Here is a 50,951-nt window from a genome sequence, read left to right as displayed (position 1 = left end):
TATTGCTACTCCACACAAAACCAAGCATAAATCTCTAGAACAAATTATGCAAATAGTTTCTTTCAGAATACAAAAAAAAAAAAATTAAATTTGTGAACTGGACAAGCATAGGAGACCAATGTATCTTTAATATCCTCATTGCATCTTCAAAATTAGTATAATTTTTTCTCATGGCGTTGATTAGTTATGCCATAGCAACTAAAGAATAAAGCCATTAAACCCTTTCTTATACTACCAGTAACACAGTTTAAGTGAAGAAGCTCAAATTGTTACCTGAAGAACATGAATGCCACTAAGATTCACGCATTCATTAGGTACATTCTCATATGAATTTCGTGGCAAAAATTGCATGTACCAAAAATGCATAACAAAAAATGGAAGATTGCAGAACCAAGATTTGGGATGATTTGTCTATTTTCAAGATCTTCTGTGCATTTATTCCTTTACTCCAGCTCAGAAATTCTTCGTGTTTGTATTGTTGCAAACATACAATTCACGTTAAGATTTTAGCCCTATTTTTACTTTGCTTAAAGTGACCGCAAAACTATTTTTCATACAGTAGAAGGAGGATTAGGACACTGTAGAAGATACGCAAAAACAAAGATACTTGTTACACCCCATGGAATAAAGTACTAAAATTACAACCCTTGAGTTCCCCAGGCCTACAGGTTCAGTCAGACAAGTATAAATGTCTCAGATATGCACGCAATCTTGGCCAATGTTTGAATTTTTACTATTGTGCTTAGTTGCTGTATTCCATATTATGGGGTGTGGTGGAATATCAGTGTTTAAAATCATACATATCCTGAGGCAATACTTCTGAATAAATGATGGAAAACAAAATGGATTAAGTTCATCCAACTTTAGAAAACATCTGAAAATAACCCGAAGCTATTTTTCTTCCTTTCAAATGCTCAATCCATTAAGGGGAGGTGGCTCTTCTTTGCTGGGTGGAGTCAAGTATCACTTTTCATTTGGTCCATACTCTACTGTACATTAAAATCATGTTCATTCTTTAACTTCATCTTTCATGAATAAAACCAAACTAATAAAAGTCTCTGGCATGCAAATAAACCATTTTATTATTACAGAGGCTTAAATAATTGCTTAGAAATAGGTTTATGTACTTATAATTGAATTTATTAAAACAAAAGATCTTGTTACACATTTATTTCATACACCCTTTCCCAAAGAACATACAAATTTGGTTCAATCCCCAGAGTCTACTCTTGGATAGACTTTTTTATCATTATAACAAGTCCACTAGAAAAGCACAAAGTCTCTGCGGTTTGGATTTGACAACAACATTGCAATTCCTAGATTACCATTTTCCTTATACTTTGCAAGATCTGTAGCAGTCATTTAGGCAGCCACCTTTCTTCTGGAAGCCCAAAGACCTACAAAATGGGATTTAATAAAAACAAGGCATAAAATACACCATTGGCGTGAGGCTGGCAGTAGGAAATACCAAGATGATGGTAAACTGTCTTAGAGCTCACATGTCAGAGTTTGCCAGGACAAGTACTTTAATGGGACAATGGATGAAGGTGAAATAATAAATGCCAGACTATGTAAAACAGTGTCAGGTCATACATCCTCTTGTAAAAGAATACGATGTAAATGTGATTTACTAAAAATTTGAAAATAAGTTGTTGGGACTTCATACTATCAAAATGGAAAGGATTTCAAAAAGCAACCTTCAGAGAGATAATTTTGGTCTTGTTTACATATTTTGAATACATCTTGATGTCTATAATTTGCCGATGATGGCCAATTGAAAGGGGCTAAATGCACTACTGAGGACAGAATCAGAATTCAAATCTCCTCGAGAAAGGAAACTTGTGTTAAAGACCTGTGTTATGGAAAATAAATGTGGAATGGGGAATAGCTAACTAGGTGACAGAAGAGAATGAAGGATTGTAATGAGTGACAAGTGAGACATGAATAAACATTTTGGCTTGCAGTGCAAAAATGTCAAGCTTCAAATCAGCAGAAGTGTCACGGACAACATACAGAGAAATTTATTCTGTGTCCAGTGAGACCTTGGATGAAGAACTGTATCCAGTTTAGGCACAACACAACACAAGACAGATGTTGACAAATTAGAGTACAAAGAGGAACAATAAGACTGATAAGAAGTTTAGAAAATAGGAACATTAAGGAAGGGTTGAAGGAACAACTTTTGTTTAGTCTAGAACAGACTGAAGGCAAATATAATAGTCTTCACAATGTAAAAGCCTCATGAAGAAGACAGCTCTTCTCATCTGCAGGGGAAAGGAAAGTAAGATTTATATTGTCTATTTTCACAATAGTAGAGTAATGAAGTACCGGGATCTGTTATATAAGGAGAGTCTCCTTCATTGTAGCTTTTTAAGAACAAGTTAGATAAATATTTTTTTTTAATATTTGGTATCCTGGTTGTAGTTATTTCTGCCTCAGAGCATCAGGGTTGCACTGGATCCCTAGAGATCCTTCTGATCCCTTGTATTTGCATGCTTTCAGGATTTAATTTGACAAAATACAACAGCTTAAGCTATGGAGGGATCAAAAGACCGCCATCTGCAAACCTCCGAGAGCCTAGTGGATATAAGCCAAAGGAGACGGTGATTCAGACTCTTCATGTCTAGCTGTCCAACGACTAACTAAAAAGGCATTATTGCATTTGGTTGTGTTCTGTAGGGACAAACCATGCTTACATCACTAGAGTGAGAGATAGGGGAAACCTGTTTTCTTTCAATTTTGTAAGGGTACAGCCGTTTCTTTGGCACTGGCAGTGATGATGTGTATGTGACCAGTGCCAAAGCTGTAAGCGTACATGGGATTTAATCAGGCTGAAGAGTTCAGAAGAGATTTTGAATGGTGGTTATACCAAAACACTGGATAGATGCTTAGTAAGGAATCCCACATCCTACAGTGACTGAATGGGCTTTGGTCTACCCAAGCTAAACAATAAAAAATATTTTTGGAAGATTTAGTTTTTTCATTGTATTAGTCTTGTGCTCAGACAAGCTTAGTGCTTGTGAATGAAAGCAGATATGACAGCAAAACAGACAGACATAATTTCTTTATCTGCACAGGCACAGCATGAAATACAGTGGCAATGCTGATGCTAAAAGGCTTTCTCAGTTTATGGGAGGATAGTTTAGTCTTCAGGCAGATGCAGAAACAATTAGTTACCAAGACTGACAATTCTGATATGGGTGTCTGTCCACTAAGAAAGGAGATTGAGAGAGGAGTGTAGGCTAATGAACAGCTGTCACTAGTGTCTTGGACTTTAAACCAATAATTTAGAACAGAAATGTAACATCCGTTGCATGTTACTGGTCTGTTCAGTAATCCATTTCCACTACTAAAACATTTTTAGAAGCAGAATTGTTTTATACACAGTTTTATTTCAGCTGAATGTAGGACTCCCTAATTTTAACTGAAAAATGCAGATACTTCCAAAATTTTACAGTATTTATCAGTAAGAATCAGATTCAATAGTAAGTTACACATGACACAATCTTTTCCAGTATTTTTTCTTGTTATGTCTTTCTGCTGGCTTACATCTCTTTTCCATCCATCATCCTCAATGAAAATACCTCAGAGTACTATTATGTGGGCAGAAGAATGAATAGGTCATATACTAGGCACCTGACACCAAAGCTTGTCATCCAAACTCATGCTTATCAGCTGCTTAAAGCAGTCTGAAGTCCACTCACAATTTTGTCCACTGGATTCTCTTGACTAGATGTTCTTCATGTGGTATAACCATAGTTCCCATATCATGAGGGAATAGAAAATGGAGGGAGTTCTATCGGTATGTTCCTAATAGGCCAATAAGACTCTGAAATCACAGGGACTCTCTCTGGCTTTGTGGTTTACCATAAACTGATGGGCACTGAATATCTTACTACTTATCCTAAGGTCCTAGATAATCATATGTGGGCTTTGCAGTTCCAAAAGTAGGTTCTTATTGGAAGAAAAGTCTTCTTTTGGAAGAAGAAGTCACATCAGTAAAAAAGAGGGGCAATTACCATATGCCTACATTTGCTGGGTCTCATTTGTATGAAAAGTACAATGATTCCAGTGTTGTAAACTTCCATTACACATCCTGTTGGCTTTGTTGATTGACCTACATTGGCCTTTCAGCTTTGGGCACTGTGGTTTGAAGTTGATGAAAACTCAGGCAAACACCCTAAAGACTAAAAGACAACTGGTTTTTCAGTGACTACAGTATTACTGCAGGAACATTTGTGAAGTTCTCAAAGGTATAATCAACCATTCCAAGGTATCAAAACAATAAATTATCTGTATCGCTACATACCACCAAAAATCTAGACTAATGAGAGCTTTCTTGTGTTTAATTGGCAGAGTTCATGCTACTGTACTAATTTTGCCACCTGAGAGATCTGTTGTCATTGAGTTTGTTGTCCTATTTCAGGTGTAAAGCAAGAAATATACCCTAGAAAGTACACCATTTTTAGCCACTGAGTTTATCACTTTCATTGCCAAGGAAAATATTTTCAAAATTGAAAAACACGCAGGCTTTATTTTCATACTTGTTGAAAAAAAATTTCCACTGCTACACAAACACAAACACACCCGTGAGCACAAATCCTCAGTGAGGTAATGGCAAAGCTCAGAAGCAAGTCTGCAAAAACTGAGACTTGCTTATGTGAACAAAAAAATCTGAAATTTACAGGCTGGGTGGCTAACTGCTATCTTCCACAGGTGCTAGACGTAATTTAGCAGTAAATTTTTTTATTTACTGTGTTCAGTTTTTATTGCTGTTTGCTGTTATTTATAGAATATGCCTATCAGAAGCCTTTAATCCTAATTACTGTCTTCTGATTACTCTTACTGAGCTCCTTTAATTTTAATAGATATCTGTATTTGTGTCTGAGACTAATGGACCGAAAAAACAACACTGAGGTTTGCAACCACCATGTTTGCCCTTATGTGTCATAAGGGAGAATGTGGTCCTGGCTCTGTTATTAAGAATAGCCAGTCTATTACTGTAAGCAGTATGTTTGATCTGAAACGATTTGGAAATATTTTTTTAAATAAAAATTACTTTCCTTTTGGTGAAACAGATAAGTGTATAAAATATTGGGAAAATAAATTATTTGGTATAATTTTTAATTTTAGAAATGTGCAGAATTTTTTGCCTTTCTAAAGAACTGGTGACTTGGTGAGGGCAGAGGAGCAAAGATTGATATACTCCTTTCTTCCCCCTTCTATTTTCACTGAAAATTTCCTCTTTTTTATTAAGTTGTGACCTGAAAATCCAACAATTGCAAATGCACTCTCAGGCAAAATGGCTGTTACCGTGCATATAAAAAGGGATGTCTTCAAGAATATTTTGTCTGTGGGTTTCATAAAAATAGATGTCTGTGGACAATTTGATCTCTCTCCAATGGAAAATTTCTGTGGAGTTATGAGCCATTTTGAGTTACGAAATGATATCAGTGATGATTGATTGTATTTGTCCATGGAAAATCTTGACCTATGTCATGAGGCCTAAAGGAAAGCAAATCAAAACCCATTTTTTGCAGGAGAGAACTATGAAGCTGGTCTTGAGAGTAACACCTTATGTAAATGAGTTCCTAATCTCTCACGTAAACAGCTTCTGGGATCTCTACCAGTATTACCCAGACTGTAACAGAGCAGACACCACACAGAACACAGATCCTTGAAGCTTGCAAAGAAAACCAAAAATTGCCCCTAGGAGCTCTTAAAAGAAATTCCTTGACACAGATGTCTATGTACTCCCAGGTGTGCCCACAAAATTATCTCTGTAGAATGAAGACCATAACCCCCTTCCCTAAGTAGTTATAGTCTAATAGCAAAGGTGACACAACTACTAAGAATTACAAACAACAGCTAATAATAGATGTGGGCCACAGAAAAAGTCACACCATGCTGAAGCGCCTAAGAAAGTCACAGAGCCACCAGTGAAAGCAGAATGAGTAAGGAATACCATCATTTTTAAAAAAACAAACCAAACCAAAAACAAAAACCCAAAACAAACAAACAAACAAACAACCAAAAAACAATCAAACCCCAAAAAGTCAAAAAAACCCAAATGACCATCATAAGTACAATTGCATGGACTGGAGAAATCACTAGTTCATAGAGTCTACGGCTACAGAAATTCAGAGCTTCATTCTGTCCTTCCACTCAACAGTCTGGGCATCTTTGACATAAGTTATGCATAAGGCAGCTTTTTCATGAGCTCTTTGTAAGGCAGACACACAGAGTCTCTTTCCCTAAGACCTTACACAATGATGTCCTAAAAATGCTTACTGTGAACAAAGCTGTTACCTCCTATGGTTCCTTGGGAAATGAAATGTCTTACAGTGAGTCTGCCAAGTATACCTATCAGCTTGGTTTTCTATCTACAGGAAAACAAGGGAATACATTGTGACTTCAATATGTGTTGAATAAAAGGTAACACACTCCCAAGTGTAGCTGAGTGCTACTTTATCAGTCTCTGAGAAAAAGACATTTTCTTAAATGAAGAACACATTGGTGGTAAGTTTAGAATAGTGTAATTTATTTTTTTTTTAAGATAATCTCTGCCTTCATATGAAATCTATAATGATAGCACTGGACTAAGGGATAATGAGCCTAATATGAAAAAAACAGAGAGCATACTGAAAAACAGCGGCTAGAGCTTATTTAAAACTATGTGTACAATCAAAAAATGGTAACAATTTATCTGTCTATAGCATGTCAGATAATTTCTAGGTCAAAACCAAAATGAAAGACCAGAATTCCTACTACAGCAAAATTCTTCATTATGGTCCACTGTAACATGGTAATTTTTGGAATTATTATTGTATAGAATAAATATTCTCCTATCTATCAGTGTTGCAAATTCATCAGTGAAGAGGCATGATCCAATGCCAAATGGAAGCAATGGAAAAACTAGGACAGACTTGAGTGAGGGTTGAAACAGTCCTTGGAGGAGGAACCCTGCTATGAATAAAGTTCCTTCCTTATGGTATGGCTTTCCTTGAATGGAAGCATATTTCCACAATTAAAACTGTTTTCATAAGCGAGGTACATTAACTGCTGCAGGCCCTAATGAAGCAAACTGAAGGTCCTGCATTACCTTCTTTGCTCTGTGGCAAAAGTATGGTACCTACATCTCAACTAATCTACTCACAACTACTCACTGAAAGGCTTTTAAGTAACATTCTTGAAAGTAACAGTTAGAAGAGAGACAACAAATACTTAGAATTAAAATGTATCATTTGAATATCGAATGAGGAAAAGTCGGCAAAAATAATGCAAATCTGGCTAGCGTTTTCTACAGGAGAGGCATCAGAACAGTTAGAAGTCCTTAATTTCATACACATACACTGAAATAATTTTAGGTTCTTTATTCCTGAAATTATACTTTCTTCCACCCCACAATCCAGTTGGTATCATCAGTTTGGTACTGGTGCAGTGGAATGGAATTGATGACACAGAAGGATCCTTGCCCAACCCAAATGAGTCTGTGTAATCAATTTTTTAGCTAACACAGATTTTCCTGCCTCTCTGGTAATCCTTGCTATGCAGGATATGTTCCCTTCTTAAGGGAAGAGATATTCCTTACATTCAAAAAAACACAACCCTTTGAATGCAAATAAAATGACTAATGCTTCTTTAAGCTCATAGTGGTTCCATGCAGTAACTTAAATGAGAGGCTATTAGTTCATCTGTGACTGAAAACCAAAACCAGATGGATTAGCTTGTTAGAGTTCTCACAAAATATAGCTATGAGTTATGGTCATGGTGGGGAATACATTTCTTTTTCAGTTGCCTTCTTTTAAGCTTCTCTTTCAGCTGTTTCATTATACTAGACTTTTAGAAAATTGTTGCATCTAATCTCTTTTAAAAGTCTTATTGAGTAAGAGGGAAGGAGCAGATGTTATTTTCAAATGTAAAAAAATGTAGCTAAAAGATGAAATACAGGTTTATTAGGGACAATTCATAAACCCTACATGTTCTACTACCCTCTCTTCTGCCAAAGAGAAGCCAAATTTGAAATACAGTGACAACAATACAAAAAAGATATATTGGTCTCCCTTTTAAAAGCATATTCTTCTTTTTGAGTATTTGTATGAATTTAGGACTAATGAATTAATGTGATGGTGCCTGCTGTTCATTGTTCTGTGTATGTACATGAACATGCCTAGTGAAAAAAACGTTAAAGGAATTTGGCATAAAGATACCAACAGTGTGAATCATAAGGGGCTTTATCAGGACACAGGCAGCTAGACATCCAGCTTGGTCAGGACAGTACAATTGTGTGCATGCCAAGAAGCACAACTTTATATGCATAAGGAAGTTTTAACAGGCAAATGACATGTATTGCATTTCAACTCATAAATGCACTTTTTTGGTTGTAAAGAGCTTCTGCTCTGAGAGTTCTGGCAGCAGCAGTGTGCTTTTGAGTCCCACTCCTGTTCACACTGGAGTCAGTAGGAAGGCCTCCACTGCTGTCAGTGAGAAAGTGGATTTGTTGGATCGTTCAGCATGTTTTAAGACCACTCTAGCCCCTCTCAAGTTTCTTTAAATCCGATAAGCAGTGTGGATGCTCAGTCCCTGACAGAAATTCCTGAAAAGCTTCATCAGGACTCATCATGCCAACATCTTTCCACTATACAATATGCCTCAATTGTAACTGTTAAGGTAACTGTCATGCCTCAACCCTCAGATTTTAGGGTAATTTCTATGCCTGTTTGGCCTAGCAAGCTGAATCAAACTTCATTTATTGTATTACAAAATCTGAGTCTTGGATACGTATCTAGTATCAACTTCATTGGTTTTATTGGGGATGCAAGATATCTGTCCACAGGACTGAGATTCCAAACAGCCATTAGATGAGAGTAAGTTTTGATTCTGACTAGCTTCGCTTTTATTTAAAAGGAAATAATGTAGTCCGGATAGTGTCAGTTTGGAGGCTATTCAGTCTCCCAAGCTGTTACCTTTATTCCACGTCTACATTTAACTTGGGTGTCCAGGCTAATCTTACCATCAACAGAGTTAACATATCAGTAAAATACAGAAAATTGTTTGTCTAATCTGAAAGTAGACACCCATATTTCATCAAATGAATTGCACCTTAAATTCCATTGATATTCATCAAATGAACTAAATGTTCCGATTTTCTATAACTCAGAGTCCATAACAGTAAAAACAGCTAAAGAGTCTTTGTTTTGTGGCTGACCACCGACACTGTGCTGAAGTTTTTGTTTCTCTGCCAGTGCCTCCAGATTGATATATAAGGATTTTCTCTCCTCAGAGAACTGTTATGGCTCTCCAGCTCAAGTAATTTTCTGTATCCCACCCAAACTGAGTAAAGCTGTTTCAGTTTAACCATAGACTTAGATATCTAAGAGGGAGCTGTCAGACCGAAGAGACAAACATTTTAATAAGATATCTAAGTTCCCTATACATGCTGCCTTTTCACTAGCTTACTCAGTTTGATCTTTCTAGTTGTGTCTTGAAAGCTGTATTTGTATTGTGGAACTTGTACATACTTTGGAAATTTTATCCTGCCTGTATAATAAAGAACCTAGTTATCAGGTGTTGATTTAAAGGCTTCTTGAATTGTAAGGCACTTTCTTCAAGTCAACCACTACACAAACTTAGGTTATGATCTCTCCAGATCTGGTAATGGAGTGCAGGCTCACAGTTAAAAATCTGAATGGAAGCTGTGATCTCAAAGAATTGCCAGGTGCTGCAGTGAAAGGGTGGTAGTGACTGAGAAGACGGCAGTCTTCCCTCCAAGTCAGCATCAACCCAGTGACCGAAGTACTTCAAAGAGTCACTGTACTGCTGAGATACACCTGACTCTTGGTGACTTGTGGTCAATTAAAAATCTCACGGAACATTTCACAAGGGGAAAGACATTAACCTCAGTGTCCTGCCCAGATTATACAGTATTAGTAAAAACAAGTCCAGAACATTTTGGGTCTAGTTTGCATTCCTCACTCAGAGTTGAGTGCCAGGATCTCTTCTGCTGCCCTCCGAATTCAAATGAGTTCTACCAACTAAAAGCTGCATAGGATTTGTCCCTAGAATCAGTTCCTTTCTATATCTGCTTTGCGTTGGGAAATTCACCAGAAGCAGACGAGGTTTTGTTCTGCTTTGATTTTCATGCTGTCAGGTGAGTGGGAGTTATTTGAACTCCAAAGACAGAAGTAGAAATCAAAAAGCAACCTAAATCCCGAGGGATTCTATCCACAGGAAGATGTTTTTAGACCATCGCAATTAAAAAGCCTGTGTAAGAAAGCATTGACTACAATAGAAAAACAGATTGTTGGCACTTAGTGCATTTCAAGAAAAGAGCATTACAAAAATGGGGAAAAAACATTTTAGTGTTGCTAAATCGTATTAACTTACTAAATATTGATACCAGATGAGTTGCCATTTGTTGATAAAAACATTTTAACATGATAAGTGCTTTCATCTAAAACTTTCTGTGAAACATATTGTAAGGTGTGGAATACTTAGATTAAAAATAAGGGAGGACAGGTTGTTTTGTATATGAACAAGCATAACTTTTGAGTATGATATGTAGGGACAAATATGGTCACAATTCAATGAGTCGGTTATACCCTGGGGACAGGATACAATAGGCAGACTTGACTGATTAGCTTGGCAAACTAAAACTTTGGGATACTTGCACTGTGTCTGACATATCAGTGCAAATTTGCATTGAAAGGCACAACTTGTCCCTAATCTATCTGACGTATGCCTTTAGGAGCAGTTTCTTCATTATTCCATGGAATATTTTGCCATTCAAAAAACTTTTCAGCCTGACATAAAACACTGTAAAATGAGATCCTTATACAGAATCCTTGGGAAAGTTAGCTATAGATTGAAAAGGGACTGATTTAACTTGAAGAAATCATATAACTTCTTTGAGTGAAGTTCATTGCATCCAAGTCAGATATTTGGGATAAGAGTCACCTCTTTAAATGTGAGAGGTGAGGGAGGCGGGGGGGGGGGGGGAATGGAGAGCGAGGAGGAGGGAGAGTCTTCAAGAAGCCAGATGAGAAGATAAAGGTGAGGTTAAACAAAATAGTTCTGATGAGACAACCTCTCAAGAACTTGTGGAAGTCGCTATTGACAAGAGAGATTGAGATATTATTGAGAAGTTTGAATTTCAACTGAGGAGAATGAGCATATAATGAGGGGCCAGTGGTAGGGAGGAGTCAAACAGTGTGCCTACCTGGGAATATTTAGAGGAGGGAGCTGAGGGAGTCACATGGCAAAAAAGGCAGAGTTCTGCACCAACAGCAAATATCTCTGAAATCCCACGTGGGGACAGTCTAAAGGATACTTCTCCTTCTTAACCCTTGCTGTTCTGTAAAAGTGAAATTAAGCCATTATTGCTATAAGTTACACTGTGATCCATGGTCTACATAGTGGCTCCCAAATACTGATCTTTTTGAGGACTCAACCCTTTGTTATGATTTTGCAGCATGGAATTCTAATTCTTCACGCAATTTAAAAAAAAAATACAAACACCACCACGCCCCCCCAAAAATACCACAACCAAAAAGATTGTTTTGCTACCTCTTACACAAACAAAAAAATTACCAATATAGTGGAACTTTATAGTATAGGTTGATTTTCGAATTTACCTTGTGTGTTACAGAAAGGACTGGCAGGGAGATACCCATTTTTAAAAAAATCTTGTCCCTAAAGAAGAGATAGTTGTTTGGCACTGTTAGACTGCTGAACACAAATATTGTGCAGCAGCAAAAGCAGAAATATTTACAGGAGTTCATAGATTCATCCCACTGAGTTCTAAGTCTCCTAAACACTAGACTGTAGAAACTATCTCCCATATGGACCTTTGCATTTTTGTGGTCAGAGAAAATGGTGGGAGCTCTCAAAGACAACGGCCAATAGCTTGTCTGGAAAAAAAAAAAAAAAAAAAAAAAAGATGCAGCCTGAAATTCCCTCTGGGTGAGAATGGTCCAGAATTCTGTTCCTTCCTTCCCGGATGAGTTCTCCAATCAGTATATTGCTATATAAAACATGAGAAAATATCCTTCTCCTCCAGAAGATCTTCTGAAGAGAAGAATCAGGCAAACGTGCAAAGATGACACGCAGATGCCTCAGTGCAGAAGCAATTTAAGTCCTTAATTTGTTTCACTGCAGTGGCTGCCAGCTGGCAATGTCACACTCAGACTGTTTCTAAAATTTTCAACTACCTGGTTGTGAGGAATTCTGTCTCCTCGCAGTTTCCCATGTCTGTGTGTAATGTCAGGCACCTCCTCTACTGACTTTGAAAGCTGAAACTCACCCTAATGCTACTAACAGAGGATTTGTGGGTTACCCTTCTTCCTTCTATAAGAATAGTAGGAAGGGCTGGGGAGAGACGGACTGGAACATAAAGCTTTGAGACTCTTTGAGATGACTGATGGCAGCTCAAAGGAGAGAAGTGCATGCCATTTGGGACCTGGCTGGTTCACTGCTATTGTTCCTGAATACAATGAAAATGCCAGATCCATAAAAGAACCTGTCCTTCGAACCGAGGCTCATCCTGCCAAAAACATGCAAAATGAAAAGATTTGTCTGTGGACGAGTTTCATGAGTCTGTGCACTGCTACAGATGGAATTTTTGAATCCTTGTCTTCTCTTGCAACAATGAACATCACATTATTTAAGCTTCTTTCAGATTTGATCTCAACTGCAAATACTGATATATTCATCTTGTTCTCTTCCATATGTAGGCACTGCTCTTTCCCAACAACTCTGAAATGCAGCTGCTCCATGACAAGTAAAGGATGAGAAAACAGGCATGCATGACTCCTTGACTGGTAAAATTTTCCAAAGGCTGGGCCAGGAGTACACAGAAGTCCTGGGGATAGCAGTAAATAGACATTCCCTTGGGTTCTTTGGAGTGGAGAGAAGGCAAGCATCTCCTCTTTTTCCTCCCTCACATAAAAAAATACCCTTAAGGTTTGCACATTTCCAAATACGTTTTATGCTCTGATTTCACTGTAGTAATATGATTCAGTAATTTCATTATGCAAATTCCTCTAACTTAGCACCTATTACTTGCTCTTCTTTTATGGGTCATTGCCAAAAAAAAGCATGACATATTTTAAACTATTTGGTTAAATCACTTTGATAAAAAGAATTTAGTGAGAATACTGATTAAAACAATTTTTTTCATCATGAAAAACTGTGGGAGATCTCATATACGAGGCAGCTCTTGGCTCTGAATGGAAAAGGAGTGTGAAGCAGACGTGAAAGAGGTACAATACCCATCTGTCTTTCAGTGTGGCTTCAATAATGATACGCAGAATTTCAACAGGCATCTATGTAGAGGGGGTGGCAAGCAGAAAGCCTTGTCATGACCACTAGTGAGTTTTCACAGATAGTCATCTGTGGAGACAAACCAGAGAAATGTGATTAATGAGCTGGAATAACATGATCTTGACGAGTACTGTAGTTTGTGCTACAACGTTTCTTCACACTGCACACATCTGTCACAAACAGGCTCATGAAATCATTTGCCGTTTGCTTTATCTGCAGAAACATTCTTTGCGTGCTGACATCATACAAAACGTGCCAGGGTAAGCAAATAAAACCCTATGGCAAACAGCTTGGTCTAACAGTAACACCTGTCTTCTTAACTTGCCTTGGCCAATTATTTCACAGGGCTAAGCTGATAAAAATGCCCATAGCTTGGGTGAGAAGGTCTAATGACCTTTTTGCTCAAAGTTAATCTGAGTCACAGTTAGGCAGAGAGTTCCAGTTTAAAATGTAGTAGTGGTGGCAGGATGTGGCAGGATGTGAGAAAACTGCTGCTTCAAATCAGCAGCACTGTCTAGCGTGAGAAGTGTCAGTTCAGACTTCCTCTATTCTCCAGCGATCTCTTTTAAGTCACCATAAACGAGAGGACACCAGCCTGTTGGACCAACCTGGAAAGACCACCTTTATGTTATCTTCTCCACACTTGACCCATTGTTCTCCACTTTATGGTTTCACTCATCCTATCAACCTCACCAACCTTGGCTTTTGAGTTCTGCTAGCTCCTCTCTTCTTGTGTCATTCAGCCTTCACAGGAAAAATTCAGTCAGTGTTATAATTTTCCTCATTGTGCTTCTATTGTTTTTTTTCTATAATTCCTCAAAGTAGTTCTAGTTACCTTCAAGTTTTAAAACTCAAACCAAAGTTTCCAACTCTTGTAGTTTTATGGCAAATATTGAAAACATGGTGTTTTTCTTAAAACATTAACTACCGCAGTAATTTGAGAGTCTCCATTCCATAATAAAACAATTTTCTAGCTCTCATTTCATGGGGGGAAGCTCAAAAACACAACTCACAGGCTTATAAAAAGAAGACAAAAAGAAACAAGATCATTAATTTTTAAATTCATACTTAGAAAAAGGCTCAAGAGTTTGAAAATTTGAGGTTAGCAAGACTCCTAAACCCACTTTTCTTCAACAGTCCTCCTTTGGATGACTGATTAATTAGATAAATTTGATGAGAAAAGGAACTGGTCATATACTACCTTTTTTGTGTACTCTAGGCAGGCACCATTTTTATGGTAAATCCCCTAACCTTTTCCAAGTGAAACTGAACAATTTGTCCTTTCATGGATTAAGTAGAATAAAGTTTTCTTTATGAATTTAAAATTTTTACTCTGCTTTCTAGAATTAATTCTGTATTTGTTTCTGCAACCAGTTCTACAATTCTATTTCAGCCTTCCCATCCTCATCCCTCTTGGCACCCACTGTACAGACCCTCTCAGAGAAAGACTGGCTGATATCCAGCGACATCCACACCACCCTTCTACAACGCCAAGCCACCATAAAAAGATTCATAAAATCTGCAGGCCCCTGAACCTTGTTACTCTGCCAGCAAGGAAAAAAACAGTCACAGAATATGGGATGGTATAAACAAGAAAAATTAGGGAAGAGATGGAAGACAGAAGGAGGTTGATGTTGTGACGTTTTAGAGAATATCCGTAGTTATACACTGACTACCTAGTGATACCAATAATGATAGTACACAGGGAGCGAGTTGCATTAATACACGGAATTTGCACATTTAAAAGAGTAACTAATTTACAATAAGTCTTTTCTTACTTGATGAATCGAATTTAATATAATACACTTGGTATACCTCTCTTCACAGTACATCCTCCTCTTGGCAATATTCTCTAATCTTGCCAGTCTTTCCAGGAGATAATACATGACATCTGGAGGAAATGTTTCTCTTTCCCTCACCCTCCCATCTGTTATATATTTCTCTTTGATCTCCCCATTCCCAGCACTTTATCCTCTGATCATCCCTAGACCTCAAACTCTAGCTGTACAACCATTTTCACTTTCAATCTCACTGTACTTTTACTTGGGTTTTGCCTTGTGGTTTTATCACACTACTGAAACTACTGGTCTCCAATAGAGAGAAACTGAATCTTTCTTCATCTCTAATTCTAATCCATCTCTTTCTTGCTTTTTTCTTGAAATTCTGAATGAGCTTCCTAGATTCATTTTAGGACTTCTGCTATCTGATTATATAATCTTTAATCAGGCAGATTGTCTGCATTACGGTCACAAAATCAGAAGAAAAGGAGGAAAGGAGTTCAAGATCCTACCTGCCCAAGGCAGGATAAGGTCTTTCTTAGTAACTTCTGCAACAAAAATGATCTAAGCTTTCATATAAAGAAGGCTTTTAAAAACAAAGAGAATCCACATCCTCTCCACAAAACTCAGTTCCTGTGCTTTGCTATCTTTACATGTAAAAATATCAGTCTCTTTCTTTATATTTAAAAAAATCTTCATAATATCAGTCCTAAAGTGGCTTAGCAGCATCTTGAGTCTTTATCTTTCTTCTTGAGCTACCCCAACGAACATGGAGAACAGCTTGTTACCCTCTTCTTTCAGCAACCTTTTACATATTTGAATACCCTTATCATGTCCCTAATCTGTCTTCTTTTGTTTCAGACTAAACAATTTCAGATCTTTCAAGCTTTGCTTATAAGGCATATTTTTAAACCTCTAATGAATTTACGCTCTTGTGGATTCTCTCCAACTGATTCACATCTTTTTTGAAGTGGCAAATGCAAACCTAGACAGAGAATTCCAACTGAGACCTTACCACAGCGAGGAAAGAGGAAATTTGAGGTTGGTTTTTTTTGGTAAGATGTACAAAGATTCCATGTATTTCAACAAGAGAGAGAACCTTGGGTGGTTTTGGTGTGATTTTTTCCCCTCAGTGTGTCTCTCATAAGCTCAAAAACTTGTATGCAGAACTGTATAGAACCAGGCAGTCCCTGTTTCATTACTGGGTTCCTCATTACTTGTGACAAAGTGTAGTACTTTGCACTTATCCTTATTAAATTGCATCTTATTATTAGGAACATTTCTCCATTTTAAAAAATCAATTTAAATTTCAGTTTTTCTATTCTTTTGTCATACAGTCAGCAGCAGTTATAATAAGAACAGTGTTGGACTCAGGAGATATGCCTATGGAAATACCTGACATAATTTCAGGTAGACTATGAAGGACTGATGACTCTCTTTGGACAGCAGAATTCCAAGAAGTTATACATCATGAGGCTTCACCCAGACTTTAATTTGTTTGCTTACAAAAATGTTATCAGACAGCATAAAAATATTAATAATGTTGTTATGTATTTATATGGCATCTGCAGCTTTTACTCAGTCTACAATTTCTATTATTCTCTTATAGATGAATTAGACTTGTGACACATGGTATGTTCTCAATCATGGACCACTTTATGGTCTTCTGGAGGTTTATAAGCTGTCTTTATTTTCACTTTACTGTGAACTGCACTTCTAGGTTGCTTCTGACAGTTCATTAAGAGCAACCTAAGGTGAAATGCATTGGGCCCATATGAGTATAAAACTTCTAAAAGTGATTCTTTCCCTTTAACTCATTCTGTTCCAATTTATTCCTCTTCTTTTATCTCACTGTATTCAGTGTTGGTGCAGCCTCACCTTGAGTACTGTGTGCAGTTCTGGGCCCCATAATTTAAGGATGTGAAGGTCCTTGAATGTGTCCAGAGGAGGGCAACAAGGGCTTTGGGCTTGTCTAGTTTGGAGAAAAGGAGGCTGAGGGGTTGACCTCATTGCTCTCCTCAGCTTCCTGAGGAGGTGGAGTGAGAGGGAGGTGCTGGTCTCTTCTCCCTGGGATCCAGTGAGAGGAGGCATGGGAATGGTTCAAAGCTGCACCAGGGGAAGTTCAGACTGGACGTTAGGAAGCATTTCTTTACCAAGAGGGTGGTCAAACACTGGAACAGGCTTCCTAGAGAGGTGGTGGATGCCCCAAGCCTGTCAGTGTTTAAGAGGCATTTGGACAATGCCGTTAATAATTTTCTTTAACTTTTGGTCAGCCCTGAAGTGTTCAGGCAGTTGGACTAGATGATCGTTGTAGGTCCCTTCCAACTGAAATTTCATTTCATTTCATTTCATTTCATTTCATTTCATTTCATTTCATTTCATTTCATTTCATTCCTTAACACACTGTATCCTTTTTGCATGTGGCAGGATCTTGCAGGATATGTATATTCACAGGAACACATCAGTTGGGATGAGGTTATTTGAGATTCTAGGCAGTTGTTCAACAGCAAAGCAGAGAGAAGCAAAATCCCATTTACATTTGTATGTTTTCCTCCGAGTCACTACAGCCAAACTCCAAGAATAAGGAGTTTCATGGCTCATGATCATTTACATGCGACTGTCGGGTAAACAAATTTGAATCACACACAAAAATCTATGAGCTAGAGGAGACTGCGGTGTGGCTCTGGCAACACGCCTTGTCTGAAGAACCCACAGAAGTGTGGTTTGAATTGAAGGAAAATTATTTTTCTTTCAGATAGCCCCACACATACTGAGCTGATAGTAGCTGGTGTCACAGTATCTCTCTCTAGAGAGCTAATAGGAGGTAAGGAACAGTACAGCAGTATTTTCAGAGAACTACAAACTTAGGTATCCTGCTGAGCAGTGGCTTGGCCTTAGGTCTGCCCAGTCCACCTAACCCCTCTCAGCAGCTGGCTGAGCTTGCATGTTGCAGCTTCAGACCTGGGAGCTCTTGCAAAACGGCCCTTCATACATGTTTGTGGCCAATTAATGGAACAGTCTGGAAGACCCTACAGGAGGGTGGGCTGCAAAGCAGGAAATCTGCATACAACAATGTGTTTGGTATTTGTCTTTTTGCTCCAGCATAAAACTAAGGCTTCTAACACTATATAAGAAAATGGAATCTTCCAGAGTGGACAGAACCTGCAACACCAAAACATCAAAGCCAAGTCCCTGCTCTTGACCAGAAAGATCAGAAAATTGAATCTGAGCCTTCTACAGCTTAGAAAAAAACCCCAAATTTTGGTTCTTGGATCCTGTAGAGGGGAAAAACAAAGGGGTCTCTTCCCTTTTTTATTCTCTGCTCGTCCCTCCTCAAACACAGATTTTGACCAGATCTAGCCCTTTCTCCTTATACACACCCTCACATATCAAACAGCTCTTCTGCACACAAGTTTGGAAACTACAACCAGTATTTTCTAACAAAAAAAATAGATGTTTTTTTTAGTTCCCACACACCTGCTCAAAGACAACCGACTACAAACAAGTTTGGAAAGTACAATCAGTATTTTCTAACAAAAAAATAGACTTTTTTAGTCCCACACACCTGCTCAAAGATGCACTTATCTTTTCACTGCAGACCTTATATTTAATGATAAAGTTTGAGATATAATTCACCCTTCTACAGCTAGAAAAAGGCGTGTTAAGACTGTGACAGAATTTAAAGCATACGATTTCTAGGCCAGTTCTGTTATTAACGGTCTGAATTTCCTCCCCTTAAACATACCAACACAAACTGTTCTTTTGGCTAGAAACAGAGTGAAGAACAGAGCAGGCTGTGGCATTTCCTGCAAATAATCCTGTCTCTGTGCCAAAAGCCTACCTTTTTTCTCTTGCACCAAATGCAAGGAGATCAGAGTGACTGTGTCTCATGTTAGAGGAGAACAAGCTCTTGATTTTTTAATTTGCTTTCAGTATACTGTGAGAGTATTTCTTGAATATATTTTTGGATTTATTAACACTTCCTGAAATTATTTACTGGAATCCGTTTGGGCAGAACACAGAGAAGAAAAATGACCCCTGCGTTTCAGCTACTCTTAGGGGACAGGAGAAAGAGAAAGAAAGTGTATTTCTAAGGCACAGCTTGCCTGGCTTATGAAGGCAGACTAGAGAGTTCTCACTTTGTTTGAACTGTTGTGTTTGTGAAAGTCTATTTCTCCTCCCACCCCTTCTTTTCTTCTGCAATGTCCAGTCTTGAAAACAAACTGACAGATGTTCTTTTGGATCAGCTTGTGAGACTTGCGATGTCAGGAGTGCAAACAGACTTTAGCTGTTTAGTTCAGGAAATGAGATGCAGACAATCTGATAAATAAACAGTGTTTATTACTCCAGTTTAAAGTGTGCTTTGGATTTCTTTTCAAAATACTCCTACAAGGGACTGAGGATGAATATTAAACATGTGCTCTTAATTTAGAGACCTCAATGGCGAGGTCAGAGTGGTCTTCAACTTACACAATTTGTATAGTGAGGTTATAACAGAAGTGAATGTTTCTGAACTTTAACCATATTAAGGAAACAATAACAAGAAATTTGAATTATACAGAAATTAACTCCAAAGAAATTCATAACATTTATGCATACACAGAGAGGAATTAGAATAAAGGGATTTAGGACAATGTGTGAATGAGAATACTTTGCTATTTAAACTGAGAGATGCAGAGATTTAAATCAGCTGATACATAATTACCCAGTTTGGACGGGGACAAGACAGAGTGGAAAATATTATTATACTCAAGCAATTAAGTATTCATTTTAATAGTTATGGGGTCATAAATTTAGATTTAGACATCATCCAAATGGCACTTCCTTTAGCAGCAGCATATAGATCCCCAGTGCAGCACTAAGGCATCATTTCACTATTAATTCTCTGTAGTGTCATGTGCTACCCTACGTCTTTGTCACTGCTATGTGGACTACACAGCACAGAAGGGACCAGCACCCGTGGCTCTGATGACACATATGCAGCCAGGCAGACGTAGGAACAGCCTCAGACCATAAACCTGCCCTGCATGCACACCAGGAGATGCAAACAGCAGGCACAACAGGACAATTAACTTCATAAAAAGCCAACATGGATTTTCTCCTGTTGTGGGAAAGTGAAGAAGAGGGTTTAGAATGCAGTGAGTGAGTTTTAGAACGAACTCCTGATATTCTCTTGAGGTCATGGCGACTACAGGCTTCAATGTCCTTTGAGACTTGGATAAAATCACAATTTGGCCCTCAAGAGAGAAGACAGATACCCACTGAGTCACCAGTAACATTTCCTGCATTGCTTTGGATTTGTCTTGAGGCACCTCCCTTTCAGCTATGCAGTAAGCATCATTTCCACCAGACGGAGGTGATTCAGAACCCATGAAACGGTTATTTTTCCAAGTGATGGAGAACTATTACTGAATGAGCTATCATTTAAATAGCTTTTAGTGCCACATTTGAATTTTGAATGAATTCAAACTCCAGTAAAAGGTGTTCAACAAGTATCACTGAGCCATGAAACCTCTTACTCACTGTTCCGAAGAGGAACACCCAATACTTGGTGTAACTTTCATTTTTTTTCCTAGCCTTACACTCTGCATCACTGTCTTTTTTTTTGAATAATGAATTTTGAAAGAAAGAAAACAAAACGGTTGCAGAGACTGAGGTATCCCTTATAGTTCTTGGTTTATCTCCTATAATAAATAGGAGCCTGATCAGTACCCCTTAGAATATAATTAATGCCCAGTCCTAGCAGTGGCAATACTATACACGTGTTTATCTGAGAGAAATTATGTCATGTTTTATTTTGGCTACAAGACAACAGTCATCAGAAAATACCTTTCAGATTTTATTTTTCAATTAACAAGATTTTTTAAATTAACGAGATGCAGATTGATCTTATGATCTTATGGAAGATTCTGTGAAACTCTTTACACTCATCCTAGATTGCGAACTCTCCAGTTAAGGTTGCCGTATTTATATGTCCACATTCACACTGTTTTCCTATATCCTGTTCGAAGACTTCAAGTGTGACTACAGAAAGAGACAACTAATAGGAATACTAATACAACTATGAATGATTCTGTAGTCTAACAGCAGTTAACTCCCAGACTGCTATTTGTAATTTGAAACGTTTTCCCCAACCTCTTCCTTGTAACTGTCATCATAAATAATGAAAATATTCATGTTACCTACACACAGAGCTCTTGTTTCTTTCTGATCCATGTTTCAGACCTAACACTCTTCATTTTTATTAGTCTCCTGTTTCCTTAAAGGGCAAGTTTTTTAACAAAACATAGACATTTTTCATATTTTAGGTACTGCTCTATAAATAAAGTTATTTAGTAACTCTTACCTTTCAAAAAAGTGTCAAGATGTGTTCTACAGCAAAATGTTACCGTTTTCTCATCACAAGACATGTAATGTTGCTAGCTTCTTTTTCCATAAGTGAGACTGCAGCTGTTTGGAGAATCCAGTCTTGGACCAACTCTGTCGCTATAACAGAGGGAACAACAAAACGCTAACTGTAGCAGGGGATTCTGGGTGCTGCCTACTGCATTCAAGACGTCCTTAATTAGAAGATGGCTCCATCATTTCTTCTTTTTTTATAACCCTATAGCCAGATGCAGCTGGTCAGCAAATAGTGCCTACTTAAACCTGGTTCATGGGATCCCATCAGGAGAAAGGTAGTACCTTGCAGGATTGCAGGAGTTTTATCCCTTGCATAAAAAAGAGGGAAGGGGGAACTGCAGGCAGAAGTCAAGGTTGGAAGTGTCATACGCAGCAAGTAAGACTCGCCAAGTTTGGTATGGTCTCTCAGTGAGCTATGTCAGAGATCTTTCTCCTTGCGTCAGCTTAACTTTCCTGGAAGCCAGCTCAATCCATATGTAGAGTAATTAATTTGAAAGTTAGGACTAGATGCTACCTCAGAGCAAATGTGAGTGTTTTGTTGATAAGGATGGCCCACACAAGACCATGCGGGCGACCAGTTAACAGAGCTTAACAGATGCTCTGTTCCACCTGAATACTTTGTTATTAATAATAGCCTAAAAAAAAATCAAAATGTCAGGAATTAAGATATTGGCAATACTTTCAATTATTATTACATAAGCTAACAAATCTTTTGTTGAAGTAAATGATGGTGGGGAGCCCAGCGGACCCCCTTTGGCTGTTGAAAAGCATCTCATACAACTTGCTGTGATGCCATGTATGAACGAGTGGCTGCCAAACCAGGCTGGATGGGGCTTTGCGAAACCTGGTCTAGCGGGAGGTGTCACTGCCCAGGGGAGGGGAGCTGGAGCTAGGTGATCTTCCTTCCAACTCTGACCATTCTATGATTCTGTGTTCAGCTCCATGTGTCTCTGCTTCGTCACCTGCAAAACGGGATCCGAGTGCTGTTGTGTTTAATATTATGGCAGGGGCCCAACCTCGCTAACCCTTTGGTGGCAGTGGTGACAAATGTCCTTATTAACGCTGACAACATTAAAAACAAGCATGAGAGAAGACAAAATGGCTGCCACCTTTCTGGCCCCTGCGCTCGCAGACGTCACAGCTGCTCTCTCCACACATATTCCCTTACAATTTGAAATGTTTTAGCCCACGTTGCACACCCACAGCTGCTGGCGTCGAGTGGAACCGCCGCAGCCGGGCTCACCCCGGGCCTTTCCCCGCCTCGGGGCGGTGATTTACGGGCAGACGGCAGCCATCTGCCCCGCAGCGCCCCAGCTGAGGGCAGCGCGCCCTCCCCGTTCTGCCCGCCCGTGGGGAACCGGCCCGGCCCTCCTGAGGGCTCCCCTCAGCCAGGCCCTCCCCGGCCCGGCGGCCCGCCCGCGGGGAGCCGTCCCTCCCCGCCCGGGGTGGGGCCTGGTTGTCGCTGCCGCCGCGGAACCGCAGGAGGCGGCTGCCGACACGTCCCGCATATAACCCTGCCGCTCGGCGCAGCGCTGTCCTCACTGCTTCCCGACGCCGCCTGGGGACGGCGCTCACCTTGCGCGGCAGCTCGGCCATGGCTCGGCGCCTCAGCCCTGCCAGCAGCTGAGCGGGGACGGACTGAGCCGGCCTCGACTCCGCGGCTTTATACTCCAGCCTCCTGCCTTCCGTCTGCTGCGCCTTCCCGCTCCGCCTGCAGAAGCTCTGCTCGGGGCAGAAGACGCTTTCCCGCCCGTGTGTGCACAAAGCCCAACTTCTCCCTTCCCTCGCCGCGCGGCGGTCGCACCTTCCCCGCCTCCACCCCTCGCTCGGGCCGGGCGGGCTCGCACCCCTTCTCCGCCGCTCCCCCCGCCCGCAGCCCGCCGAGGATGCGGGTGTCGCTGCTGTGTCCCTTGCTCCTGCTCTCCCTCGGCTGCAGCCCGGGCGCCGCCGAGCTCTCGGCTGCCCGAGCCAAGTGCCCGACCCGCTGCGATGTCTCCAAGTGCCCCAGCCCCAGCTGCCCCAGCGGCTACGTCCCCGACCGCTGCAACTGCTGCCTCATCTGCGCTGCGGGCGAGGGGGACTCCTGCGGCCGCAAGGAGGACCCGCCCTGCGGGGACAGCCTCGACTGCCGCTACCCCATGGGCAAGCGCTTCGCCAAGGGGGTCTGCCAGTGCAAGCTCAGCGCCCAGGTGTGCGGCAGCGACGGCCGGACCTACGACAACATCTGCCAGCTGAAGGCGGTGAGCCGCAAGGCCCTGCAGCACGGGCTGCCCGCCGTCGCCCAGGTCCAGAAGGGAGCCTGTGAATCGGGTAGGAGCATGGCGGGGCCTGCCCCATGGGGCCGAGGGCAGCGGGTGGGCGGCGCAGGGGCGCGCTGGTTGCCAGGCTGAGAAAAACCGTGATGTTCAATGGCCTGGGAAGGCTGGGGGGTTCCAGGGGGTGTAAGCGGCTACAAGGTGAAGGCACCTTGCCCCGCTGCTGTGGCGTGGGGAAGGCAGAAATTCCCCTCGTTGATTCTCAGTGCGGACCAGAGGCCTTGGCTGAGGCTTGGGAAGGTTTCCCCTCGGTAGTGTGGCTGCAGATGCCTCAGCAGGAGGTGAGTGTGCTTGTCGCCGTGGAAGCAAGCTGGGTGGAAGGCGTTAGGCTGTCGGGGCAGGGCAGTGGCCATGTCCTCGGCTATCACCCCTTCTCGCGGCAGAGTGTGCTGGCCGGGCAGCGGTACAAGCTTGCTCTTGTCCTGCCATTGCCGCCTGCGTGTGGTAACGTTGGCACTCGCTGCTGAGGTGTTTGGGTGGCATCGCTCGTGCAGATTGCGCTGCACATCCATCACACCATGGCCTGCACAAGCAGAGCAGGGTCCAGGGAACGCTTGTGCTCTGGGGCCTCCCTGGTGGTGTGTGTGGGGTTGATTGGATTCACTTGACAGGCATCTCTAGGCAGAAAATGCCTCTTAAAGCCATGTAGCTCCAGCAGGGCAGAAAATGCACCAAGTAGTATATAAAACATCTAAAACATAGCCTTTTGCCAGTTTTGTTTTCTTTTCACAAGAAGTTTTGTAGTCTTGTAGAGTCTAAAGTGGGAAAAAAATGCTTGCAAACCTCCTTTACATTTTAAAATACTGACACTCAGGGTATCAAAAGGTCTTATCTTTGCAGTAATGTGCTAAGGCCTTTCCTTTGATATTGTGATATGCTACGGCAACTTCAGGCTTGGAGGTTTAACTTAAAGTTTAGTAATCACTTAAGTTGGTAACTTTTTTTTAGTATTAAAATGGGTCACTTTATGGAAGTGGTAATGCTGCTAGTATCTTTTCACATACTTACTGATAAGTTATTTTAAGGGTTTGCTTCTGCTACCTTTCTCATAGTGTTCCTGGAAAGAAAAGCCATGTGTGTAATGGAGTTTTAAATCATGCATTAGTGTTTCCATTATGTCAGGTGAACGACAAACCATCCTCTTCATTCATAGATAGCAAACTTGCCAAAATTATTGGAAGGGGTCAGAGGGAAAAGGGCTACCTGTTGTAGCCTTTCTGTGAATAGGGGACCTTTCATATAGGACAAACGATGTCCATGGAGTTCCTTTAGGAGTATCAGAGCCAGCAATTGCTCCACACGCCAGCCTGGAGCTGCAATGATCGGTCTCTCCAGTATTTTGTAGTTACAAATTGCAGTTTGCGTGTTCATTTTCACATCAGCATCCATTAGTTTTAGTACTCCAAATACTTGGTTGGAACTGATCCATGTGAAATAATCAGAATGTTTAACTAAAATGAGAGTTAGCCTGCATCTAAGGGCTTACTGAGTGCTTAGGGTTTGGTATATATGACATTTTCTTTAAGGAATCCTACTGAATCTACTGTTAATAGGCTTAGGAATTTGGAGCTGTGAGGTAGAGGTAACTTTTTTTTTCCAAACAACTATTTTAGTGATTTTAGTGTTCACTTTATTTTGGCTTTATTTTTTGTCCCAGAAAGCCTCAGCTTAGATGAAGCATCTGGTTCTCTGTTAAGTTTTAATTTTTTTATTCAATTCTACAGCTGCACAAACTGAAGCTCAAAGAAACCAAGTGTCTTGCCCAAGGTCAGACTGAGTTGGTGGTTGAGCCAGGAATAGAACTCAATTATGGTATTTTTTGTATTTTTTTTTTTAAACAATAACATGCAATGGCTGTAATGAGAGGTTTAGAAGAAAGTCGACAGTTTAAAATTACTGTCGAGTTTCTCTCTTTTTCGTGTTCTTGAAAGAAATCTGGCCTCAGGTGACTCAGTTTGAAGGGCTAAGCTAGTTTTGAAGTAAGTGCAGTTTTATTTAACCATACATATATTAAAACAATCTCAAATAACGGTAGCCTTACATAGCGTGACTTAGGCCATTTTCTGGACATGCAGTGACCCCGAAGAGCAGCTTTTGAAATGTCTACTCCAGTCCATTTCCAGTTATTTATGTTGATGCTAAGTTAGATTCTGGCTGTGATAAACCAAGATAGGCTGAGAAAATTTACTCTGATTTCCTAGTGACAGAAGTCTGGTGAACAAGGATGCATGAAAAAGGAGTATTTAAGGATGCAGAAAGGAAGGGAGGAAAGAGGTACCCAGGATGACCAAGTGGTAATTCCAAAATTGACAGAATTTAAAATACTTTTTTCCTTGTTGAAGGCCTGGATTAGCTTGAAGAACACCAAGCCAAATTGCAAGTTTTAGATGCAATGTTCTAAAAGGGGTGTGTGCTGCATGGAGATACAGGAACTCTATCATTGATGTTCTTCAATATGCCTATGCCTTGAAAACAGTTACTCATACAGTTAGCCTTATGCATCTGAGCAGACCCATGGACTTCTCTGAGGTACAAATAGGAACAGTCTGCAGAACTCTTCATCAAATTTAAACTAAGTGCTGCAAGTATTTTATTTTTTTGCCTCTTCAACAGTAGATAGCATAATATATGGGAATTTTCTGAAGCAGCTAGCTTTTTCCTGCCTTCTGTCACCTACTGTGAGAAAGACAAGCTAGTACAGGCCAGCATATAAGTAATGGCATAAACCTTTATGGAAGACAGTTTCTGTAATCAAAGACCAATTCTTACAGAGCCCTGTTTCCCACTGCAGCAATTCTAAGTTTTAACAATGCCACATATCAACCAATTAAAGTGTCAGACTCCTCACTCAGAGGATTCACAAGGTCACCTGCAATCTATGGCCAATTTATGTCAGACTTTCGCACAAAGGGCTATTTATGATCTCTCAGTGCAACATTCTTAGCACAGTTAATTCTCTGCGATGATATTTTACTAATGGCTTCTGTGAAGACAGTTCAGATGTCAAAAGATTTGTATTTTCGCACCGAGGACGTGGAAGACAAAAGTTATTTTTTAAAAAAAATCAGGGTGTTATTTTGTCAGTGCAACAAGGGAAAATGTAAAACTGATTAGAAAACTTACGAGCAAAGAAGTTTCAGAAAACAAGTACTTTGGCTTTGACACTCATCCTTTGCGGAGTTGTGCCTGAGAATGTCCTCTGCCTTGTTTAACTGAAGTCACTCTCAAAAAGCGATCATGATGTAAAGCCTTACCCATGTCAGTCAGATCTTTGCAAGATATGAGCCGAAAAATTCAGTTCCCTGAAAGAAACATTTGAAATACAGTTAATGCATGAGCAGAATCATTGCACACAGTTCTACATGGGGTGTTTGGAGTGTGCCGGTACATAACCTTGAAGATACAGAAGAACAACTAAGCATATCATTACTTGGCATTCTGAGAAATTGGCCCATTAAGAGATACTGAAGTCTCCTCCTGGTATTATTGTCATCAAAACCTTACAGCTGCCTCCAGCTGTATTTAGGGAAACGTACTGCAAAGTATCAGCTGGAAACACAAACTCTAGTCACATTCTTCTTCTGATTGTTTTCCTTATGTCTGAGTTTGTTTTGAGTTCCTGCAGGTGAGGATGAATATTGTACAGTGTTTGGTAAATATTCAGAATATAGTACTTCACTGCTTTGTGCAGGATAGCTAACAGGAAAGAGAGGTTCTCATTGCGTCTCCTCATGAGAGTCTCTTGGGAAGAGGGAATAACAAGCATCTGAAGTCAGTGAGGCAGTGAGGTGTCTGTGCTGGAAAGCTTGTGGCAGTCAGTCTCCGTCTGGCCATTGTGATTGCTGCACTGCACAAGAAAGCCACTTTGGTGTTGGTTCACCAAATTGTTTTCGTCTGTGCATGGTAGACATCCATTGTATAAACAAGTTGCCTGAACCATAATGTGGCATTAAACTCACGAAGGCTTTATGGTCAGTGCACAGCTATGCAACTTGATCTTAATGCTGAATTCATCAGAAAAGCTGCCCATGAACCTATGTTTCCAGCAGATGTTTCTGTTTTTTAAGCAGAGACGTTATAATCTTTTATTTGTCTTTCATTTATTTCCATGAAAGCACAGTAGGGACAGTGTTTATCCCTAGTGATCAGATCTGCCAGGTTGCAGTCCTCCCTTAGACATAATAATTTTGCTGAACACACAGATCTTTTCTGAAGCTGGTTTTGAAAGGGAGATGAGGGAACAGCCTTAAAAGAATGAGTTTCCCAGGCTCACAAATTCTTAATGAATATAAAATTGTGGATTTTAATACAACATAGTGTCTTTAAGAAAGCATGGAATCTGATTTGATTTAATTCTACAGGGAGTAAGTTGGCAGATATTCAGAAACATTCAGTCTTTTGCAAATGTAAATGGGTCTGGCTTTATTGTCTTCAGTGGGATTATGCTGATTTATTTCTGCTGAAACTTTTTTCAGTTCTCTTCATGCTACTTTAACTCTTCAAATTTGTTGATTTACAGCAGTGTTAATGAGATTGTAGTGGGTCTGTAGTCTCTGAAAAAAAGTAAATAAAACTCTATGAAATTAACTCATAGCCCGTAGATAACACTACTACCCAAGAAAAGTCTTAAGCTGATAATAAAGATACTCCTATCTGACAGGCACTTAGCTTTAGCTTTAGTTGGAGCCCATAGACCTGGAAACATAAGATCAAATTTTACAAAACAGGCTGAACATCTTTAACTCCATTTTATGCACTTACATCCAAATCTGGATTTTGAATGTTCTGGGAGAGGAGCTGTAGAGCCTCTGTAGATCTAATCACTTAATTGAAACGATAGGATGGGGGTTCTGATCTGCTGAAAGTCTGGCTGATTTGTGACTATGGAGCAGATTGGGAAAATCTAGTTCTTTTGATTAAGAACTGTGTAGACAGCTAAAGACTCATACAGTATAAATCTCGTTTTACTTCAAGTACAACCTGGTTGCAGCACCTTTGATATCTTGGTTATGTAACAGATAGTTAATGGGATTAAATTATGGCTTTTTGCCAAGATGAATTAGCTTTGGTTAGTGTGAGATGCTTTTGAACATGCAGTAATAACATGGAAAATAATGGCTGTTATTGAGAGACCTTTGAAAAAATATGTGGCAAATCTGAGTAGGTCAATAGGTCAAAACACACAAAGCTGCTGTAAACTCAGAGCTTTTACGTTCACAGTCCAGCAGAGGTCTGAGAGCTGCGTGAAACTCTGCTAGACAGCAAGAGTATCTGGCCAGGGGGGAGAAAGAAAAAGACATGTGTTTAATTTTATGTTTTAGAAAGAACACTAGCAGCAGCAAGTGTCTACCAACTAATGCAAATTAAAGGATAGATTGAAGGTCTAACATAAGGGCCTGATTCTGCTGCTACAGTTATAACATTTGTTTTCGGGGTGACCTTATACAACATGCAATGTTGGATGTTGCCTCTTTCTTCAGTTTCTCAGGCTGCAATTCCTTCCTTTCAAAGTATATTGAGAACTTCTGATAAAACCAACAGTTTAATAATTATACACTAAATGTTATTAATAATAGCCAACACTTCAGTTCCCTTAAAGAGAGCTGTATTTGTGAGAGTAAATGTTAGTTGGCAGTTACATCTTCCAAGTCCACAGTTTGAGTTCCTGGCTTGTCATATAATGTGTTTAAAGGTACTTATCACTCCCAGCTTGCAGAAAATGATTCAAGAGAGATCAGTTTCTGTGAAGGCATCTCAACTTTGTAAGTCAGTTTTCATCAGTACTTAGTCCCCACCAGACACTAGTAAGAGCAGCTCATCTTTAATCAGGCCAGTAGGTCTTCGGCGACACCGTTCTTACAAAGTTTGCATGTCTGTTACTCTTCATCCTCCTTTGTTTCAAATTTCCCTTTAATATATAGTGCAGATTTGGATTCACCTTCAGGTTTGAGTATTGTGTCCTGACTCCCAACAGACAGGTTCTGGACTTCTGCTCAGACTAAGAAATGCTTTCACTATGGTGTGGAAAGAAGACAAGCTTTGCTTCAGTTTTACAGCCTCATCTCTGTATTGCTGCATTTTGGTTTTTTCCACTCTTTCAGTGTTTACATTCATCCGCTACCTCTTTCAGCCTTTTTCTCTCTGTCTACCCCAAATCTTACCTGGAAAGCTGCTGCCACCCATGATGTTTCCCTGGTGGCTGGTCAGGAGCAGTGCAAAACTGACTTCTTTGGCAGGCGTCCTCCTCTGCTTTTGGCTGTGTGCAATGCTGTGACAATTCGTCATGGGCAGAACAGTTCAGCACTCAGCAGATGCAAATTTAGTTGCCCTGACTCACATAGAGATGTGCAGATTTACACCAACTGAAAGCCTGCATTCACCATGCTTTTTCCCCCCAGTTCTATGCTAATTCATCAGCTGAGGGTCTAGCCAACTATCTTTCACAGATGGGTAGTCATTTCTATTAAGATAAATGTGTTGATAATGTTATGTCCCGTTAGTGAACACTGCTCTGTATGCAAGCATTCGAAGTTACGTTAGTAGACTTGAAAGGCTACACTGCATAAGCAAGCAAGCTGCTTGTGAACTGAAGGTAAGATAAATCTTCAGTGACCCAGTAAGCAAAATAAATAACAGTATATTGTGCTTACATTTGACTGTCCTCTGTGATTCCTGTTTGCGGTGTCTTTTAAACTGAGTACTGAAACAGGCATGTTCGATTGGTTAGAGGGATTTTTTCAGGGTGCGTGAGAATGTACGTAAAAATAATAGACTGAATCAAGTCCTGCCAAGTTGTTCCTTCTGTTTATACCATATCATATAAATTTAGCTTTCTAAATGTAAGCATGGTTTCTTTCCCCTCATAAGTAAATCCCATGTCCAGTAACAGGAAAAAGAACTCACAGACTTCTATGGAGAAATGCCTAATTGCCTTGATCTGGTTTCTTCAATATTTTCTTCCTTGTTAGCAGTGTTGGGTCCATTCCATAAGTACCTGCCTTTGCTTCAGGTCCTTTGGATACTGTGGTAATGGGAGGCCTCTCACTTTCTGACTTTGTTGGTCCTTTAACACTTTATTGTGAAAACTTTCTGAGACTATAGGAACTATAACAACTATTTCTCTGTCACCCACTATCTTATGATTTTTTTCAAATAATAGAATAGATCAGTGAGGCATCTTTTTTGTAAAAAAGGCTAGACTCCATTGTGCTGTAATCTTTATCCCAAGTAATTTACAAGTTTTAAGGTTTAATGGTCAGTAAAACACCTGTAGATGAGGCTGGTGAAAATGATCTTTGAATTAAGAACTACACAGAATACCAAAATGCATGAGAACTCTATTAAACTTCTCTCTCCTTTCTTTTCTCTGTATCTTGCTTTTTGTGTGTTGTCTCCTACCTACTTTAGTTTTAAAGACTTGGACAGCTGATGAAAGAAAAGTATATACTTTCAAAAGACAGAATCTGTATCTGGACTCATGGTGTTATGTGATCTAGAAATGGGCAGTTCTAGAAGCCTTAAAACCAGGTGTTGACTTGGTACACAAGAGCTACTGTAGAGTAAATCATTATTCAGCGTGAGTTGAACTTAGAGCAAATCGTGATGTTGCAAAGCATCATTTCTGGAGAGTTGATATTGTTTAGAAATTAGAACTTAGACCCTCTGCCTTCTGACTAAATGGCAGAAAAAGAATATTATCTCCTGGGATAAACAGTGTGCTGTTGCACGAGATTTGAAAAAACCCAAAATTGTTATTGCTGTATCTGATTACAACTCGTTTACCCACTTCCCTAGATCCCATAGTCAATTTTAAAGCATCAGGCTGTGAACATTAAAGATTGCTATATGAGTGTGGCGATATGTCCCCTAGCATATGTTTAACATATGTGGTGATTGATATGTCCCCATGTGTTAGGGATTCCAGATAACTATGACGTTCTAGCACAAGCAGTATTCTTTCTTTGTGATGTTGTGACATTAGAAGCCAGGATGCCGTGGCCTTTTTTCCCTTCCCTTCAAAGATCTTCATTCCACATAATTATATTCAGTATTCATAAATGCTTGTATAGTGCTGTTTAATGTAGTACTGCACTGGCTTTTACCAGAACTCTTAGTATTTAGTATTCTATTGCTATGCCCAGCTGCCTTGTGACAGCTTAAATGTGATTTTGCAAAACTTAGAATCACAGAATCGTTTAGATTGGAAGAGACCTTTAAGATCATCAAGTCCAACAGTTAACCTAGTACTGCCAAGTTACCACTAAACCATATCCCTCAGCACTAAATCTACATGTCTTTCAAATACCTCCAGGGAACCACTTCCCTCAGCAGCCTGTTCAATGCTTGATAACCCTTTCAGTGAAGAAGTTTTTTCTTATGTCCCATCTAAACTTCCTCAGTGCAACTTGAGGCTGTTTCCTCTTCTCCCATTGCCTGTTACTTGGGAGAAGAGTCGGACCCCCAGCTCGCTACAGCCTCCCTTCAGGTAGTTGTAGAGAGCGATAAGGTCTCCACTCAGCCTCCTTTTCCCCAGACTAAATAACCGCAGTTCCCTCAGCCACTCCTCATAAGACTCGTGCTCCAGACCCCTCACCAGCTTCCTTGCTCTTCTCTGGACATGCTCCAGCACCTCAATGTCTGTCTTGTTGTGAGGGGCCCAAAATTGAACACAGTATTCGAGGTGTGACCTCACCAGTGGTGGGTACAGCAGTACAATCACTTCCCTGGTCCTGCTGGCCACGCTATTTCTAATACAAGCCAGGATGGCTGTTGGCCTTAGGTGCAAAGGTAATAATTTACAGCAGGTTTCTAATGTATCTGCTTCAAGAAATCCTAACTTGAGTTCTAAATGCAGTTCCCAAGTGCTGCAGCTGTATTACTCAGCACTTGTTAGGCCACATCTAGAATACTGTATCCAGTTTTGCACCCCTCAATACAAGAGAGGGATTGACAAACTGGAGTAGAGTTCAGGAGAGGGTTGTGAGGACAGCTGGAGGGGTTGGACATGTCTCCTGTGAGAAGCAGCTAATGGAACTGGGCTTGTTCAGCTTGGAGAAGAGAGAACTTCAGGAGGACCTAACAGCAGCCTTCCTGTACTCATGAGGAAGTTATCAGGAGGATGGAGCCAGGCTCTTTACAGTGGTGCATAGTGGGAGGATGAGAAACAATGGGCATGAGTTGAAACATGAGTCTCAACAAGAGAGGTTCAGACTAGATATAAGAAAAACTTTCACCTCGTGAAGGGCAGTGAAGCAGTGGGACAAGTTGCTCAGGGAGTTTCTGGAGTCTCCGTCCTTGGAGGTTTGCAGGTCCCTACTGGACAGAGCCTTTGAGCAACCTGGTCTGCCTTTGTAGCTGACCCAGCTTTGAGCGGATGGTTGAATCTCCTGTAGAAACCTCCTGAGGTCCCTTCCAACATGACTTATCCTGTGACCCTATGTGTTTTGGATAATAATTAGTAGTTGACCTGAGAAAATACTCCAGACAAGGCTTGTAGACTTCCAAGAAAGTCAAAAAACTTATAGCCAAGTGATACTGAGGTTTAATTTTCTCAGGATCAAGCAAAATGCTTTATAAGTTTTCAACAATCTTAATGACTTTGATTTCTTTTCCAATACCTGTTTGGAAGCTATCCCAGTAGGAAAAACAGACCAATTCAAAGTGTATTTGTCTTGCCTACTTGATAAAAAAATGTTGTCTTATTAACATATCCAATTCTTTCTGCTAGTATAGGTCACCTACAGTCCAGCAGCCCAAGATACAAATTCAACTTCATAGCAGATGTGGTGGAAAAGATTGCACCTGCAGTTGTGCACATTGAACTGTTCCTCAGGTAACATTTTCAATTTTTGTGTTTTAATTGCATTGTTTAACAATGGTCTATAAAGATTTGTCCAGTGTAGTAATTTTCATTTTGAATTCTTGAAGTTCACAAAATACTCTGAAACATTACAGCAGGTTCATTTATCCAGAGAACCACCCATTTGTGTGTTTTGTTCCTGTTTAGTAGATCTATTTTATTGGGCATACAGTCTTTAAGGTACTTTACAATACATATTGTCTGCCATAAAATAAGGCTGTCTCATCTTTGGAGGTCTCTTCAGCTTTCACTAAAATGTGTTGCTTGCTGGATTATGTTTATTATCTCAGTTTAAAAAAAAAAAAGCAAATCCAGAAGGTAAGCTGGAAAAACATAGCTCCTTGTTGCTTATTCCACTTTCAATGAGAGGTGACTTTATTTTGGCAAGGAGAACATTCAGAGGTAGCATGTTGACCAGATGTAACCTATCTAAACACAGAAATGATTTCTGATATGAAAAAAATGTACTAAATTTGCTGACCAAAACATACCAATATTCAGTGTACTGAAGCTGAAGTTGAGGCGGCAAGTTTAACATTGAGTGCTCAAACCAACCTGCTGTCAAAACAAATTACTGAAAATACTATATGTACTCTATTACCTGAATACTTTTCTGCTTGGAGGACTCTAATTTTGCATAGGCTTAAGAATTTATTGAAGAATAGGATTTTTTAATATGCAAAATTGAGATGATCAGGTTTTCTGACACATAGCTTTATGCACATTTTCGTTGGTCTTTTGAGAGATTATTACAGTTGAAGATGTTTAAGATCTTTGCATATGTAATTAAGATAGACTGTTCTTTCCCTATAAGTAAATGTTTGCCCTGCAGCCTGCTGGGTGCTAATTGTGATACTGCCTTCTGCCTGGGATTGGCTCCAATTCTTTACGGCTGAATAGTCCAGAATTTTCAAACAATTTCCTAATAAGGGCCACATCTTGGAAGAAAGAAGAATTTGTGGACCTTTTCTCATCCTCTACTGCCTGGGCACTTTCTGTTCCCCTAACAAATCTAAGGTCATTACAGCAGTTGTTCATAGAGAAGTCATATTTTAAACAGTTGCTAGTCTTTTAACTGTCTATATTGCAGCAAATGTTGTTTCCCACCAGGTTTTACTCATTGTTAGTGATTTTAATTTATTTTCTTTCACATTACCAGTCCTTTCAGTTTCCAGGCATGCTTTTTCCTGCCAGGCTACACTTGGGCTTCATGATTCCCTGAGATGCCACCTCTTCCTTTACTGCTCTGTTCAGCTGCAAGGTTCCTCCTTCTTCCGTTTTCCCTGTTAGAGGATTAGTCCATTTGTCAGCCCTGCTATTTCCTGTCACTTTTCTTCCTGTGTAGAAGCAGCAACTGGTGGGACTTCTCCTTCCCTTGTTGTCACTTAGCCTCTTTGCAAGGAAGGCTATAAAGATAGAATTGGAAGCCAAAGGAAAAGGATGCTGTGAGTTGTCTGAAAACCTTGGTTCCTGTCTCCCTGTCTGACTAAAAGCAGTCACCATTTTCAAAAAAGGATCCTTTCTTTGTCAGTTTTTTTTAATTTAATTTTTGTAAGTGTTGTAACATTGGTCATCAAATTCTTTGCTATTTCTCAGGGTGAAAGGTGGTAAATGATTTCTAACGTAATCTTCTCTAAGTTGTGCTTCCCTTATGAGTTATGATTACTTGCTTTTTTTGTACAGGCATCCTCTCTTTGGTCGAAATGTCCCACTTTCCAGTGGCTCTGGCTTTATTATGTCTGATTCTGGTTTAATTGTGACCAATGCCCATGTGGTGTCAAGCACCAATGCTATATCAGGGAGACAGCAGTTGAAAGTGCAGCTACAGAATGGAGATACTTACGAAGCAACCATCAGAGACATTGACAAGAAATCTGACATTGCAACAATAAAGATTCACCCTAAGGTGAGTGGCATAAACAGGTGAATTAATTTGGGAACCCTCTTTCAGTTTAATTTAGTCACAGAGTGATTGGCTGGAATATATGTTTAGGCCTTCCTTGGAAATACATCTGGGGAAAGCAATGTACCGAACAAACTGTTTCTGTAGACCTGAAAATTTTTCATGTCTTAGAATAAAATTACTTTGTCTACTGTGCTAGGAACTGCTGAAAAATAAGAAGAAAAAAAAAAAAAGCAGCTCAGTCAATTATCTTTACCTGAAGACCCAGTCTATTTTGGCTAATCCTTCAGGCTTTGTGCCAATACATGGATTGCAAGATGGTACATAGTGCAGGGAGAGTGGCAGGCTGGTCAATACGTGGTTTGTATGCTATTTCTAGGAGAGGGAGGTAATAATCTGCTGGAAAACTAGGAAATTGTTTATGAATCTTGCTGACCTTTTTCTTTTCTGGATGAAATTGAACGGTACTGTTGCTAGCAGTTTGTTTCTGAAGACATATTAAAGCAGTAACACCCTGCAGTATACTAATTTTACCTGGCTTAAGTTTTGGGTGTACGATAGCGAGTGTCTCTTTCATTAATGTAATGGAAAGTATGTTCCTAACTTCTTCCTAGTTTTTGATCATTCCAATCAGGTTATTTTCAGGTATAAACTAATGGTTCATTCTTTCTTTCTTTCTTTCTCTGTTTATGTAAGAAAAAACTACCAGTATTGTTACTGGGACACTCTGCTGATCTGAGGCCAGGAGAATTTGTGGTGGCGATTGGAAGTCCGTTTGCCTTACAGAACACTGTGACAACAGGTATTGTCAGCACTGCTCAGCGAGATGGCAAAGAACTTGGCCTGCGGGACTCAGATATGGATTACATTCAGACGGATGCTATTATTAATGTAAGTACTAGGTATGTGAGGAGCTGAGCTTCACGGTCCTGGGACCTTGAAATCCCCACCTATTAATCAGGGAAGTGTGTGCTCTGAAAGGTGAATCCACTAAATAAAAGCAGTTTTGTTTAAAATCAGTGATAGGCTCTTCTTTTTATAAAAGACTATGCAGTGTCTGTAAGTTGTGTTCAGGCATTAGTGTTGTGAAAGGTATGTTAAATAAAACTGCCCTCTCTGAGGTTGTCTATGAAGATGTTACATATGACAGACCTTCTCATTCTGTAGATCTTATGCAGTAACACATGGTTGTATAGACCAGCAGTAAATCAACCATTTCTCTCTCTGCTTGTTCAACTAATCTGGCCAAGGAAGCTGTAGAATAGAGCCAAGGTTTCTTTCATCTCCATGCATTAAAACCAGATGGAGTAGTCAAGTTGGTAGTATCTGCTTCAATTTAATGACAGGACACCCAGGTAAGAACTTGAGGGGGTTGGTTTTTTTGTTGTTGTTGTTGTTCTTGTTTTCCCTTTGCACATGACATACTCCCAAGTAAGAATCTAGATGTAAAATAACATAAAGTTTGAGATACAGTTTGGAGTTAAGAGTCCTAGCACTGCATGTTGTATAGAAATACATGAAAATAATATCCCTTCAGAGCAGCTTGGCGGAATCCAAAGAGTTTATGTAAGGTACTTGGGTGTGTATATGACTTGTAGTGATTCGAAAAAGAGCACTTAATGCATATCTGAGGTAGAAAATGTATGGCTTGAATCTGTTACACATTGAAAGGAAAATATTTACAGGATTTATTTGCTGGACCTTGGTATCACATTTGACATAACAAGTCATTACACTTGGCATTTTACACATGTAAAGTGCTTCACAAATACTTATCACAGATTTTTCAAGAGAAATTGTATGGGGGAAAAAAAGAGGGTAATTACTTTTTGTGCTAAGAAATGATGTAGAAGTGAACTTTTTTTCAAAAAGCTTCTGTATGATCCAGGAGCTGAACTCCTTAAGACATTTAATTGGAATTACTTTCTTCAGTTGTAAAAGGAGAATAGGAAAACTTATGCAAAATGGTTTCTTTGGGAGCACACACTGAAGTGGTGGCAGAGACAGAATTGGAACATGGGATTCTTGACTTCACGCCTGTACACATTCCTCAAGATCAGACTGCCTCCTAGTATATACTTAGGCATTCACTGCCCTCAAAAGCCAATGAGCAAGTTTAGACAAGGGTAGCAGAGTGTGTCAGATAATGCTAGGAATAGTGATAGTAGAGGAGGTAAGGAAAATGACAATATATTTGAATTGCTTTGCCATCTGAGACCAAAAAATATGAAGATAGTCCCTGGCATAGGGATGCTTTGTGCTTAGCTAATGCACTGGTTTTCTCCTGAGAATGGGAGGAGTTTGAGAGCTGGTCTGTTCAGAGCATTCCTGTGGCTCAGCCAAGACTTTCCTGCAGGAATGTGCATGCAGCTGCCTTCTGAGAAATGCTAGGACAGCAGGAACATGGGGCAGTAGAAAACAGGGCCATACGTTCCTAAATGGAGCTATACTGTATGTGCTGAAATTCTTTCATTATCACATCCTTTAAGCAGAGGACAAGTGAATGAAAGATGATATGCTGAGGAAGGATGAAGAATCATTATCTTGGTTCCTTTGTGTCAGTCAGACAGAAAAATCAAGTTTGTAGCCTCTGATGACTGATACAATGTAAGAAACTGATCTCTTTGTTTAAACTCAAACTTTGAAGCTGTTTTAAAAACTTTAATGTCTGTTTTATTCTTCTGAGAATCTATAAGGTTTGCCCAGTGCTATCTAAGTATAAACAGTTTATATGGCTCATGTTGCTGTCATGCATCACTTAGCTTTTGTTTATTTTGAGTGGTAAGTTGCTGCTCTTGGCTGTTCGGTAGACCTGAAAACTCTGGCCTCACTCAAAAACAAACTTGTTGAGCCAACATAAGGATGGACAAGGAATGTCTCCAGCTCCCATTTCCTGTAGTCCTGTTGGATGTTTCCTTTGAAGGCCATTAGGTATTAGACAATTTCAGACTGCTCAGAGCTGCTATATGCCCTCCCTAGGGACGGTTGTATGTTTGTGGTTACTAAATCAATCCTTACCTTGCTCTGACAGTCTTTAGAAGAATTGAAATACTCGTTTTAACCATTTAATGATTCTTCTTAAACTTAGGGTCTAACTATTTGGAGTGGTAAGTTGCTGCTCCTAACTTAAGGCTTGTTTCTGAAAAGAAAAAAAATCTAATCGTCAGAGGTGTGAACAGGTAGGGTAAGATCTACCTGTAATCTTCTGCGATCAATACTGTGTCTTTCAGTGCTGCCTAAGAAATGACCTGCTCTCTTTCATTTACTTACAAACAAAGTACTGTTTAAAATGAAAAATGCATTTCCTACAGTGAAGCACCGATTTATTGTTCCCTTATATCATTTTTACAGTACGGCAACTCTGGAGGACCTCTAGTTAATCTGGTAAGTCCAGGTGACTTGGTTTTTGTTTTGTTTCAAGAGCTAGTTTGAAATAAGTGGGAGAATTTTATTTTTTTTTTTAAAGATTCATAGGTCATACCACCTTCCAGTCATTCAAGCTAGTGGTAGGCAGATACATGGAGCTAATGCAAACTATGCAAATTAGGTCTCAATTCATACACCATTGAAAAACGTTTCCCCATAGAGCAGAGGAAACTTTACACAGCAGTGAGGAAAATGAGATCTGGTAGGAGCGGTTATGCTTGTTCACACTATGAAAACTTGGGATGCACGGCAAAGATAGGACCTGGTTAATCCGCGTAACTAATTTTAACATAGATTTCTTTAAACCAACACTGATTTTGCAGGTCAGTGAATTGTGGCTGTAGTGGTGGTAGTGACTCCACTGCCTGCTCAGCAGAGGGAATCTCTTGCCGAGTGGTGAGATGGACCTTGGATGAACAAACTGTACTGTAATCTCTCTGGCCATCAGTTAAATGCGAAAGAGATTGTGAATCAGAGCCCAGATCCTCCCTTACAAGTAATGTTTATTTCTTGAGTGATTACAACACTAAAATTTCTTACACCAGCGTTTAATATGAAATGCTAGGCAGTGACCTGAATGCTGTCACTGAGGAGCAAATTGATTGTGTGCTGTCTCTCAACAGGATGGTGAAGTCATTGGGATTAACACCTTGAAGGTCACAGCTGGAATTTCGTTTGCTATTCCTTCAGACCGCATCACTCAGTTTCTCACAGAGTCACATGACAAACAAAGTAAAGGTAAGGTCTGCAAAAAACAGTGACATCTTCCATTTAGTATCCTGATCTGTTGGTGAAGTGCCAAAAGGCACGAGTCTGGGATCCTATTAAAGGAGCAGCATTATGTTACAGCATAGAATACCATAGACCTGGAAATAGAAAACAACTTCACAGAAGCGGGAGAGACGTTTTATTACTCAAACCCCTGAAGAGTAGACAGTATCTGTATAAATCCGGGAAAAAGGGCCTTTGAGGATAGTGAGGATACGGATAAGTCATTACAGTCTTAAATGATCTTGAGAAATGATGGGGACTTGTTCAAGGAGTCTTATCCTTCTATTTCACATATTGTCCAAGCAAAAATGTGATTAAGGTGTACTGTGGAGAATAAGGTAAGAATGTTTTAAAACACTTGTCCACAGATGGAGTGTAGTGTGTGCACTATAAGTGGGTGGTCTTTATTTTGCCATGATCATCTATGTCAGTCCTATATAATTGGATAATGTGATAGACTTTAAGACCCCGGTGGAAGAAGAGCTGTGTGCTAATTCCTGAAAAAATACATGGGGAAGTGGGGCAGAGGCAGAAAAAAAGAAAGGACTCTGCACCAAAGACCATAAAAATCTAAATATACCAGCAACTGACAACTACAATATTCTGGACTTTTTTTATGTGCCTGCCTCCTATCTGTCACACTGTACGAGGTGTCATACTACGTGCTGCACAGCCAAAGCTGATCTAGTAATGCTTCATTCAGGCCAAACCTTCCTTTCTCTTTTGCTTGCCAATTTATCTGTCCACACCCTACTCATCTTGTATCAGGACCGTTGGCTGCTGCTTCTCTTGGATCTTTATGATATCAATCTTTTCTTCTCTGGAGTTCATCCAGTTGCTGATGCCAGGGTTGTTTCCCTACACTGTTGTCCTCTCAGCATTCCCTTAAAATTATTCATAGAATCATAGAATGGTTAGAGTGGGAAGGGACCTTAAAGATCATTTAGTACCAAGCCCCCTGCCACGGGCAGGGACACCACTCAGTAGACCAGGTTGCTCAAAGCCCCATCCAGCCTGGCCTTGAGCACCTCCAGGGATGGGGCATCCACAACTTCTCTGCACAACCCATTCCAGTGTCTCACCACCCTCACAGTAAAGAATTTCTTCCTAATATTTAATCTAAATCTACCTTCTTTTAAACCATTTGGTTTAAAACCATTACCCCTCACCCTACCACTACGCTCTGACCAAGAGTCCCTCCCCATCTTTCCTCTAGACCCCCTTTAGGTACTGGAAGGCTGCTGTAAAGTCTCCCCGGAGTCTTCTCTTCTCCAGGCTGAACAAGCCCAACTCTTTCAGCCTGTCTTCATAGGAGAGGTGCTCCAACTCTCTGATGATCTTCATGGCCTTACTCTGGAATTGCTGCAGCAGGTCCATGTCCTTCTTATGTTGAGGGCCCCAGAGCTGTATGCAGTACTCCAGGCGGGGTCTCACCAGAGTGGAGCAGAGGGGTAGAATCATCTCCCTCGACCTGCTGGCCATGCTTCTTTTGATGCAGCTCAGGATGCAATTGGCTTTCTGGGCTGCAAGTGTGCATTGCTGGCTCATGTTGAGCTTCTCCTCCACCAATACCCCCAAATCCTCCTCCTCAGGGCTGCTGTCAATCCATTCTCCACCCAGCCTGTATTTCTGTTTGGGATTGTCCCAACCCATGTGCAGGACCTTGCCCTTGGCCTTGTTGAACTTCATGAGGCTTACACAGGCCCGCTTCTCAAGCCTGTCAGGGTTCCTCTGGATGGCATCCCTCCCTTCAGTGTGTTGATCGCACCACACAGCTTGGCATCATCAGCAAACTTGAGTGTTGAGGGTGCACTCAATCCCACTGTCCATGTCACCAACAAAGATGTTAAACAGCACTGGTTGCGGTACTGACCCCTGAGGAATGCCATTCGTCACTGATCGCTACTTGGACATCGAGCCGTTGACCACAACTCTTTGAGTGTGTCCATCCAGTCAATTCCTTATCCACCGAGTGGTCCATCTGTTGAATCCGTGTCTCTCCAATTTAGAGACCAGGGTGTCATGCGGGATAGTGTCAAATGCTTTTCATGAGTCCGGTTGCTCTTCCCTTATGAATCAACAATGTAATGCCATTGTAAAAGGCCACCAAATTTGTCAGGCATGATTTGCCCTTAGCGAAGTCATGTTGGCTGTCACCAGTCACCTCCTTATTTTCCATGTGTCTTAGTGTAGTTTCCAGGAGGATCTGCTCCATGATCTTGCCAGGCATAGAGGTGGGACTGACTGGCCTGTAGTTCCCTGGGTCTTCCTTTTTTTCCCTTTTTAAAAATGGGGGTTATGTTTCCCCTTTTCCAGTCAGTGGGAACTTCACCAGACTTCCATGACTTCTCAAATATAATGGACAATGGCTTGGCAACTCATCTGCCAGGTTCCTCAGGACCTGCAGATGAATCTTATCAGGTCCTTGTGCACCTTTAGGTTCCTTAGATGGTCTTGAACTTGGTCTTCTCCTACAGCGGGCAGTTCCTCCTTCTCCTGGTTCCTGCCTTTGCCTTCTGTGACTTGGGCAGTGTGGCTAGAGCACTTTCCAGTGAAGACTGAGGCAAAAATGTCATTGAGTACCTCAGCCTTCTCCATATCTCAGGTGGCCAGGTCTCCCATTTCCTTGCAGAGAATGCTTATGTTTTCCCGTGTCTTCCTTTTATCACCAACATACCTATAGAAGCTTTTCTTGTTGATGTCCCTAGCCAGATTTAATTCTGTCTGGGCTTTAGCTTTCCTAACCTGATTCCTGGCTGCTCAGACAATTTCTCTGTATTCTTCCCAGGCCACCTCTCCAGGCATCTGCTCATATATTTGAGACCACCACGATTCTGATAAGTCCTCTCATCTGTGTTTGGCGGAATTCCCCAGATGAGATTGTTTTCAATTGTTGATTGATTGGGGGGGGGGCGGGGCGGGTGGGGGTGATGAAAAAGTTAATTATGAATTATGTGCTGAAAAGTACATTTCAAAGTAGCTGACATAGTCTTGTTTCGGCCAAGTTAGAAAAAACAGACTATTTATTCATCTAGGTTACTAGGGTCTGTATCACTGGTGATGTTACCCTTCAGAACCAAACTGCTTATCTCAAAACAGAGAGGAGCGATGGCTCACCCTATGCATGGCTCTAGAGACATGAACGCAAGCCTTGTGCTGAAAGCCCACCACGTGCCAAGGCGTTCCTGGTAACTGAGGCTGGAAAGTCAGTGACGGCTGGAGATGCCACCACTGAAATCAGCCACCTTGCTCCTTCAGACACCTTTGCCTTCAGAGAATGATGAACCCACTTGAGAGCAGCTAGAGGGCCTAGAGATAACTTTCCCTACAGAAACTGAAGAAAAAAAAAATAACAAAAGATTCAAGTTTATCTTGTGATTGGAATGTACTGTGTGACTCTTTTCATCGTTCACATTATCCCCTAATCAAAGGAAAAGGATTCACACTTACTCTTAGCATCAGTGTGACTGTGACTGCTTGGCATATCCTAGGCACAGGCAATTTTAATTTTTTTTTTAATTTTAAAAATTCTTTTTGCTTTTGCTTGCCTTAAGTACCTCTTGTACTTTTGCTGGAGGTCGAACAGGCATTTAAAGCTCTTGATGCACAAAGAAAGAGAATTTCTAAGAGATATTTTGACCATATTTGAGACATAGTCTGCATTTTTTAGGCCTTCAGTAATAGTTTTCACTTTTGTTTTATAGGCGTTATTTCTTGACATAAGTAATTTATGTAAGCAGAATTTTTGGGATGTTTTTATCATGTTTTTCTTTTGCTCCAATTACGTGTCAGTAGTTTCAGTGGGATCCACCCTTATGGTACAATTAGGTCATAGAAATAAGTTTAAGGGTATTACCATTTTGCTCTAAGTATCATATTGCCTGAAGATGATAAAATTCCCTTAGGAAACCACTCTTTCAAGATTTACTCTCTGGCATATAGGAGATACTCAGAATATTGTTTAATAAGTTTGACCGTAGTCTTTTAAATCTCAGTTGATAACTACCAGTTTTACATAGAAGGCATATATTTTTGAAGTCCGATCCATTGTATGTAACTGCAAATAGATGATCTACTGAAGTACACGAGTGGAGAGAGAGGAAAAAATGAGAGGATGGCATTTGAATGAAGTATTTGCACCGATTATTATTATCGTCTAAACATTCTATATTACCTAGTGCATTTTCTTTCCTTACTGTGGAACAGAAATCTCTATAAATAATGAACTGCTTCTAGGAACTTGGGGTCACCTGCTTGTGGCTTTCTATTAACTCAAAACAGATTTAAGTTTAAACTAGTGGTTGAGGCAGGTTTGCTTGACTTTGTACCACTGGAACCAGTGTTTGATCTGGCCTGGTGTTCAAAAAAACAAAATGCGATTTGAATGTCTCTGCTGTGCTCTGCTCCAGCTTTTAAGCTGCACTGCTTTCACATTTATTCAACCTTATTGTTCTAACATATTAACATTCTTTTAACTGCTGCCAGGACTTCACCTTGGTGATGTGCTTCTTAGATTTACAATCTCATTATATTCCGCTTCTCTTAATTATTTTTTTTTTCTTCTGCCTCATGATTCCACAAACTGCCAGAATGACAGGTTTTGAGACGTTTTATTCACAGAGCAGATGTAAAATGACAGTGGTAGTTTCAGGTGCCACATACTGTTCTGCCAATGTGACTTAACCCTGACGTCAAAACGCCTGTCCTTTGGGTATGATAAAATGCTACAGCTGGTGGTCTGTGTCTGTTCAGTCTCTGCTGATGCTTCTAATAAACTGGACAATTATATTCCCTCTAATCATTGTTAATGAAAACTTTTTTTGTTTGGTGTTTGACTTGGGTTAAATTGAATGGAATGGAATTTTGCACAATTAAAGGCCTGAAGTTTTTTTACCTGTATTCTGACATAAAACATGGCTGTAGGATGGGAAGGGGAGGAATCTGGACTGTGCTGCTAAAATAATCCATAGCTCTTAGCTATTAGTTTTACTTTATACAATAGCCTGCTACTGTTATAGTGTGAACCACTATTTGCAGTGTGGCAAACTTATTGTGAAGAAAGGGCTGAAGGCTATTTTGAATTTTAGGGCATCAACAGGAGTGAAATAATATCCCAGCCTGCCTGAAGAGGAAGGTAGAATGAGATGTTTAGCTGTGAATAGGTTTGTAGTTACCAGATTTATTTTTTTCCCCAAAGCCTTATTTTTACATGTATCATTAGCCACTGTGGAAATAATTCCCTTTTAGGTCAGTGGTATTTCTGCTGTGTTTTTTTTCATTCTTGCCCAATGTCCACCTTACTGTTTTGTTTCTTCCAGGTCAGTTTCTTTTGTTCCTTCTTTCATTTTCATTTATCTTTCATGTAAATGTTCTTAACTCAGCCCTCAGAGTATGCTTTGTGCTTCTGCGTATTTCTGCATCACACAGGTGATGACCAGCAGCAAACTGTTTAAAGCGAACAGTAAACTGTCACCAGAGAGTCTGTCATCTATGTGTCTCATGAAGACAACTTGATCATTTAACTTTCTAGATTGCAAGGACAGCGGATTGTTTTCAGGTGGCAGAATTATCATGTTTGGATATTTTCAAAAAGTGAAAACTTGCATTTATGCCATATAGACTAGAGAACCACTGTAAGTGCACTAGTTCGTGGCCATGCCCGAAGCTTTTGAGATGTCAATTTTGAGTAATTGAACTTCTTCATGACACTCTTACTGATTTTGATCTCATTAGTTTTGCTTCAAAGTAGAGGAGAGACAGAACATTTCAGGGAAAAGCAGGGATGACAGTTACAGATGTAAGATTGTTCAGAGCGTAGTAAATCCAATGCTTAGTACTCAACATTTTCACTGACACTAATGGGAATATTGGACATGCATATGATTCAGGACTGATTCCTTTACTTGGGACTGTTTTTCTTGTGAGGAATAGGAGTTAGAGGACACTGTGTACATCTCCTTTTCAAGCTGTTTCCTCACATGAGAACATGGAGAAGCTCAAAGAAATTGTGAAGTAGTTATGCTGGAACAAGTAAGGGGAAATATTGTTTCATACCGGATATAACTAACTATTGAAGCAGTCACTTCAGGAAGTCATCAAACTGCATTTTTTTCATAAGACAGCTGTGTAATATCATGACTACTAAAAGCCAAGTACAGAAATGTGGTGCTGTTCCTAAAGGAGTGAATTTTCACCATTTAAAATTCTGTAGAGTCCTGGCTAATCATAGATTCAGAATAGTTTGGCTTGAAAGGGACCTTTAAAGATCATGTAGTCCAGTTCCCCCTGCAGTCTAAATCTGCCCTCTTTCAGTTTAAAACCATTACCCCTTGTTCTATCGCAACAGGCCCTACTGAAAAGTTTGTTCCCATTTTTTCTTATAAGCCCCCTTTTAGATACTGGAAGGCTGCTGTAAGGTCTCCCCGGAGCCTTCTCTTCTCCAGGCTGAACAAGCCCAACTTTCTCAGCCTGTCCTCATGGCACAGGTGCTCCAGCCCTCTGATCGTTTTGGCTGAGGCTTATGGGTTTTTTTTTTTAGAACTCCCCTTTCATTCTTTGGGGTAGAAATAACAACCCATTTGCATTAGGGTCGATGTGAGTTTTTTGATTATCCTTTTTCTGAAAGGTGGACATTTTGATTTATTTAAATCCCATTTCTACATTTTAGTGAGAACACCGTATGATTAAATAGTCTTGACCAGTTTCAGCTGAAATGGTAGTTCATTATGAAATTTTCCATTTACTGATGTCATGGGATACTAGATCACAGAAAATTTCCTGAATTTCCTGAAGGAAAACCCTCACAGAGTGTAAATGAACTTCTCTCTTACTGTCTCTTGCAAGGTGAGGGATTGTCATTCTGTACACCAAGGCTAACCAAAATAAAAAATGACCTCAGCGTAGATGTGTATGATTTCTGTTTAGTTTTGTTAAAAGCTGATGCATCCTGTTTTCATTGGCAGGTATTTGGGTTCATCAAAGTAGTTATTTTTGTCAGTGTTTGCCTAAATTTCTTAAATATCCTCTGTGTTATTTTCAGATGGGAAGAAACGTTTCATTGGCATCAGAATGCTGACAATAACACCTGCGTAAGTATCTTAGAAAGATAATCTATATGATCATGCGTAAAAGATGTGGTCAGTAGCGGTTCAAAACTTCATCATTCATCTTTCATTACAAATCTACAGATAATCCAGAAGCGTGCATTAGCTTCTATGAAGTCTGGAAACATTTTAATGATATTGGTGAAATATATGTTCTGAGACCTGGAAAATCACTGTCAGTCATTCTCTAAATACTGATAACGGTGGATGCCCTGTTGGTAGCTGAGGGGAAATTAAGAAGTGCCTGAACACGGATTTTCGTTCTTGATAAGGATGTCTGGAATTACCAGGTTTTAGGTGACGTTTAAACAAGCTGCTGCTTTCAGGTGACCATGACTGCCAGATTACCTGCCTGAGGGCTTGGCAGTAGTTTTGTTAGTGCCAGTGGAGACCATATGATGTGAGAGTTGGTGCCTACCCATTAACTGGAAAGAAAGTAGTTGCTAAAGTTAAGAATTAAAGCTTCACGCCTCCACGTTAACAAAGCCAGAATATGGGCACCCTCCTCTAATTCTTTACTGGCTTTTCTCTCTCACGTTGCTTTGTGTCTTGCTGTCATCCAGATATATTCTGGGATAACAAATGAGGGCTCTTACACTGGTGTTCTTTCCCAGCGGTAGGCACGTTTCCAATGTGACAGTAGACTACAAAATTAAACAAGAGAATTTCCAGCTGGGGTTGTAGTAAAGCCATCTTTGTTTATTGAGTTATGCTCTTGCAGTCCTCCCCAAAGGGTCAGATCCTCAGCTGGAACGAATCAGCGTAATGGCATTAACATCACTGGGCCACCACCAATGGAGAGAAACTCAGAATGTTTCTCTGCGTAATTATGAAGTGAACACGATGTGAGATGTGGCATCCAGTGAAGCAGTGTAAGATGTCTCCAGGCCTCTTTTCAGGACAAGACTACTTCCCTTGGTGTGTTCGCTTTACTCATTTAATTGTTAGCTTCCTCAGTACAAAATCAAATGAAGTGAAGCTGTGTGCAGCCATTTTGGCTTGCTTTCCATCTGAGGGACCCCAGGTTTTCATGGTGGACAGCAGAGTAATCCACCATTAATTTAAAACTTTCTTTGTAGAGGTGGGTTTTAACCCACGCTCTAACCCCACACTGCCACACTGTACACAGACCTGAAATAATGTCACCTCCTCAGAAATGAGGGGATGTTTTTAGAGTCTCATTTTGCAGCTGCTTCCTGTCTTCTTTTAGAAAGGGATGCACAAACAATTCCTCAAGAAAACTTGAGGAAGCTGGAGTTTCCTTGGAAAACCTTCACAGTTTTGATCTATCTGATGATTGAAGTTATCAAAAGCTATGTTATTCTAGGTAAAGACGAACTAAGAATGACTTGCAAAATGAAAGAAGGAAAACAGCAAATTTCTGCGCCATCACCAGCATTAATTCGTTCAGGCCGGAATGACTTTTGTCCCTGTAGAGCACCTAGGACAGAGAGTGCTGCTGTCCCTGTGCCCTTCTGCAGTCCCCTCTCTGCTACAAATAGCAAAAGTCAGGTTCTTGCAGATGTACCAGACCATTAAATATAGCATGCTTTAGCACAGATAAGTAGTTTGTGACTGTGTTAAAATCTGTGTTACTTGTTTTAATCTAAATTCAAATTCCCTCCATTCTCATCACAAGATGTCATTTATTTTGTCATTTATTTTTTGGTCATAAAAATTTGAGAATAAATAAATAATGATTTTTGAATGCTACTGCATTTGTAGTGGAATCAAATGCTACATAATTTTTTTGTTCTTTTAGCTTGGTGGAAGAATTGAAACACAATAATGCTGATTTTCCTGATGTCAGAAGTGGAATTTATGTACATGAAGTTGTTCCAAACTCACCTTCTCATAGGTATGTAGAGCGCATCGTGTTCTTCACCGTAAATAAATCTCCAAATAGATACTAGTCGGTAATATTTCTATTTATATTCAAGTACTTCCTCCTACCAGTCTTGATTTGTATTTAAACAATTAAAAATTGTGCTTTTACATTTAAAAAAAGTTAAAAATTTGTGCCAAGGTTCTACTCACCTCTACAAAAGTGAAATATTTCAATATCAGAACTTTTTAAGTGACATTATGAGACACTAACCATGCAAATTTAAAGAACACCCCAAATACAATGAACCAATTTTTTTTTCTGAAAAGTATGTTGAATATTAATAAATAGAAACTTGGATTGAGTTTAAGCAGGAAACAGGGTAGCATTCACATAAGACACTGTCAGAGCTATTTTCTGAGACCATGGTTTTTCTTAGGGGAAGAGGCTATTTTACAGAACAGTTGGAAAATAAATAAGACACTTCCAAAAATTACTTTAGGAATTATTATGAAAATACAAAGGCAATAAAAGCAGCTATTCTGAATTACATTTGAACAGCAAGAGAGAAAGAATTTACCTGGAGGTCAGTTGTTACACTTTTGTTGTCTTGAAATTTTGAGAGTGTTGTAATTTCCAATGCTTGAAATACATACTGGAGAGATAAAAGCATGTTCTGGAGTGGAATGAGTCAGCTAAAAGTCTTTTCTGTTTCTCCTTTGCTGTAGTTTTGTGAAAGAAAAAGAGAAGGTTAGGCTACTTTTACTGTTTGTGTGCTTTTGCTGTTTCAGAAGAAAATCCCCAATGAAACGATGCAAGCCTGATTTTGCATTTAGCGATTTATTTTTTTTTAATTTTTTTTTTTTCTTTCGCAGTCAGAAGGGTGGAATTTCTCTTCAATGGAAACTAAAACAAGTAAAAATTTATCACATCAGCCAAAGAGGAGGTGAATAGTCTTTGTACTTTTTCTCTGCATAGAATGCATACTTAACTGCTTTTTTAATTTTTGTCTTTGCAGAGGAGGAATCCAAGACGGAGATATTATAGTTAAAGTCAATGGGCGTCCTTTGATGACTTCCAGTGACCTGCAAGAGGCTGTGATGAATGAATCACCTCTACTACTTGAAGTTCGAAGAGGAAATGATGACTTGCTATTTAACATTGAGCCTGAAATTGTCATGTAAATAGAATTGAGGAAGCTCTCACCATAATTAAACTCACTTATTCTGGAACACTAGATACCTCCTTTACAGCTACAGTAATTATACTTCCTGTTGACTAATGACAAGGTGGACTAACTTAATTGCCTGAGCCATTTCTGTACATAGTAGCTAGAATGAATTCAATTATGCCGTTTGTAGAAGATTTAACTTTCAAAGAAATTTAAGAACTGTGTTGTGGGGAGGGGGAGGAGGAAAACAAATTTTGGATAGCTGTTAAAAATGGGGCCCACTTCCAGTTCCTGCAGGTTCAGAGCAGATTCAGTTCTGCGTTTTGAAAGACCAAAATACTACTGGAAGGGAGAAGCATGCTGAAAGGAGAAATTATTCTTAAACTTCAGTCATGGCTGCAGCAGAACCAAGCTATTGCAATGCACAATTGAGCTTTTTTTTTTTTTTTTTAATGTAACTTTTTCAATGTGAAACTAGTATTGGCAAAGCTTGTATTTGTTCTTAGTGCTTGTATGCTACATGTCAATGCAGGTAGATTAAATCTGTAAATATCGAAAGGAACAAAAATGGTATCAGGCTATAGAGTGTTACACCTAGGTCATGCGATTTTGGAATATAGTAAATGATTCTTATAGAATTAATGCCTTATTATATATAAATCAAAACAATGTGCTGAACAAAGTTAAGTTTGAGAAAATGCACAGTTTTTTAAGAATTTGATACAAATTAGTTTTGCATTTTACTGGTAAGCTTTGCTGTAAAATTGTTATACTACTTTTGGCTTGTACTGTGTATGTTTCTACTGTAAGGAGATTAAAGTTTACACAAATAATGTGTTGGTGTAAACCTCTTTTTAAACAAGTACGTCTTCCCTCCCCCTTCTGTCAAACTGGAATAGACTCTCCCAAGAGAAAATTTTCTTACAGAAAATTGGGCCCTGATGTTATGAAAACCCTTTGCAGCCCTATGGTATGATTATTCTGCCCTTATTTAGACTATGTTTAGAAATGCTTTGCACACAAGTCATTTATTTACACTTTTTTTCATACTTATGAATTGTGCTTTCATGTCATTTAG

At 39.9% G+C, this 50,951-nt stretch overlaps 1 protein-coding gene and 1 long non-coding RNA gene across 2 annotated transcripts; one reads left to right on the top strand and one right to left on the bottom strand.

Annotated features, from left to right (window-relative positions):
- Window positions 1-13,332: 13,332 nt before the first annotated feature.
- Window positions 13,333-23,216, bottom strand: LOC134516486 (uncharacterized). Its single transcript, XR_010071332.1, has 3 exons — window positions 23,076-23,216; window positions 21,445-21,584; window positions 13,333-13,389 (listed from the first exon to the last, which is right to left on the bottom strand). It is a non-coding gene; the product is annotated as an uncharacterized LOC134516486 (long non-coding RNA).
- HTRA3 (HtrA serine peptidase 3) lies at window positions 22,958-50,692 on the top strand. Its single transcript, XM_063336707.1, has 9 exons — window positions 22,958-23,810; window positions 33,548-33,647; window positions 35,358-35,580; window positions 36,274-36,468; window positions 38,929-38,961; window positions 39,627-39,741; window positions 46,814-46,862; window positions 48,640-48,735; window positions 49,721-50,692. Exons 1-9 carry the CDS (start codon window positions 23,387-23,389, stop codon window positions 49,884-49,886), a joined length of 1,401 nt encoding a protein of 466 aa, XP_063192777.1. The 5' UTR covers window positions 22,958-23,386; the 3' UTR covers window positions 49,887-50,692.
- Window positions 50,693-50,951: the final 259 nt, after the last annotated feature.

This window comes from Chroicocephalus ridibundus, chromosome 5 (assembly GCF_963924245.1).
Source record: "Chroicocephalus ridibundus chromosome 5, bChrRid1.1, whole genome shotgun sequence".
Lineage (NCBI taxonomy): Eukaryota > Metazoa > Chordata > Aves > Charadriiformes > Laridae > Chroicocephalus > Chroicocephalus ridibundus.
The sequence above is the reverse complement of the archived record's forward strand: the minus strand, read 5'-3'. Positions and strand labels throughout refer to the sequence as shown.

Excerpts from the sequence above, each read along its gene's own strand:
- HTRA3 (XM_063336707.1), top strand. The coding sequence starts at position 23,387 with ATGCGGGTGTCGCTGCTGTGTCCCTTGCTCCTGCTCTCCCTCGGCTGC. Across the intron at positions 33,648-35,357 it reads CACATTGAACTGTTCCTCAG|GCATCCTCTCTTTGGTCGAA; the intron begins GTAACATTTTCA and ends TTTTTTGTACAG. Across the intron at positions 46,863-48,639 it reads ATGCTGACAATAACACCTGC|CTTGGTGGAAGAATTGAAAC; the intron begins GTAAGTATCTTA and ends TTGTTCTTTTAG.